The sequence below is a fragment of the Anser anser genome (genome assembly GCF_964211835.1).
Source record: "Anser anser genome assembly, chromosome: 2".
Lineage (NCBI taxonomy): Eukaryota > Metazoa > Chordata > Aves > Anseriformes > Anatidae > Anser > Anser anser.
Window position 1 is genome coordinate 11,441,736 of NC_139721.1, and position 67,883 is coordinate 11,509,618.

Sequence of the window (67,883 nt, forward strand, 5' to 3'; positions counted from 1 at the left end):
ACAGCTTAAACACAAAGGTTTCCCATTTACCAGTAATGTTGGTAATTCTTCTTATAAGTACCAGAAATATTGTGTCCTTTGACATTTCAGTGATGCATTAACCTGTTGTCTGGAATATAAATGTGAGTCGAGAACTGCTTTCGCAACAGAGTAGATTAAAATTTTCTTGGAGAAATGGCTCAACGTTTCTGTTTCCAGCTTTTCCACTGGACAGGCAGAATTGGCATCATTGCACATCTCTGAATGAGAAGAGTACTTCAGTGTGAACATCACCTTATAGAAATGATTGCAACAATGTCCAGTAGAAGTCCTGTAATGGCTTCTAATAGCTGGCCTTAAGGTAACTGTTGCTTCTGTTAAGCAGAACACAGTGGAAGGACTTCTCACACTGAGCTGAATTGTACCAACCTCACTAAACAGACCCATTAAAACAGAAGACTGCTAGTGTATTAGCTTATTTTTAATGAAGATTTTATGTTTACAAGAAAAAAATACGGATGTAAAGGTGCACATTCAAATTTTTATTTTTTAAGCCTATTCACAGAAAAGGCAAACAGGATTTTCAGACTGATTTCAGATCTCTGTTTTGCCACATCCCGTGGATAAACCTTAGTCCTTCCAGAGAAGAGACCTAACTCTAATTCCACAAACTACATCCTGGAGGAGGTTGTTGTTCTCCACTGATTGTGTAGGCTCCTGTCCTAGGGATCCTTGAATCAGATGTGGATAGCTAGGCAGTATCTCCTCACTTGCCTCCCCAAAATCATTTCTTTATTTGAAAAAGAACAAAGAATGCAGATGTAGTTATAGCTCTGATGTGGTATCTGCAGTCTGAATTAACTTTTCTCATTAAAATCTTTAACTTAAGCAAACAATAAACCAGGTCTTCCAACACATCATCATAAATTCTCTTCTGGAAAAGTTAAACTCTCCTCTGCTTGAATACTTCATCCCCCAAATAGCGAGCTTTATTAAAAAAGCGGTGAGTCAGGTTCACACTCTGACTTTAGCTATATGCTTTCCCTTAAATTAATGGGGAGCCATTCTCTGTAGTCACATGCTTTCAAAGTGCTCTTTCAATGATAGCGATATGTCTTGAGGGGGGTAGTTAATAGACCTGATGCGTTTGAAGAAGTTAATCAAAAAGGAGTACGTTACTTCTTTTTGCAGCAGGCGGCTCAGTAGCATCAGGTGCTCTGTAATGCCATATTGTCTGATGCTTGTGAGGCATGTAACAGCAAAGCAATGCTAAGGAAGGATCAGTTTTGCCCAAATCTCAATTCACCACTGCCTATCAGCACATTTCAAAAGCTTTCTGCATCTAGGTCTCAATTATAAATTAAATATGGTTATGGGAGGATGAAGGGGAGTTTGAAGCTTTCCATTTAAATAGCCTTTGCAGGTAAGATAATTCAGGCTCCCTTTTCTACAGCACAGCTGTATGTAATCTCCAGTCAATAAGCTGAGCAAACGGCATCTGCTCGCAATAAAGCAACCAGCAACAGCCGCAGCAACTGATAAAGAAGCAGCAACATGTCCTAGCAGGGACTGCCCTTTTCCACAAACGCCTCAGGGGCCAGGCTTATGTAGGGGAGACCACACACACAGAAGGGAGGTACCATGTTCCCTGTGGCTCCGGGGCTCCCACTCCTCCCAGCATCACCAGTTTGGCAGCTGGCACCCGGGGAAACCAGCCTGGGGTGCAGGAGGTGGCAGCAAGCTCCGCTCTTGGAGGAGTCAGGCACGGGTGACAGCACTGGGCTGCTGTCTGCAGCACTGGGGGGATGACGCCTCCCCGGGACCACAGCCCTTTGCTTCTGCTCCTCCACGGCCCTTTCCCACCATGCACAAGATGCATTTCTTCAACTCAACCCCCCGGGCTTCTTTTCTGCCCCTCATCAATGACCACTCCTCCTTTTCTCATTCTTTTATTCAGTTTCTCTTATTTAATTTACTTATTACAGGACTCAGCAGACGTAAAGCTCCCTCACCATTACATGAAGAACAAAAAGCCAACCAGCCATGGCACTTGTCTCAGCTGGTTCCCATTCCCCTTCATAACCCCTCCAAGACAGGACTTTGCTGTCACACTGCCTTGACACAGAAAGGTCCCAGATATTTGCCAGCAGCATCACACAAATGACAGAGATGCAACCCAATGACGGCTTTTCCATGTCTCCCATCTTCTTCACCTATCTTTTTAAAAAAAAAACAGGTAACAAAACAGATATACAGACAAATGTACAAAGATCTCATCCATGGGATGAAGTACCAGTAACTCTGGTGCCCTGCACCACCAAGCAGCTAAGCACACAAACCTACAGTGAGGCTGGTGTCTTCTTGTGCCAATTCAACGCTAGGTGCTGACTCCACCATCGCACTTTCTCAGCCACTTGTGCTTGCGGTTACGAGTGTTAATCAGCAGTAAGGATCCAGCCCAGTGCTTGGTTCCCAAGCAAAAGTCACAGCAAAGCTGGAAGAGGCAGCATCAGCCCCCTGGGAGTTTCAAAAACAGCGCCCTTCATTAACTTCTCAGCAGCTGCGGTTTTTAGAGGAGAAAAATCATCTCTTTCAACATCACGGTCAAAAAAAAAATAGTGAAACACATAGACTTTGAAGTGGTGGGGAAGTACCATTACCCATTCACAGACAGCAGTCTGGCATTCATTACGTGTGATAGGGAGGCTGCGTGCGGCAATGCATGTAAGGACACAGTTCCTGCCGAGAGCAGGGAGGGCGTACGCCATGCTCGCAGGCCACGCCAGGCACTCTTCACACGTTGCTGACCCTGCTCTGGGAGCGTGGGGTTCTTCCCTCTTGGGCCGTTCTTCTTTCTGGGGCACCTTGTTGGCTGCAAGTTCATTGCATGGGCATGGGGATGGTCATCCAGCCTTGGCTTTCTCTGTTCAACCTCTTAGAGTAAATGTTTGCTCCTCCTGGCTCCCAACTCCTATCCAGCTGAAAGGCTGAAATCCTTGCCCTAGCTACATTTTCTCTATCCAAAATCTCTCTGATTTTTACTAGGAATACTGGATTCATCATCAATATCTCATACCTTTTCCCTGCTCCCACTACTATTCCTCTGCTCACCTGTAGGTTTATTACAACTTCTGTAACACAGGTAGGACTCCATGAAATGCCGAGCTGGGCCAGCTCTAGCCAAAGAAATGCGCCTAGATTTAGATTGTCTAAGAGATCCCAGTTCCTACTAATTGATGATAGCATGTTGGTTGAGGAGACAATGAACAGAAACCCTGAAAGCAAAGGTTTCAGCTTTATCATTGCGTTTCCTGATTAGCCAGTGTAATTTATCCCCTTGGAGACTGCATTAGCATTGTTTGCACTGGATACAGTAGTTAGCCCGCTCGGTCTGTTGCCATCAAAACCATTCATAAGGATATAGTACGTAAAGAAATATCACAAATAAATGAAAGAGAAGACTGTGACTTGACACCGGGGGCTACTCTGTCTTTTCTTGGCTCTGTGGCATTTCCCTGCTCTTGTTTCTTCCCTCTTTCTGTCTTCCCTCTTGTATCCCTGCTACATAAATGGCAGCAGACTCAGCTTGCTCACAGAGCCCTGAACAGCCATAATCCTACATAACGGGAGATTGTTCAGTTCACACAAAAATTTCCAAGTCAGAGGACACATACTGTGGATATGGAAGAATATTCTGTGTTACATCCAGTGGCGTTAGGGAGAGCAAAACCACCACATTCCCACAGGGTTCCCCACTGGAGCAGAACCAGGGAGGAAAATTAACATGTTTCCTATCTTCCCTGAAACTGCACCCATCCAAAACCCATTCATTCCCCCTGTCATCCTCTGCCAGCCCCCACCAAACTTCCCCACCTGCCTGCGCAGAGATCTGAAGGCTGTGGGATCTCAGGGGATTATGGGGAAGCAATTATGAATGGATTTTGGATCCTGGATGAAAGAGCTTGACAACGACTGCACCAGCCTTTCTGAGGGAAACACCGAGAAGCAAGATCATAATCTCCCGGTCCTGTCCTGACAGCATGATCTTGCACAAGTCACTGCCATCCATGTGTGAAGGTTTTTCCTGTACCAAACAGAGCCTGGTGGTGCTCATCCACCTACAGAAGTGTGGGGATGTGGTGTGGCTTAAATAGTGCTTACGTGGCACTCTGAGAACACAGGAGCCTTGTACGGCTAAATGCCTCCAGGCCAAAGTCACCTCCGGCCAGCTGAGTTCAGGAATGGATTTGCTCCACCATTTCCAAGTATTGCTTTTCACCCAAGCAGCACTGATCTCAGCTCTTCCCAGGTTCTGAACTTGCTGGGTACCGATTCAAGGAGATGGGTGTTAAAACTGCTCTGGACCTTTTTCCATGAAAATAGAAAGATTAAATACACACATTAAACAGCTACCAAGGCCCATGCAGGCAATGCTTCTGTTACACAACTGTTCATGTTAATTACTGTATTATCTGTTTTACATGTTCTAATTGTCTCCCTGTGGCATACTGGGGGGAAAAAAAATGCAATTTTGTAAGAAAAACCCCACAAGTATTTTTTTCCCCTCTGGTTAAAATAGAAAGAATGTCAGATTGTACTTTCTCTGCTTTTTGGGATTCAGGCAGAATTTGAGCTCCCCCTGCTGTTTGGAAAAAAAAAAAAAAAAAGGCTAAATGAATCGTTAATACAAGTTTCTCCGGTCAAGGGCAGGCCCTGGGGATCCCGCTACTCACTCTTTGGCTCAGGCAAAGAAATAAGTAGTTAGATTTCAACCAAAGCCTGCTCTTGCAGTCCCATCTTTAAATATGGAAACTATTATGCTCAGAAAGAGGGAAGATAGCTGGATGAACACAGATATTTACTGTCTGAGTCAGAAGAGGAGAACATTTATGCAAGCCCAAGAAGGTGTTGACCTTAAACCACGCTCCAGTCTGAAGCCAGACGTGGATCCAGCCCTTTTATAGTAGGCAATATTCCCAGCTTCTCTCCAAGGACCAGAGCCGAGGCTGGAGCTGACTGGCTCTGTGATGCTGAAATCACTACATCCTTCGTGCAAACATGAGTTTGTACACAGAAAGATATGCTTTATGGAGTGCAAAAATTCCAAGCAGGGCTTGTGGAAAGAAAGCCTGGTGCCCCCCCTCAGAGGAGCTCTGAGCCAGCCAGGCGCAGGTTTATGCTAGGGATATTAACGATTTGGAGTGCCTTAATGTTGGATGCTCACCTTGGCAGAAACGAACTGAGTCCGGTTATCAGGAGCCAAGGGTTTCAAGTCCCATTATTAAAACGCCTCTGGCACCTCTGTGTGTGGTATGAATTCCCCTAAGATTAACCAGTCATTGCCCTCAGTCTTTTACTTCGCTCATCAAAGAGGCAGACACCTCTGAATGCTCTCCAGAAGAGGCTAAATTAGATGCTCTGAATCAGCCTCTGGAAGAGCCCCTCATGCAGCCCAGACAGGGAGGGCAGATGCTGAGCCAGCTGGGACACCCCAGTACCTTCAGCACTAGGCCTTCATCTTCCCACCTCACTGGGTGCTTTTGAAAAATAATGCCTTTTACAGATGTTAACCCCAAGGGGAGGAGAAAGAAAGGAAAAAAAAAAAAAAGGAAAGAAAAAAAAAGAAAGAAAGACAGTTCTAATAATGACTCCCAAATGCTAAAATATTTTCCTGTTTTTCTGGTTGTATGTCAGGTCTCGTTGGGCTGTGTTAATGAACTTGTTCCAGGCAAGTTTTAGCGCAGTTGTTGTTTGTGGTTTTGCCTAACACATGTGAAAGGGCAGGCTGTGCCTGGCTTGTTTTCAAGCTACTTTAACAATCAGAGGAGTTGGGTGGGAATATAAAATGAGAAACGGGTTACAATGTGGGATTCAACACTTGCTTTGGATCTACAAGAAAAATACATATTTAGAGAAGTCTCCTGCATGTCAGGTTGTTCTTCTGTCACAGCACAGTGATATGTGACCCTTTTGAGGGGGATTCAGTAGAATTTTGTCTACATTTGGGTTATATTTGAAAAAGCAGCAATCAGAAGCCAACCTGTGTAAAGCCCGCTGCAATCTGGATAAAGAAAGTGCTTAAACCAGCACAGGCATCTTGGAAAAGTCTTGTCATTCCTAGAAAGTTTTTGTAGATTAGATACATCTTTGTGGTATGCACAGAAAGGCTGTGCAGCATTCATTTTCTTTAGAAGAATTCCGCAGCTTCCAAGTATAGGCAGTGAATATGGACATCCATGTCGGAGAGGACTGCCAAAGCAAGAGCCTGATGTCACTGGTGTTCTTGAGATCTCACCCCACCTACCCTGGCCACTTCATTCCTGGAATATCAGCACCAGTTTCTGAAGAAAAGTGAAGCTGGTGACACTGAGGGGGGGGGGGGGAAAAACTCTAACTCTTCAACTTTGTCTACTGGAACAGAGATATTCTGCAAGAGAAACTGAAATCTGTAACAGCATCTGGATGATAACAGAGGGAATGAGTCAGACACACATTGCTACTGCTTGCATTGTTTATGTTTCCCATACCCCTTTGAGTCTCTCCATTATTCATTTCTATTTATTTTACAGCATCAGGGTTGCAAAAACAGTGAGCTGTTACAAAAACAAGGTCATTGCCCTGCTGAGTGCAGGGTTTAGCAAAACTCTCTGTGCATCTGATCTCTATTCTGCATTCCCTATATTTAAATGAGCTTGCAAGAGCCCAAACCAGCTGCAATTGAGTACTCATGGGCACTACTGCAAGGTTGGTTAGATATTTGTGTCTAAGGAATCAGGGATCTTCATTTAACTGGTATGTGCGCCATCAGAAATGTAAATAGTTTTGAGATGCAAACATTTCCACTTCTGTTTTAGTACTCAGATACGTAAAGTGTGTCATGTGGAACACCCTACTAACAGTGAAAAGCTAAATGCCAGCTGCATCACTCAAGAGCCGTATTTAACAAGACTGTACTGATGTCGCTGATGGCCAGTGGTCACACTGATACTGGAAACCTGCCTCTGCAGGAGAGGTTTCTGAGGAGCATTTCTTTCATAGAATCATTAACGTTGGAAAAGACCTCCAAGATCATCTGGTCCAACCATCCCCCTACCACCAATGCCACCCACTAAACCATGTCCCTAAGCACCACGTCCAGCCTTTCCTTGAACACCCCCAGGGACGGTGACTCCACCACCTCCCTGGGCAACCCGTCCCAGTGCCTGACTGCTCTTTCTGAGAAGAAATGTCTCCTGGTTTCCAACCTGAACCTCCCCTGGCACAACTTGAGGCCATTCCCTCTAGTCCTGTTGCTAGTTACCTGTGAGAAGAGGCCGACCCCCAGCTCCCCACACCTTCCTTTCAGGTAGTTGCAGAGAGCAATGAGGTCTCCCCTGAGCCTCCTCCAGACCAAACACCCCCAGTTCCCTCAGCTGCTCCTCACAGGACTTGTGCTCCAGGCCCTTCACCAGCTTCGTAGCCCTTCTCTGGACACGCTCCAGGGCCTCGATGTCCTTCTGGTACTGAGGGCCCCAAAGCTGAACACAGTACTTGAGGTGTGGCCTCACCAGAGCTGAGTACAGGGGAACAATCACCTCCCTGGCCCTGCTGGCCGCACTATTCCTGATACTTTACCCCACCATTGCTCAGGAGGCAGGCCCCTGGTGGGACATGAAGTGAAGGTTTCTCTCTACAACCCTTTTTCTATCTGGACACTCATTCCCTCCTTATAATACTACTACTATAGGTCTCTCCAGCTTCAGTAAGCATTTCTCAATTCAGTTTAATAGTAGCACTGCACTCACAGAGACCAAAATCCTTTGGGTTTACCGTTAGGCAAAGAGCCAAATAACATCTTTCCATCCCTGTTCCCTGCACTAGCATGGTGACAAGCAGCACCCAACAGTTCTCTCTCACCACAGCTCAGCTCCTAACCAGTAGCCTCCTTTCACCATTTTCTCTACCCACCGGCCTCAGGACGTACTAGCAGTGCTTACCCAAGACCTCAAGCACCCTGGCCACATTGCACCCTTATCGCACACCTCACCAGACCAAAAACACAGCTGCACCGCACAGAGCATCGGCAGCACACGGAAGCACCAGGGAGAGCCTGTAGCATCCTTTAACACCGAGTTGTCCAACCTGCCCCAGAGCACCAGCACTACCCTTTCCTCACACCCTGCGGGCAGTTGCATCCAGGTTTCCTAAAAACTGGCAGCATAAACACAGCTGTGGACTTGGGATCTCCTGAAGCCTCGTTATTGCAGTTCAATTGTTGCTGGCTTTTTTTTTTTTCCTGTGAGTTTCAAAATTACTTCCAGCCTCTATGTTGTTATAAACTAATTAGGCTTTAATAAGTCAGAAAAGGAGGCAGATTAGGATAATTAGGGCCTGTGATTGATTACTGGGGCTGTTGTGCAATACACCGGGTGAAAGGTAAAGAAGGGAAGAGTGGGCAGTTGGAGAGAAACAACCAGGTTAGGGAAGCAGACACGTAGATTAGCCTTGGTGAGCATTAGTTTTGAGTTAAACTCGGTCGATTTGTGGTAAAAAGCCTCCAGCATAGATGTATCCTTGTCTGGATGAAAAGAAAGAACCCAAGGTTTAAGTATCCAAGACATGGGCTGCTGGAATTTCGGCACTGACATTTTTCTTTCCCCCTTGCTGCGAGGGTGGGCGGTGGGGAGCAGTGACAGCAGCACTCTGCGTGCCCTGCTGCACCGGTAGGGCAGGAAGGAGGAAAAACCCAGGCCCTCCTCAGCTTTCCCTGCCTTGAGAGCTTGCAGCCAGGCTTTGAGTCAGCCAGAAACACCTGCCCTCGTGGCCCAGCGCTTGCAGCCACGCAGCCAAGAGGTCTTGAGGCAACCAGCCCAGCGCAGGGCCGGAGCGGTGCACGCAGAGGCGAGCGGTGAGTCATGCCCTCTGAATCTAGGCGTGAGGTTTTGGTTCCCACATGATAATAAAAGGGTAGCAACGCTCATCACATCAGCATAGCAAAGGCTTTAATAACCTAATCCAGTTCTGCAATAGATCCAGATTTGGACCAGGTGAAAATAAATGTTCTCCGAGCAGTTGTGAATGAGTCAGTTTATCGCATAGCTTTAAGTGAATTTTGATAAAACCTTCAAAGAAAATGACTGTACCTGTGTGAGGCAACACTGAGTAATAGGGGGAGCTTTCAGCAGACAGCCACATCTTGAAAAGTGCCCAAAGTAGATAAAACCAAAGAATTTCTTCCCTCCTTTTTTCTTATATATTCCCAAGTCAGTAGAAGATTTGCAGACCATAAAAGTTAGCATTATTTCAGCATGATTATGGTGCACCAAAGCTTGGGTTCACCAAACCCTTGGGCGAGCCTGGGTGGCAAAACTAAAAAGGGGGGAAATTAAAGCTCTGTCTGCTTAGACAAAAAGGCAGTTTTGTTCCAGGATTAAAACGTTACATTTGGCAACAGCAGGACCACGATTACTTATCTCTGCCCAGTTATCAGTCCCTTGACAAGCACATCAGAAAGAAACTCCTTTAAGATGCCAGCCCTATAAATACACAGATGTGTTAGGAAGCAGGTAGCAGTGATGGAAAGAACCCCTTATCCAACGGCTTCCTCTGCAGAGCAGAGAGGCAGGGTGCAGCCGCTTGATAAGAGGAACTCAGGATCCTATCACTTAACTTACATGTTGCAATAATCTGCAGGACAAAGGTTTGCAATGAAATATAACTGCAACAGCCTGCTTGTAGAAAAGAACTCTGAAGTGAAGGTTGCTGGGTTCACAGTGCTCAGCTAAGGCACAGGGAAGCTGCTGTCTGTTCTATCCCTTGCTTTGCCATAGCCTCCCGGCATGATTTTGGGCACATCATCAAATCCGATGTTTATTCTGGGTCCAGCAGCCACATTAGAAATACTTGTGAGCTCAGTTCAAAGTTGTGAACATGAACACCCCTGCTCAGCTGCATCATGGCACATGGGCATCTCAGGTCATGACCCAACAACCTTCTGACAAAATGCTGCGTTTTGGAGAGGTTAAGCAATTTCAGGCTTCATTAAAGCCTGGAGCCAGAATCCAGGTGTTCAGTCCCAGCTCATTCATGGGCAGGATCAGCCCCTCAGGGAAGCTGCAGCACCTGATTCTGTTCTCCCAAAGCAACAGTCTAATCATTAACACCCTCGGCCGATAAGTGGGAGGCTGAAATCCGAATTATTTCTTCTGCTGGCAGAAATGAAAAGACCTGATTCTCCCCCAGAAGATTACCCATTCAAACACGTGTTTTTAAACAGAGGCATAAATGCAGTTGTAGCCCAATAGTTTGCCAGGCTGGGTTTCAGTCTGTGTCAGTTTTGCATAAAACCATTGCTGTTTGATGCCTTTTCTGATCCAGCAAGTGTTGCTTTCTTTCCTGCACAGTGGCAAGGCTGTAAGAGAAAAGAAGGGTGCCATGCCCACGTAACAGCCTGCACTGTGAGATCTAGAGCATTTTTCAAGGAAGTATGATTTGCAGATTTGAAAGACCTGCGGCTAAGGGGGGAACAGCTTCTCCATAGCTGCTGTACTGTCACAAGGGTGTTGGTGTTACCTCCTAAGCCCTTTGCTGAACAGAAAAATGAGAATCCCACTCAAAAACTAGAAAGGACGTGTATTTCCCAGCCTTTTTCCTGTCTCTACCACTCACCTCCCTCATTTCAGGACAAGGGTTTCCCAGTAGGCGCAGGACTAGAGGGAAGTGTTTGAATTAAGGCTTCTGGGGCTGGGATTTACCACCCACCCCTGTTCTCAGCCATGCTGACTAATGAGCTGTAGGCAGGTGCATGCCAAATGCGTTGACTCTGGGCAATTCCCTGCTTAATGCACCAGCTTTCTGGGGCCATCAGCTTTTCTTTGCCTCAGCCCTCACCTAGATGGGCAGCACAGCTGTGAGCAGGTTGTATAAAGGGAAGTGTCTCCAGGAAGGAGATGCTATGGGGTCCATTAGTAAGCCTCTTTTTACAATCTTTCTCATACTCGAGGCAGCAAGGATGCTGGATTTTGCTCGTCTCCCTCGTCACCTGACTTTTAGGTGTCCTTTGCTGGGTCTTTGCTTTCAATGCCCTTCTCATAAGTGGTGTCCCTCTCACACAAGGTGCTCCCAGGCTGCTTCTGCAGTGCCTGCTACAGGAGGACCCATGTTTCGCCTGGGAGTCCGCGGTCAGTGCGACGCGAGCAGCACACTGCAGTCATTAACAGCATGCAGATACGAAGAGAAAAAGGTCCCTTCTAGTGGTGAAGAAGCAGGTTTGGCTGAGCTTCTGCTAAGGCCGTTCCCACACTCGAACTGAAAAAGCAAATGCAAATGTTTCAGAGTTGCCCTGAGCGAATTTCACGGAGTTCACACAGGGCCAGCAGGAGAGCTGCTGGCGGGAGCCTTCCTCCTCCGCTCCCTCCCAGCCCTGCCTCGCTGCTCCTTTTGCTCTGGTGCAGGGCAGGGAGGCACCCAACACGCGCCTTTCCCCCCGACCTGCCAAAAAGGTCCTCTGCATCATGAGGTGGTGAAAGGCAAGCGAAAGTTGCGGACAAAAGCCTGAGCCTTTTGCCTTGTGCGTAGGGATGTTTGTAATTATTAATCTCGCAACAGCAGAGGTAAATATGATAACTGCGTGAGTCAGGCTGCACCTCAAAGGTCATTCTCGGTTCCTAGCTTAAGCCAAAGGGGAAGAAGGAAAAAAGCCTGTTATATTCATGTTCTCATTTCTCTCCTAGGTGAGTCATCCTACCAGTTAAACGCTATAAAATGACAAACATTGGTAAATAAGATAATATTAATGATACTGATGACTCAACTGAAATAAGCACACATCAGTCACTGCTCGGCAGCCCGAAAGAACCTTATGAGAAGAAAAAACCTGCTCAAATCAAAGACAAGATGATGATTGCAAATCTGCTATTAATAAATATTTTTCTATGACAAAGCATTCCATGCAGTATTTATATTTCATTATGCACAACACAAACCAAGCAACTGGAAACATTACTCATACCAATTGTGGAAAAAAACTGTGAGAACTCTTTCTCCTTTCTGTTTGGGCAGTGTAATTGCCTCTTTTACAAAGCAACAGACTTGCATTCATGTAAAACCCTTTCGTCCTCTTCCCGGGACGGTTAGGCTATATTCCCAGATTTGCACCTTTTTTCTAACACTAGTGCTGAGATGTAGCCCGAGCGACCGGCGAGCAGATAGTCTCTGGCTCCCTAATTCAGCAACAAACTGCACGGTACGCCTGGTTTGGACATGTATTCCTGATGCACGGAGACAAGCCTGCAGCAGCTATAGTTTGACGGAAAGGCTCTTCAGCTCCAGAGGAAAGACCCAAGCTGCCACCATGGGCTTTGATGGTACTGCTCTTACAAATATCCCCTAAGGAAAGGGCATGAGGAAGGGAGATGTGATACAACGGCAATGTTGCGGCCACCAGCATGTTCTCAGGACATGCTCACACACGTGCTTGTGACCTCCTCTCTCCCAGCCATGGATCAACAGATGCTGTTCTTCCTACATGTGCTTTCCCTCCCGTACTTTCCTTTTTCCTAGATTAACAACGCCTGTGTCATTCATCTCGCTGTATTCTTGTCCCTCACTAGTGTCTGCATCTATCTGGGAGAGTCCAAATTAAAACCTCTGAGCCAAAAAGAAGCCAAGATATTACAGGAATCAATGCGTGGGCCCTCACACAGGAGGCAGACCTTTTTTTCCTGCTCCTGCAACCACCTCTTCTTGTGATAAAGTCTGGAGATGTAAATCCTGCCTCCCAATATGCAGCTCCCACTGAAGTCACCAGCAGGTGTTTGCAGACAGAGGGTAGAATTTGCACGTAGGGAAGGATCATTTGCAGTTTGCTTTTCAGAGCAGTTAAGCCTGATCTGTTGGAGATATGTACGTGAGTCATCTCACACTCACTCACTTTCCTCTCCTTGTAAAGAGTGAACAAACTTCAGTCTAGTAACCACATATCTCTTCTGCACCATCTTTATGTCTTCTTCCCTGAATAATTTGCAGTCAACAGAGAGGGGGAGAAAATTTACATCAAAATACTGGACAGGAGCAATTTTAAGTCTGATCTTGCAGAACTGGTGGACTTCATTTCCTGATCTCATACCCCAGAGTGTCTTCTTTTACCAAGATATAAATATTGAGAAAGTTTTATGTCCTTTGGTGTAAATCAGAAGTAACTCAGATGAAGGCACTAGAGTATTTTTTGTTATTGCTTGTGGTATGTGCCTTATATCGCATAAACCACAAAATTCAAAGCCACACTTTTCTCATTTAATGTGGTATAAATCCAGTGGAATTCATCTCAGTACACCCATGTCTTTCCGGGGCGACTTTTGTCCAGGTGCATTTGTCATTTAGCAGTCACTTAGCAGCACAAATGTCACCAGGCTGTAAAGGCTCTGAGGACAATGAATGGCGCTGCAGGTAACCTTGAGGCTGGACATCTGCATCAGGCTTCTGGCTCAGGCACAGACTCTCTTCTCTAATTCCCTTGATCCCAAATCAGCGCTGCCTTTTGGAAACAAGTTATTGCTTTCCTCCCAACTTCTCTCATTTATCAATGCTTCGTTGCAGGGACAGCCCCCTAATAGGTGTTTAAAAAAATCTCTGACTAGGTTGAAAAATGTGCTGTTACATGTGCCTTTATACAATACATCTAAGTCAATTTTTGCATGGCATAACTGTGGCATTAAAAATGCCAGTCTCCTTCTTTTGATCGGTATTAATTGGCCTGCACTAAAGGGTGCTTAAGCAAGAAGACTTTCAGGAGGTATTTTTCGCTCTGTGACCTAGCAGTAAAATTTTCCTTTGGAACTTCTGAATGCTTCCTCAGGCAATCAAAATAATTTCAATAGCTCTGTCCCCCTTCAAGTTCATATGAGAACAATTAGGTTCTGAGAAAGCATCTACACAGCTGAGCTGAAAGTCCAAAGCAATGAGGAAATTTCTCCTCCAACTGCTGCAGATTTCACGTAAAACTAGGGGAGAGCACAATCCCAAATACAGCTTTCCCTCAAAGTTAGCTTCTTCAAGTTAAGCTTCAGGATCTAGCATTTTGCCATTATCTCATTTATCTGTTCTGATTAGATGATTCTTAATAAAAAATCTGAGTTTATGAATACTCTGAATTTCATAGCTAATCTTTAATGGATACTAACAGACAATAGAGTTACAGACAATAATAAAAATGCAGGCAGATAATTAAGATGCCTTTCCCAGATGGAGCATTATTTTAATATTGTTGTTGTTTTGTGTTTTTTGGTGTGTTTTTTTTTTTAATCTGTTCTCCTTTGGAATCACATAAGAACTGAATATAGATAAAATAAACCAATTCAGGTGTTTTGTCATACTGGGTTTGTAGAAATGTTACAAGGGACAAAGGCAGACGCCAGGGTAGCCAGACATGCTATACTGTGAAACAATTCAGTTCAACTAAAGACCTGCTACCACTACTCCACCCTGGCCTCCATCCATCCTCAGTCCCTGGTCTTCATCTCACCTGTGCTGATGTGCCTCTACGGAGCCCGCTCCATCACAGTAGCTCTTACTGAAGAGGAATGAATCATCTCACTCGCAACATCCCAAACCTAAAATAACTCCTTGTGATCTCCATTGAGAGATTTAAAATACTCTCTCCAAGGCTGGAAGCAAGCCTGCAAAAAGGATGCAGGGGAGTGGATGGCATCATATCTAAGGTTCATCTGCTACCCTCTGAAATTAGGCTGCTTCCTCACTTACAAAAAAAAAAAAAAAAAAAGTGGATTTATTTGTGAGAAGAGATGTAGGGAACCACTTATCTCCTTGAGAAGGGAATTTGGGGCATTACCAAAAGGACAGAGCTGCCCCAAGGCACACAGGAATTTTGCCGGAGTGGTTCTTCTCCTTGGAAGGAGCTGTATGGACATCTCAGGGCTGCTGCTGTAATTTGTTAAGCAAACTTGGCTGCATACCGGAGCTGGTCAGGACATTTTCCACAAAGTGAGATTTCAAAACTGAAATGTTCTTGTCAAGACTTCAGGTTTTGAGAAAGTTTTCTTGCAAGAGAGTCATGTAATTTACATCCTGGTGGTTAGGACAGTGGCCAGGAGATGAAAAAGCCAGGTGAAACTCCTCTCCCTGCGCAGTTGAGAAAGAGCTGCAATGAAATCTTTTGGCCAGGAAGACAGCTGGGGCTTGAACAAGTCTCTCACACTCCAGGCAGCCAGTGCCTTAAAGATAGGGAACAACAATAACAAAAAAAAAAAAAAAGTCTGAAACCTTGAAAATTACTGCAAAACAGAATAGTTGTCTTCTAAGTCAATTCTCCTGCATATGCAGCAGGCTTGAGTAAAGTGGTTTCATGCAGGCAACAGTAATTGAAAACAGCCATTGAAGTGGTAAACAAAACCAGAACGCTAAATATTAATGTGCAGTAAGTGCCCATGTAGGTTTTCCTTCAATATTAAGGATTTAAACCCCACAGTGTATTTGCAATAACCCATTCTTGTTTTAAAAACATTTTGTTCCAGATAGCTCAAAACCCTGGTCCCTCCTGGCAATGAGAACAATAGTTTTCTCGTGGAAGCGAAGGATAACTTGTTCTAAGGCAAAAATTTCTATAAAGTTCAACCAAGTGGCTCACAGGCAAATGGACTCTGTTGCAAGAATAGTGGGTCAGGACCTTGGTTTTTGCTTCTCCGAAAAGGAGCACCTCCAACAACACAGAGCCCCATAGCAACATGCTCGGGCATTGACTCCGCACTGAGTCAGAAGGAAGAATGCCATTTAGTGACTCACCAGCACCACTTCTGCAGCACTGTGTGGTGCTAAATAATCTAATCTGTCTATCTACTCGAGAGCCTCTAAAGAGTGCTAGTGTGCAAGGTAAAGAGTTTTCACTGGCACACATGAAAGGCGTTAAGGACTGGATCCTACTCGGTGGAAAGCTGCCATCATTTCCACCGGGAGTTGGACCAGAGCTTAGGTGCAACACAGAGTGTTTGGGGAAAAAAAAAAAAAAAAAGAGGTTCTTGAAATCAAAAGGCAATAGCTATGGTTATCAAACACAAAGCTCTGCTCTCAGGTATTCTGCATTATCTGTGCGTGCCGATCTCCCTTTGATGTCGCTGAGGAAGCTGCTGCTCTCCAGGGGAGCAGCGCACTGGGAGCAGAGCGCAGGGGCAGCAGGACAGGCAGTCCTGCAGGTACGCAGGACAGTCGCGGAGCTTCCTGCCGCTCTCCTGTAGGTGGCAGTGCTAAATTTTTTAACAAAAGCGGATTTTGTGAACTCTGGCTGAAGTTCTCGGTTATTCAGTAATCTTATCTGAATGGAAAAGCTAAACCATGCAAGCCACTGCCCTGTCACAGCAGCGTGCTTCGCGCAGACACAAAGGAGTGCATGCCTGATCCTGCAGTCAGTGAAAGTCTAGGGGAAAAAGAAATGTAAGGTCATGGCTTGTATTCATGTCATTAACTGAACGCTTTCCTGCTAGGAGTTCAGTCCAGACAGAGAACTCTGGCTCTGATTTCCTCTCAGGATCACAATTGTAGGATATCGCTGCTGTCTCGGTTACACAGTGATACGCGGATGTGTCAGAGCCGTTCCTTACCCCGGTCTAAAACACGTGCTTTCAGCTCCCGGCCCATGTTAGATAGCCACGCTGCCTACAGTTGGCTTCTGCTAGCAGTTTCAGTGCCTTGCAGACATTGCTGTGAGATTGCCACAGGACCCAAGGCGCACCTCTTGTGGCAGAAGAGCCATTTGTCCTTTCCCAGACCTACTGATACATCCTGTTATTTGCAGCGAACCAAGAGAGGCAGCTGTGGATAGGAAAACCAGAGAGGCAGCTGACGAAAATGAACATCTGGAGGGCAAAGGAAGGATTCCCTGGGGACTCAGGGGGATGCTCAACCCATATCAGCCCTGGGCATCCATCTCCAGACCCACACAACAGCACATCTACATTGCAGGTGTTAACGCGGGTGCAAGAAGCTCCCCTCAAAACCAAGCTGTCAGAGCCAAACCCAAGGTGTCAGCGGGCTGCTTAGCCATGGGCTGGCACTCTCCCATGTGTATCTAAGCATGTATAAAAATCGCAGCAGCAAATGATGGTTTTCCTGCTGACCCCATCTACCTCATATCTGATACGTAACCTGTCTTGTGAAGGTTAATACACTACTGTTGCAATAGCAGATTCACGAGCTTTTTGAGACCTGAAAAACTCTGTTTCAAGAGCACCATGTGGCAGGAAGTCCCATGTGTCAGATGCTGTTACGAAAACATCCTCCTCTTGCACCAAATATGGATCTGTCACCCTCGGTTTCACCGGTTCCTTTTGTCAACAGATATCAGGAATAATAACTACCAGGGACACACAAGCTTTTGGAACATCATACACAGAAAATACTGTTTCTGGCCAGGCTCTCAGTCCAGAGGGGCTTCAGGTTTCCCTCCCAGATTTGCTGCTTTCCTTACTATGGGAAGGGAAGGCAGGCAGGACTCTGAGCATGCTGTAATTAAAGCTTCTCTGGTGGCCAGATTCAAAACAACGTGGATATCATCCAGGTATAAGCCAGAGAGAAGCTTGTATCATGACTACCTGCTTTTTACCTCTTCTTTAATTAATGGAGGATGTCTCAAGCAAGCTCCTCCTGCCAGCACTGAAGGGAGAGAGCAAAAAAATTCCCTCTCATCCTTTATCGCAGCTGCACTCATTTGACAGGCACTCAACCCAAGGACGCTGCTTGCCTTCCAAGGTGAAAGCTCTCAAAAAATTGATGCTTATGTATCTAGTAAACTCCCAGTTTTTACTACCATCGTGGGATTCAAGTATCTGGAGAAGAGATTTGACTTATGAGGGATGGCAGCACTAGCAGCTCAAAAGTTCATTCATCCTCAAGAGCATATATATCAGATGAAATGAGTTTCAAAGGACCATTCACTTGAACTGATTTACAGGTACACCAGCAGACACAGAGACACTTCTTTCAATGACATAATTTTACTAGGCCAGGAGCATTTTTTGCTATTGCAGACAAGATCAGGACATTTTTATTTTGTGTGTCAGAAGGAAAGCTTTGCTTTACATGCACCTAGCCTAGGGAACAGAGTTTCCTGAAAGTATTGCCAAGAGCACATCATTTTTGCAACAGGGGCAATGGTGGAAGAATGATGTGCTTCACTGGTCTTGATTGGGGTTCATAAACACATCTGCAGCCATCAAGCAGAGATCCAAGCCGAAGTGTCCAGTGCAGGTGTGACATGCCCTCCTCCAGGGCAGAGCAGCCCCATGCCACCTCTGAGGCTCCATGCACTGCCATCACGGGGGGCACTTTCGAATAGACCTCAGGGAAGGTGTAAAAGTGCTTTATTTGGGTATGACAATTTTTTCCACAGCCCCAGGGACCCCAAACCACACGGAGTCCCACGTGGAAGTGCTCCCCAGCAAACCCCACTCCTAAGGCAGCAGAGTGAGCACACGGAGCTCATGTGGAGCAAGGCCTGGCGGTGACGTGATAGGAGAGAGTTCGTTGAGGGAAAGGGTGCATTGCATAATATTCCCCACCCCCGTCAGCACAGCCAGCACTCAATGGGGAAAAATGAGGTGGCACGGTTTTATTTTTCTTACGTGACATTTTTTCCCTCCGTTAGAAAGGGGAACTTCGCAGCCCTGGCATTTTCACCTCCAAACTGAGTCTGTGGAACAAACTTTGAGCTGCTGACTCAGACAAACACGCAGTGCTTTCAGTGGGACTTCTGCCCAAGCTATGACTGCAGGATTTGGTCACTGCTACACATGAAGTGGGGATTTGGAAAAGTAGTTTTCACTCACAGGCTGACTTCTCCCCTGTTCGTGGAAGAGGTTGCCAAAAGCCCAAGTTATTCTGATGCTTCCTCAAAGCTTTTCTTTTAAGTCTTATTTTCTCTCTATCCCAAGGGTAGTAGGGAAATAAAGAGAGAATTCTGAATGTTTAATTTTAATCCTCATTTAAATTTCTCAGAGTGAGAATGGGGGCTTAAGTCTTGGATACTCTAAGCACTAATAGGTAGGGACCATTTTAAGAAGGGCCTCTTCTTTAACATTATACATTTTGCTAACGTTCAACTAGTAGTAGCTACAGCTCAAATCATTGTCCCTGCGAAGGATCCCATTCCCCACTATCATATTAAACTCGTGTTAAGCAAAATGCATTTGTGCCATAAATATTCTAACAGCAGGCAGACACGTAGACAAACTCGCTCCCAGATGCACTAGGCTCAGCCTGACCCAGCTGATCACAGAAATGCTTCACCCTGGAGCAGGGGGAAGATGAAAGAAGGATTTTTGCTCCAGTTTGCCTCAGATGTTTCAGCGTTGGGGTTGTTGTACAGCAAGACACACTCGGGTACTTGGATGGCAGACAGCCACAGCCCTCATCAGTAGCACTGAGGTGAAAATTATCGCACTATAATTCAAGCCCTGTCATGCCTCATTGCTTAATTATACAGTTCTGATTACAACGGAATCATTTTTCTATAGTATGTCCCAAGCTGACATCACTTTGATTAACAACTCATTTATCTGATTACATAGTAACTCAATAACATTTTGAATTGGAAGGAAACCAGGAAGCCCTTTCATGCCCATTCAGCTTCCTCGCTAGTGTGCATATAAGTACCCTGTAATTTCATCTTCTTTATTTATAACAAGAACAATGCTTTAATGACCTGGAGAATGGAACAAGCAGTAAGGTACAGAGATTTGAAGATAATAAAAAACCTAAGAGCCGTGAGAGAAAGAGATAGACCCTACAGGGATCTGTTGCAGTCCTGCAGCTGGTGCCATCTTCGAGCTTTCGTTCCTAATCATTTATTACAGAAGGGCTCAGAGGCCCCAGCTATGTCGTAGTGCTATTATGTTCAGCACTGAGCAGGCCTCTAATTGAGGAGAGTCTGTTTCAAAGAACTCGCAGTCTTAGGCTTTGATTCAGCAAAGAACTGAGGCATTAAGTCTCTGACTTTAGGCTTCATTATCATACCTCCTCTTGCAACACCGACTCTTTCTTTTATGACTCCCAATGTTTCCCATAATATGTTGTAGTTCACATCTTCAAAGTGCTATAAAATATAAGTAAATTAAGCTTTAAAACTACCCCAGTGAGATCAGCAGACAGTTGTTTCAGAGACAGAAACTGAGTCATAGAAATATGAAGTGACTTACCCAGAGCCCCATGGTAAATCATTGATAGCAAGTCAAACAGAGAATTGCTAGTTCCTAAATGTCTGCTAGCCCACCACACCTTGCTATTTGTTCTTCATTCACCCATTCACCCTTAGGTAGTTTCTTACACGTGCAGTGGAAATAAGAAGAGAAGAAAAGACCACTGTTAATGATCACATGGACTTACCCATGATGGGATCCAAGGTAGAGAACTGTGAGACATAGCAACTGCACTTTAGCAGAAAGGTTGCCCATCAGAAAGGGCTGATTGAGGTCAGTATTGCACAAAGGTGTGTTCATTCCAACAAAATCCCCAGTGGTACTCAAGGCAGCTGGCATGCCCTTTGCTTGCTTCATTCCTGCTAGTCAACTTGAGCAACACTCCAGGAAACAGGCATGCCCATGGCGGTGGCTGCCATCCACCTGCGATCCTGAAGGATTTCCGTTGCCCCTTCTTTCAAGCAACCTCCCACTGAAGCCAAGCCATCAGCACCAGAATTGTTTAAACAATTAAAAATCATCTACTCCGAAATTGTTTTTTAAATGAGATCTATGAATTTTTTATGTAGCAATGCTGATTTTTCTTTCCAGCTTGGTAAGGGTTTTGACAACAAAATTATGTTTTGCTACTATCACTGCAACAGTTTTAGCTATTAAAACATCATTTCAGCTTGTAACATCCTCAGGAAAGGGGCTTGTCTGCCTTACATGTAACGTGATGTTAACAGCTGCCTGGTATATTGTTCATTGTCAGCTCATGGTTACTACTTCTCTGGCTGCTTAAATAACAGCTCTATTGAATTTCCAAGGCTTTTTCAAAGCCAGCACATGGTGTACACATTCTTGTCTGCTCTGCATATAAATAGGATGGGGGGATTTCATTAGTTTGTACCTGAAGTTTGCTCTGAGTCTCCAAGCTATATTCATTAAACCTCGAGTCAAGACCTTCACTGTGTCACGTGCTGCACAGATGCATGTGTAATAAACCATTTGCTGCCAAAGTTCACAACCTGCACGACAGATCTGATGCAGCAGGTGTGGCTGTCGTGTCAAGAACTATCTTGGGAGTTCTCCAGTTGTTTCCCGTTCAAATGTCTGTTTATTGACCTCCCTGCAGTTAATCTGCAAATACTTCCCATTTCTCTTCTTGACTGCACGGGCATGGTATGCAGTCTTCTGCAAGGGAAAGATAATGTTCATCATGCTGACACTCCACTTGTCTGGAAATATTTCCTCAAATGCCAGTGGAAATGAAACGCTATGTCTACATCCGTGGCAGACTGCAGCTGAATTGAACACAAAATGGCAGCTGCGTGAAGCCTAAAACAGCCTTTAATAAATTTAGAGGGGCAGCAGAAGGAAAATCATCAGCATTTTACCACCAGCAGCTTGAGAGTGCATGCTGAAACATGAAAACCAGGACTTGATTAATTTTATTAACAAGTGGCAGGAGGAATCCACAAGAACAATTCCTAACCTGCTTCAAAGACCAGAAGAGCGGATCCCTGCCACAGAGCCCATTGCAGTAACAGTTACTTAGCTATCTCCACCACACAAAGCCATCTGGCTTTGGTTTCTATCCACAGGCCAGCGCTCATTATTTGAAAGGCTGGCAAATGTCTCTGGCCAAGACAGATCCAGCTCCAAGCAACTCTGGACAGATTGGGAGTGTGGAGTGAGAACCATCATTACAGATTTGGGGGTCCACAGGACATGGGACAAATCCAAACCAGTCACCCAAGAAAAGCCCACCCAAAATTCAAGCAAATCTGCAGTATCCCGAAGAATTGAAGGCACAGCATTTGCTCTAGATGTGCTTTGCTTTCTAATGGGGAATAAAATACAAATCGCAGCGAAAACACGATTGTGAAAACTGATTGCAGGACCCGTCCTGCTTCACTTCTAGCCCAAGGCATCGATGCTAGGGGAAGACAGCTATAAACAAACTGCACATAATTATTCCATTATTACAGTACATGCCTTCTGCGTGGGTGGGAATTCTTCTCTTCTATCTCTAGCATGTTTCCCTGCATAGCTTCCTCCACCCCCCGTCATCTGTTCAATTAAGTAACGCAACCAAAGGACATTACCTCAATGTATTAATAGTGGATACCAAAGCAATAGCAGACAATGTTTGAGGAACTTTTAGACAGGTGTGTATTCGTCTGATTTAAAATAATAATAATAACACTCCCACAACCTCCGGGTTCCTCACTGCTTTTCTTTGCCTTTCCAGCTTTACCAGGTGTAAGTTATTTGCATTTTATTATTATTTTTTAAAGAGTAATAATTAGGGAGGGTGTGAACACAGAAGTACACTGCATCTGGCTACAACCTTTGCCAAACTTCGAGTCTTCTTTGCATTCCAGGGTTAGGATCAGGGAATTAAGGAGTCTTGTAATGTGGTGCTGTGGAAATATGTATTTCTCAACCAGGGCCTGAATCTTTACTCATTCATATAGATGTAAATCAGGAGTAACTGCATCAAATCAGCTGAATGCTATAGAGTTAGGATTGCAAGTAGCAGAAAGTTTCTGGCTCTCTTTTTTCTGGGGAAAAAAAAAAGAAAACAAAAGAAAAAAAAAAAAAAAAGAAGGGGGGAACAAAATGAAAGCTTTCTTGTGGACAGTTTGTGTTTGCATATTTATTCCCACAGGTGTAGTTTTCTTTGTGTGGTTACAGAAGAGGTATATTACTTGGACATTAAATGATGACCAGCAATATCCTTAGAATATCCTAGTGCTTCCATCAGCAGAAAGGCTTGGGTAATTAAACACAAGCTTGATAGGTCTTAGTCCTTCAGTTGACAAATGCTTCCAGCTTCTCCATGACCCCAGCGTCAATGAGGCAGGTTAGAGCACACATCACCAGGTTGTCTCTCAGGAGTACCATTACTGGGTGCTGTAAATCCTAATCAGTGAAAAGTCCTAAATGATACCTAGATCAGAGGTGTTCCTGTATGTTTTGTTGTAGAGGTTGTGCTTTCCCTACTCTATTTTGACTAACATTGCACCTACTGGGACATGGGCTTCACCCCAAAGGGACCACCTGCACTGTATTTGCCAGCTTCTAGTGTATCTCAGCAGTTTGACGTTTGAATATCTCATTGTATCTCAGCATTCGTCTGTTTTCTAAGCTCTTGAATTCACATAGAACCATAAACTGATGTTATTCTACAATAGCAGGGATGTGAGGCAACACCTTGGCTAGAACATCTCTCCACTTTTCAGAACTGTTCACCTGTAGGGTAAGTTGGTCATTAACCTCTTCAAAGACTGCATTCCTCTACCAGCTCCCTTCCTATTACACCCTACATTTTATTAATAACTCCTTATGGAGTATAATCACTTCTTCAGCTCCATTTCACCCCACGTGGGCTGTCCAACTTGCCATTGTCCTAGACCAGGACAGCTGAGTGCTGCAGAGGTAGGATATTGTTCTGTCACATGCGAATAATGGTCTATCCTTTCTGCACTATTGTAAAGGATTGTACAAAAAAAAAAAAAGGGGGGGGGCAATGGAAAGACAGTTGTCTGCCTGTGCCCCTGAAGGACAACTGCATGCAGTACATTTCTATACACACAAGTCAGCTTTCTTGCCCTAAATGGAAGAAAGCAGTGCTCATACATTTTCCTGATCCCTCAATATCTCTGCAGTCAGAAGTTTTTGCCCATAGACATATATTACACTTCTGAAGTAAACAAAAAGTTCAGAGAACATCTCATTTATCCAGCCCAGCATATTTCAGTTCTGTGAAAAGAAATAGATCTCAACACAGAGGAGACAGTTGCCCTGCCATGTGCAGAGCTACTTTTTTTTCCATTAAAAGAGCATTGTGTTATAATTAGCCAGCCAGGATTTGAAATACATTTTCAGCTTTTAGCTAATGAAGAAAGAAAGAAAGAAAGAAAGAAAGAAAGAAAGAAAGAAAGAAAGAAAGAAAGAAAGAAAGAAAGAAAGAAAGACTACAACTTTCTAAACTTCGGTGAAGGGAATTATTTGTGTTCAAATTATGACGTTAACATTTTGTCCCTCAGAGTTTGCTAGTACCAAATGAAGCCTGTATTTATTATTTGCAAAGTGAACTAAAACAGTGGCAAGACTGGACAAGGAGGGTGTGACTCGAAAAGGCCTACTTTCAGTAGAGCTTAAGCATCTTACTATCACTAGGATCTTCAAAAACCCTGCTCAGCTGACATCTAGAGCTGCAGGCAACCAAGTTCATGCCAGCAGCAACCTCTTGCTTCTGACACTATCAAACCATTTGATAGCATCTCAGCTAATGCCAAAATCCTGTCTGGGCAGGAGTGAACCTAGATATTCTCTCACTTGTCTCCATGGTCCCAAACCAACAGGTATATTCTAGGTATACTCTGTACTTGCTCAGCTGTATGTGGCTTCATGGCCAGGCATCACAGAAGACCACTGGTGAGAAGGCTGTTTTATGATTATCCTCATCCCAATTTAAGTTTTACCAAGGTGATTCCCCTAAAATGGGGAAAATCATTCATTTTTCCAGAAACTCAGGAGGTGGAAGAATCAGAAGATAGCTGCCTTGACTCCCAAATGACAGGCCTAGCTCTGACTATCAGGGTAGCAGTGAGAAGATGTCCCTCTACACAGTCGGAAAGTGCTGGCATGTCTTAGCAACATAAGAGGTCATTGTCACTTACTGTTTACATCAGGACTGTCCTGGAGAAAGACACCCCATTTAAGGGGTCTAGCTATTGGGTTTCCCTACCAGGCAATAAATCCTATAAATCCTGTCCTAGAGTTTTAACGTCTTCAGTGTCTTTAAATGTCCAGGCTTTGCAAGGGAAGGAAGTCTGAGTGCCTAACACAGGTCTGGGGATGCCACGAGACAGCAGGATGCCTGAAAGTTAGGCAATACAGTGTCCATGATCACATAAGGAGTTAGCCCAAAGGGCCTCAGAGGTATTTCACAGAGAAATGAAACAGAGCCTCTGACCATTGCAACACTTGCCGCCAGAAACTGCAAAGTCAGCTGATTTCCAGAGCAAATTGCTGGTGAATACAAGCATTGGCATCTTGTGCTTTCTACTGACTGACACGTGCCTTGAAACTGCAACATTCTCAACACTAGGCTGAACATTTCATAAATGCTTTATTTTTCCCTTGTCCCTTACCATTAAAGAATGTACACGGCTCATTAGAGAAAATTCTCTCACAAGAACTGCTATCAGCAGGGTTAGTGAAACGGACGAGTGTTCTTTTCCTTATTTGACAGACTGTTCCACACTACTCTTTGCAGCCCACCAGCTGATAGAAGAAGTTGAGAGTGGCCTGGTCCAGTACGCCACGAATTTGTTTCTGGTCCTGGCTCTGACACTGATTTACTGCGTGACCTTTGTCTCCACGGAACTCCATTTCCCATCCCCAGATCTGTCATATCTTGCTCTTTTTGAACTGAATTCTTCAAGAGGAAGGCTGCTTCTTATTATCACAAACTCTTTTGCTTAGTACAGAAGAAGACTGATACAAACTGCAGAGTTTAAAGCTTAAATGACACAACCGTCCACCTAGGGGAATTTAAAATAGCCAGCTATTAATGATAGACTAAAACATGATCCTCAGGCTGAAACTTCTTTTAGCTTTGGAGACTGGAAATCATTCCTCTCATTTTGTTTCTATGTCTTGATTCTTCAGTGCTGGTGTGAGTGCAGCCGGCAGTAGCTGGATTTCAAGGAGGCCTGTATACTGCCAAGGCAAATGATTTTGTGAAGTCCTCATCATTCCATTTACATGAGATGCTAAGAAAGAAGTTAATTAGAATCTTTTAACACTCACTGGACTGCAAGAAAGGCTTCCTGGGTGCATGGGAAGTCTGCACTGTCTCAACCTTGAATACACTTTCTGTTAGAATTGAATTGCACAAGGTCAGATTTCCTCAGAAAAGAGCAGTTTGTTACTGCAGGCTGCAATAAGTTACTACAGCCCTGAGAAACATTCCAGATAAGCAAAATCCTCAGAATTCATTACAGCATCTTTGCTTTCAGCATATGTGGCAGTGCTGACCACCTTGCTACAACTATGTTAAGTTTCCTTCACTTCCACTTCACCACCCAGAAGTTAAGCACCAAGGTCTTCCCTAATTACTTAAGGCTCAATGTATGGGGAGTTAGAAACAATTTTTCACCCCAACGCCTTCTTCCCATAGACTTAATACAAAAGATTCACTGTTGATTAGGTCAGACTTGGGTGTCTACCCTGTGTCACACATTCATGTACCCTCCATCACACAGCCAACGGTGGCTTAATCACAGATCCTTAAGGCTGAACCCTGAAGTTGGAATCAAGGCCATCACGAGTCTTTTCCCATTCTGGTGCTTGTGCTTATACTGCTTAACTCAAGTGCTTTCACCCAGGGTCATCAGTCTGAATACACTGAGGTGCCTGCCTTCATACACAACGTGGCTGATGCTGGCAAGAACTAAGCTCTAACGGGAGATTCAGATTACTAATGGACAAAATTTTTAAAAGATACAATAGTCCTAAAGTGTCCACACACACATACAAAATACATAGTTCCCTTCATTTGTCTGCTTGTGGTGTAGCTATACTGCAACGTGATAAGCACAACTGAAGAAAAAAAATATCAAATTTTAGGCAGAACCTATAATTTTGTGACCAATAAGCAGGGAGCAGGGCAATGATAAGGCAGAAAACCTCTTTGTGAATCTAAAGATTCCGCAATTAACATGTTTTCCAACACTGATGGGGGTCTCTGCTATAAGACCTGTCTGCTGCAACATAGATTGCTAGCAAAATATCACCTTCTTTTACTGGCAAGTCCCGATTTTTAAGCACAGAGCAGAAGATTGGGAACATGCTGTGAAAAATAATTTTAAAAATATACCCCAACATTCTGGGGGATATACATCTGCTTGTAAGCACTGTTTGTGCTGACAAAATTCGGGCTGGCGTCTAAATCTAGGTACATACTGAAGAAACCTTCCTTGTGGTCTTCTACTACAACTGAACTTTCTAGTCCAATTTCACCTGTTTCCTACAACCATTTCCAAGTAAACTTTCTTCTCGTTTCAGTTAAGGCAAAGTTCAAAGATAACAGGTCTGTTGCATGAAATTTGCTTTTTTGTGGGCTTTACAGTAGGAAAAGGGCACAGAGAGCTGGGCAGGGAGGCCACAGGAAATGTAGGAAAATTTTATACAAAGGACATAGCTCGGAAACTGTAAAAATATCTTGTTGATAGGAGAAAACATGCTAAAGATAAACACTGCCCGTATTTACTGGGGAAAGAAACACCAGGCAAGAACAACCCCCTTATTTTTCCTCTTACCATCAGTCCTGTTTACTCTAGGTATTAAGGAACTGAAAAATTGTCATGTATTGTTGAGCTCTGCCATGTTTGCTTACATAAAGAAGAAGAATTCCTTCAGCAGAAAGAATTACTAAGTTAAATGGTATGGCCTGTTTCAAGAAGCTGGATGAGATCATCTGCCTGACCCATCTGACCCTCAAAATTACAAAAAACATGCTCTAGCTTCCAGATTCTACCGTTAGGGTCAGCATCTCTGAAAGTCAAGCCACTTGTCACATTTCAAAATTTAGGCAACAGCACCTAAAATACAGTCTTTGTCGTCTTTAGGCCAAACATCAGTTTTATGATAACCCTATTGAAAAAGTAGCGAGATAATATATCCCTGGCACCTCCAACTGTCTCTTCACCCCTCTACTAATGTCAGGATTTTTCAGGCTGTAGCATGGCTTCCTTCTTTATAATTTTGTAACTGTCTGAAACTTGAAGATCACTGCGAAGCTCAGCATTAGTTATCTGCATTCATTAGAAGACATATTTTCATTTAGAACTTTGTGAATAGTGTTTTCCTTCACTTAATACTTTTAGATCCATATATTTTTAAACTTAGGGATTGAGGGAGGAAGCACCAGAAACTGCCTAGGATTTGGCTCAGGGCTGTAAGTGCTGGCAGTGATCCTGCAAGGTGCTTAAACACATGCTCGACTCAGCACACAGGTATGTCTTCATTGACTTTGCTAGGACAGGTATGCTGGGTATGCAACATCTTACAGGACAAAGCTCTTCACACAGCAGTTCTCAAGCACTTCCCTGTTAAAACATAGTTTCTGACATTCTCATGACTCTAAATATTAAACCAAACAGTTTAGTATCTGTTGAGTCAGGACGCCACTTGTAACCCTCTTGGGGCATGACCTCTAGGCCAAGAAGAACTGTCCTAGAGCCCTGCAAGCACACGGAGAGTTTCTGTTGTGATTATATGTCAGTGTGTGACCACTACACACAGAAGGAAAACCTCCCCTCTCTCATTATGGAGGCTGGCTTGGGCACTAGTCCAGTGCTGCCAAGTCCTTTATCTTCCCATGTAGTTAGTAATCAGTTCGTTTCTACCTCACCCATATTTACGCTGGTAGCTGAGCACCATCTCAATAAGGTGAGCAGCTCATTTTGTATTCCCTTTCCTAATTGGAGCCTTTAGGCATCAGATCATGTTTGTGCAAGACGCTGTAAAACATTTAAAATAATTCAAGTTCTAGTTAATTCAGGTAGCAGAGAGCCTTGATATCATCTGCTGTATCTAAGATGAACTGGTTGCTGCAACCCCGAAATGCTCCCCAGCATTTCAGATGAGTTTTCAATACCATTTTAGATCACTGGAACAGAATCTGAAGTACCAAGTAGAGTTCCAGTTTCAATCTATGACTCTACACATGATCATAGTATTAAATAAGATGTTAGGTGCTTTTCCATTTCTTTTCATCCTTTGTCTCTTGTGTTACATTTACTAGCTCTTTAAAGAAGAGAAAGTCTTTCTGTTCAGTGTTTATCAGCCTTTCATTGTGTTCATACAACCTCTGTTCGGAAACTACGGCTTCCCAGTCCCTGTAATGGAAATGCTTATACCTGCTGTGAGTGAGGGAGCCAATAATCAGACATCCCATACCAGGAGGCTAATGGCAGGAAATTAACACAAAGGAAAATGTCATTTTAAATAACTATATAACTGTCATATAGTGGTAGAGGAGGGCTGCTGGAACCAATAAAAAGCACTCCGCTGCCGTAGAGAAAGATGTTTAAAAATTATAAATTAGCACACAAAGGAAATTTTTACCCTGCATTCATGAAACCAGCAGTTGGAAAAAGAAATCTTAACACTTTCAAACATGTCCCATGCCTTATTTTTTCCATGTAAACAAGTATTGCCTTAAAAAAACAACACTGTGGGATTCATCCACATAAGTAAGTGCCTACAAGCTGCACCCTCCGCAGTGCAGTCCTTGAGGCTCCCTCCACGCTGGGTGGTGAGACAGACTCCTCAAATGCAACTCAATCCCATCCTAAGCAAAGTGGGTTTTGTCACCTGATACTTTTTGCTTCCCCTTTAATTGAGCGTTGCCTTGTTCTTTTATAGCTCAAGAGGGTAAACAGGAACACCCCCCTGACTTTCTCTATCCCATTCATTAATTTGTATAGCTCTTAGTCATCTGCTCTCTAACAAAGTAGTCCTATTCTTTTCAGTTTCTTCCTGAGGGAAGTCTGTCCGTGCTTAATTATTTTTGTTGCCTGTTCTCAACCCCCCTGTGCTTCTGCTGTCTCCTTTGTCAAGGCAAACTGCAGTTGGTAGTCCTGATTGTAGGGCTGACAATTCACACTGACAATTCACACTATGCTGACTAGTTATGCAAGACATTCAAGTTAGGGGAAGAGAAACTCCACATATCTTGTGTAACTAACCAAAACCATGTAAATTACTACTGAATATGCAACTAGGACTGCTTTGCTTCCTGCAGCGAAAGGAAAAAAAAAAGGATGGGAGCTTCTGGTAGGCTTTTGTGTGTGTCCTGCTTCCAAGCCAAGAAGAGCCAAGGCTGTGGGAAGGAGCAGAGGAGGGTGCCTTACTCTCTGAGTGCCCTGCTTGTACTGCTGCAGTATCCTGGTTTTCACCTCACAGTCCTCAGGATTTGGCCCCTTTCTCCCCATCCCCACATCCCCTTGCCCCAAGCCTCTAAACCACAGCATCCCCCACCACCCTCAGCAACAAACCCCAGGAAAGTCCCTGTCTCTTCTTCTGCCAGACACTCCTCTCTAATTCCACGTCCCCTCTTAAATCATCCCAACGGTTCAGGTACCCCAGTCCTGAATTCTCCCTCTCCTCCCTCCTCTGATCTCTGGCCCCCTCTCATAGAGGCTGGAGGGCTCGGAGAAGCTGCAAGTCCATAGACGTGCCCCAGGGAGGGCAGTAACTGTGGCTGGCAGGGCTGGTTGCCATAACCGAGCACAATCCTGGCCTGCTCTTCCCACATAAAAAAGTTTCGGTTCTTGCTTTGAAAGGTGCAATTAGGACATCGGCCACACTTCTCAAAAAATCACCCTCAGTGACACCTGAAAAGAGACGGAGAAGACATGCCTGATGAAAAACAAGAGCTGTTGAAGTCCTCAAAACTGGGTTTTTTTCCCCTCCCCTTTCCTTTTTTATTTTTTTGCCTCCCTTTTCTAAAAGTAGCCATGAGATACTGTCTGACGGGATGGCAAACACGATGCTCCATCCTGCTGCTGAGGCCAAACGCAGGCGGAAAGCACAAGCTGTTCACAACAAAAATCATCAGCCTGTGAGTGACTTGTGGGGAAAAAATGCAAGTGATTTTCAGCAGCGAGGCAGTCTTGGGTGTTGGTTATTGGCAACCTCAGCGAGACGGCCACGGGAGGAGAGGCTTTCCCGTGAACCAGCAAGAGGCTGGTGTGTCCCACATAAGCTGGTTAAATAACACAGCATTGACGCTGCCCCTTGACTGGGCATCTTAGGTAAGAGTGAATTGAGAAATCCACAACCCAGTATTACCATCTGACATTTGCTTTTGAAGAAGTTACCACAGAAACCTCAAAAGCAGGTTTCAACGATAAACACATAGGGCTAAGGCCCAGCAAGGCTCTGTGTGAAGAAGCGCATATCGTGCCTCCCATGGCCCTGGCGCTCCATGGGGCCCTTGTGTCCCCAAAAGTAGAAATGCTATTTTGGGGGGAAATGCTCCCTTTCCCAAAAATCCCAGTGGGATGCAGAGAGACCACAGACCCCCATGAGTCAGCACAGGACACAATGGGAAGTCAGTCTGAGGAAGGAGACAGCTGAATGGAGGCAAGCAGCGCTGCGTGAGTTTGCAAACCCCAGCCCAGCTCTGGGTATCTGGCTGATGAATAGGGATGGCCAGGGATGGCTGTAGGGGTTCCCATCTTCACCTCCAAGCCCTGCCCCTGCTTCAGGACACCTCAGCTGCTTGTGCGGCAGGAATTGAACCGCTGCAAATTACAGCTGGGTGTATTAAAGACAGCCAAAGCTGGTGCCAGTTTTTCTATTAATATTACTGCTCTGCAAACTGTGCTGGTTCAACAGCTGCCTCCAAAACAGCTGAGCCACCTTCGCAGCACGGATGAAAACTTCCGAGAGAGAGGTGGGGCAGACAGCCGGCAGCAGGAATCGCCGCAGCCATCTCCGGGTAAGCCATCCTCGCCCGTGAATCAGAGGCCTTACAAAGTGGATCCGAGGCGGGATGTAAAATATTACACATAGCTCTAATAGCTCTGGGGTTTTTTTTGAGCCTCATGATGTATGGCATTCCCCCATGGCACAGACTAAATCCATGACTGCATGCTTTCTAAGAAGCTTAGGAAGTGATTGTATAAAATTAGTATTAACTAGTTTCACTATTATTAAATGGAAAATTAAAGCTCCCAACACTAAGCTATTCAAGGTGGTTGCTACACGAATACTCTGTAATGCCCTCATCAACAATAACCATCATTAAGGCTGCTCCTTAAAAGCTGGAGAAAAATGCATACTCTCCTGCATTACAATCCACTTTCCTAGAGCAGCCATGAATTTAAAAATCTATTAAGAATGGCATGTACAGGAAGCAATTTCCTGCAAGATCACAGAACTTCTCAGCCATAAATAGAGCAAACCCTATCAGTTAAGTTGCAAAGGGTAATCAGACATATCCTGCCCTGGATTCAAAGCACCAATTTAGCTGTTTGGCTGACTTTGCTTCACTCTCCGTGTTATAGTTTGTGGTTCCAATGTACCAGGATACTTAAGGAAACCAAAAACCATGAAGGATGTTTCCCTTGCACCACTTGTCATTCATCTTAAAAATCATGCATCTTATTGTCCCCTTTTCTCTTATTTTTTGAGGTCCTCAGCATTTATAGACTTCATCTATTGCACTGCCTTTAGCCTGGCAAACAAATACAAATTCCCCCCATGACAAAGCAAAGGAAAAAGGTAATAACATTGCCAGCAGGGCAAAGTGCTGCCACCAGAACCAGAGGCAGCAGCTGCTGCTGTGTCAGAGCCGCCAAGAGCTGTCCATGTGCAAGAAGAGATAAAGGGGGAAAAAGTACCCCAGGTCTGCATGGAGACAGCAAGCTGCTGGTGAGACCACAGTGTTTTATCTGAATAGAGCACACTGGAGAGGGTCATCTTGCATCAGACTCCCAAGTTAGCTTCCGTATTTCACAGATGAGAAAGTAAGGACCAGATTATTTCAGAGCATCCACTGGGGCAGCAGTAGGACCAAGGCTGCTTTTCTCACAACCACTGAGCAATGTGCATGGTTTTCTAGAGTATTGTATTCCGCCCACAGCACTCAAAATAAATGATAAGGCTCACGACATCAACAAAGAACAGCACACATTTTCTGCTCTGATGGGTCCTTGATTGCCTCCTTTGCTAGTATCCATCAGAAAGCAAGAGGGCAAAATAGTGGGGGAAGAGGCAGTCTAAAATGCCCTCTAAGGCTCAGATCCTTGTAACTATTTGGGTGGGCAAAAATTTAGGTGCACATCCCCATGTTCACTCACTTACTGAGGCAGTAAGTTCTCTAAGACAAGGCCTGCCAGGGACCCAGGTGAGGTTTTGTTGGGTGAGGCTGTACGTTCAGCAGAAATTAATTGAATACGAGATGTTTTAAATGAGATGTTTCAGTCTGATTCCATGTCAGAAGGACACACCTATGCACTCTCAGGACTGTCAGTCAGAATTTGTTCCTGGAGTGAAGCTCTCAAACCAGCCTTATCTTAATAAAAAGTAGGGGAAAAAAATAAAATTTAATTTAAAAAAAAAAAAAAAGAAGGAAAAGAAAGGGAAGGGAAGGGAAGGGAAGGGAAGGGAAGGGAAGGGAAGGGAAGGGAAGGGAAGGGAAGGGAAGGGAAGGGAAGGGAAGGGAAGGGAAGGGAAGGGAAGGGAAGGGAAGGGAAGGGAAGGGAAGGGAAGGGAAGGGAAGGGAAGGGAAGGGAAGGGAAGGGAAGGGAAGGGAAGGGAAGGGAAGGGAAGGGAAGGGAAGGGAAGGGAAGGGAAGGGAAGGGAAGGGAAGGGAAGGGAAGGGAAGGGAAGGGAAGGGAAGGGAAGGGAAGGGAAGGGAAGGGAAGGGAAGGGAAGGGAAGGGAAGGGAAGGGAAGGGAAGGGAAGGGAAGGGAAGGGAAGGGAAGGGAAGGGAAGGGAAGGGAAGGGAAGCGAAAAGGACCAACCAATCTAGCAGTTATGGTTCTTGGATTCAGATTTCTGATTGAAAAGAAAGGGGGTGGCCCTCAAATCTCCCATGTACCAGAGTAATGCCTCACCAGTGGGTGTGCAATATTCACTGGTCACCTTCCAGACAACACTAACAAGCTTTCTCCAAATGTATTTCATAGGAGGCCTACCTAGTCTTAGTTGTCTTCCAAGTATGTCCTTGAATCCAGCCGTGTAGTCAAACATACCCAAATATGAGAAACCTGTTGACTGTCACTGCAAGCACAGGCTGTGCCACATCCCATATATCAGCTTTTGAGCAATTTTGCCTACTTTCACCTGAAAAAAAGTAAAGAGGAATTGAGACTTTTCCCCATCCACTGTACTTCACTCTTCCCCAGCTCAGTAGAAAGCTTTTTCCATGAGTATGCTGGCCCACATTTTGCCATCAAATATCTTAATGCCAACTTACTAGTGACAGAACATGGTCTGTCTTTCATAAAAAAGAGTTTTCAGTAAATCTATGTGAACAAATAGGGCTCAGCAAGCAGGAAAAATTGGATTTTCAAGAGCCCTCACTGTTATTTTCATTAAAATTAGCAGCAAAAGTCCCATTAAACTTGAGGGGAATGCTGCAGCCAGTGTTAAGCTACTTTATAAACCCTGTCTCTATTGACTACAATCTACAGTCTTACTCCAAACAAAAATCAGTCCCATGCAAGAGGCTCAAAATTACTAGACTATGAAAAATCCATAAATTAGCTCATAGGCTAATCAGCTCTTCAAAGTCATTCTTATTTGTTTCCTTGGAAATGAAAAACAGCTAGAAGAAAAAGTCGTCAAGCTCATGAAAGTGTTCTCTCTATAGCTACATGAAAAAGATCTGAGGGTTTAAGTGAATGATGAGTGCTCAGTAATAAACTCTTCAAAGTGTGCCCTCTATGCAAATGTCCCTGATTGTGATAGTCAAAGGAATAATAAAATTATACAGGCTGAAATTCACCCCTGGGTGGAAGGATTCAAGTGGTGCCTGCCTGATGCTAATTCTCTGCACGGAGGTCAAACTCAAGCCACTGTAAAACTTACGATCAGGTAGTGCTAAGACTAGTAGGAAATCCTGCCAATATGTTTAAAATATACTGTTGATTTTTGTTGTTGTTCTTGTTTTCATAAATTTCTTTTTCTCCTTTTCAGAATGTAAAATAGAGTATATTAGGCAATTTGGAGGACTGGAGCATTTTGGGGAAGTTTGATGCTAGAACATTGTCTCACGCTGCAGGATTTGAAAGGGTCGGAGTGTGACAGATTCTCCACCACAGACATCATTGAGATTAAGGTATTCTGCTTTAAAATTGTATTTCTCTTCATATTTCCACATCTTACAGAACTGATACCATGATATCCCATCTCAGGCACACTGGCAAAAAAGCTTTCACTAAACTACATCCATCTGAAATTTTTCTGTGCAACAGGCATAAACTTAGCCCATTTAAAAAAAAAAAAAAAAGCATCCCACCTTTAGTTATTTTGCTAGTTGGTTATTTTCTCAGATTTCCTGGTGATTAAAGAACCTGATGGTTTTGCTGAAGTACGAGCTCTTTCCAATCAATTAGTAAAAAAGGTTTTAGATATACTTAATTTTTAATATTTTCAGCCGTGTTTACTGAAAAAAGAAAGGAAGGAAGGAAGGAAGGAAGGAAGGAAGGAAGGAAGGAAGGAAGGAAGGAAGGAAGGAAGGAAGGAAGGAAGGAAGGAAGGAATAGTTCCTATTCTTCCATCCCACAATGGATAAGCTGCTCCCAAATAAGCCTTCCTCTATTCATGCATTTGTAAATGGCTACCTCCTGATATCCCCAACCAATATCTGACCCAAGAATTGGACCAACTTGCACTCTACCTGACTTTATATCAAGTCATTCCAAAGCTGCTTCTTCAGCAAAATGTTCTTGCTTAACTCTTTCCTTAGGGAAAAAAAAAAAATAATAAAAAAAAATGTGCCCTGTCTTCCCAGAAAGTCTAGCAGCAACAAAATGCCCCAGCTTCCCTCTGGCAACTGCGGCTCCCAAGTCTCCTTAGCATGAAAAGGCCAAACTCCATAACAGAAAGCCCAATGTCACTTGCTCTCAAAAGGGTCATTTATTGCCCACATCACAGAAGCGCTTTCACAGAGCATTTGCCAGAGAAACTCTCTCTTTAGCACTTCTGATGTCTTTGCTCAGTCAGCCTGGAGGTCCTTGTGGCTAATTAAGTAAGACTACAGCATAAGCTCCCACCCAAAAGTGGCTCTAGGAAAGTAAAATTAAATCCCCTGGTCACCTCCACCATCCCTGATACACGCATACACAGCTCAGGCGGCAGTTAGGCATGTGGAGTCACAAGTACCTTTATGTTTAATGGGAGAACAATAGCAAGACATCTGATAGCCCTCTGTATGCTTATGGAGATGAAAATAAACAAGTCTAATCCGTGCATCAGGAATTCAGTCCACCCTCTTATTCCAGTCCATCTCATTAAAGGGTCGGCTTGAGCCGTTGCCAAGGCACTTGAACTTTTCCTTTTGCTTCCCTGGGGGTCCAGTTGGCTGTGACCCTTCCCAGCTGACCTCCCCCAGCCCTCAGAGCAGCGCTCCGAGGTCCTCTGCAGAGGACCAGCGCTGCCCAGAGCCCACCGCGGTGGAGCCAGCTCCACACTGCCACCATGTGTCAGGCCCTGCTCTGCACTCGCCCAACTCGGGCAACGTGTCCCCATCAGCTCCCAAAGGGATGGTTTCGGGCAGTACAGCAGGGCTGGAACCTCAGCATCCTTCCAGGCAATGCCCTGACCTCTGCCTGCAGAATGGGGCTGGCTCCCTGGCCCTATGGACACCTACCCCATGCTGCAGGGACCACACACAGAAGCAGGATGGAGAATGTCCCACCCTGAGACACTCTGTAGCCTGTTGATTGGAAATAGCACGTGAGAGAAGCAGGTTCAGACCTTCTCTGGTAGACAAATTGATGGCGCGCACACATCCCATGTTCCGTCTGAGTGATGGAACATGGGATGTGTCCAGATATATCCACAGGAATATCTGGATGCAACTTTTAAGGGAAGTTCTCTTTCCATATGTGTGCTCAGGGATGCCTTTTGGTTCAGGCCCTAGGTGACAAAAACAGGTAGGAGGGACTGTGGATCATGTAGGGCTGTAGGCACTCCTCAACCCAATGCAAAGCATAAGCAGACATGAAGCAGACATGCCTAGAAGCAGAAATGTTAGAGACTGACAGAACTTTCTTGGTAAAACCTGATGCCTACTAGTTTTAAGTACCTCCTAATTTGTCGGAAATGAGCAAGTGAGTTACTTTAATGTCTGAGTTTACTCTTCTCTGAGGATAAGACTTCAATGCTGAAGTCTTTCTGTGAATTCAGTGTGACTATAACTAAATGGCTAGTGTACTAGGAACCCAACAACAACATCTGGGAGACTCATGTTTCAATCCCTGCTCCAAATAATATTTTTAATGTAAAACAGAAGCCTGTCATCCAGAGGGACTCATAATGATTCATAAAGACCCGACTGTCATAAAGCTGTATGTAAACTCTAGTGCTCTACCACCAGCAAAGAGCAGATTTGCCTCCTACACATGTAAGTGCTCCCCAACACTCTCATCCTCTCCAGACAAGAGGGAATCTAGTCAGGGCTTCTGTTTTCAGAGTAAAATTAGACCTTCACAGTTAGACAGGTGGAAGTACACCTACCTTGTGAATCTCATTACCAAAGAAACAAATCAGAGCCAGTTTTCTCCAGAGAAGTGTCCAGAGAAGCACGTGTAGAAGTAATGGAGCAATGGAGACATTCTTGGCAGAAATGCCAATGCTGACAAACAAAAAATGAGAGAGGTTTTGAGAGTCTAAGTTGGCAGTTAGGTGCTTAAATCCTTCTTTCAAGCATATCTCCATCCTTCTAGATCATGTGGGCCTTAGGTGAACTTCTGCTTACAGCAGGTCAACACCTTCCTGCACTACCAGTGTTTGCATAGTAGAAGCAATATTGATATTGCTGTCTCCATACATCACCCTTGCAAGCAGTGGAGCTGACTACAAATGAGGTCATTAGAAAAAGGTAAATAAACTATTCCATCCGTTAAATGCATGGATATAAATGCAAGTAGTCAGGCAGGACAATTAGGTTCAAGGCATCATTATATTCTCTACCTCAGACACAAACTTAAGTGCTGGATACAGCCTGGAAAAGGTAACAAGATGAAATGGAAAGTGGTTATTGGGTTGAGGGGTACTATTCCTTAACATGTTACACAATTGCTTATTTCCTGGTGCATTGTAATTAACACCACAGTCTTGCCCACACAGGTAAATACCTCCAGGACAGAGCTGAGGGCCATCACCAAAGCAGCATGGAAAGCATAACTAGTGTTATACTCCCTGGGGTACTGGAGGGCATTTTTTTTCCTAAGCATTAGACGTTGGCTTGTGCTTCCTGTCAAAATCTTGTGAATTTGGCACCACAACACTGGGACAAGCAGCGCTTTCAGAAATACCCAAGAAAACATTCAAAGCTGTTAGTGTGCTTCTGTTCTTGTTAAAATGATGTAGATGTCGGAGCAGAGGGAGGAAATAGCAAGAATACAAAGTCTTTGCTTTATGTCTTTTTGACCTCTCTTAAGCTGCTGTTCAGCCATGGGAAATAAGTTCCGGAGATACAACCCTAACAGATGGGCAAACCAAGAAGAGAACATGTGACATCTGGGTGAAAAGCTTCTTGCACCGTGGGATGGTAAGGAGCAGGCTATGTTTTGAAAGCAGACCTCTGACACAGGGTCTTGCATTTTGTCTTGCTGTCACACTGTATTACCACACCACATCACACTGTGTGACATAACCGACAAACCCTGTTGTAACCTGCCTTCGTATGTGTCATGGGAAGGCAACCTGCTGCTTGATGCTTGTAAGGGTGCTTCAGTAAAAAGGCAATCCTGCTACTTCCCCACACCCAGAAGTGTATCAGAAGCAAAGCTGAACATAAAGATCTGCTCTCTTTCTGCCCACCTATATTCAGCTCCAGGCAGTCATCACTTGTTCCCAAGAACATTTCAGAAATTCCAGAGTACATAGTGATATAAAGCCTCTGAAATGGAGTAACGTCCCATGAAGAAAGAGTCTGACTGTTGAAACCTACTATTTCACATTCAAGTAGGAGGTGTATGATAGAGCACACCACAGAAGAGACCTGGTAGCATACATCAGTGAGGACAAATGAACTTTCCAATGCTGGCCCAAGGCATTTCAGTTTTGTCTTCCACTTAAGTTTGCTCTTCTAACCCTCTTCATGCCTTGTCATCTTGATGGTGGTGATATCATGATATCTGGAAGTGATACCAAAGAACTACTCAGAATCTGAGAACTTCATACTTTTCTTTTTGCTACATTCCCCAGGAATTACCAGTTGCATCAATTTGTGGGAGTCCCCGCAGATAACATTTAACCAAGCACTCTCCTGATTTATCTTGTCCCCAGGGGATTTCTAACCTATGTGGACTATGTCTGTGGATAATGAAATACAATGTCATACCACAAATTAAACACATTAAACTAAATGACGGTCTCTCACACTTTCTGACTTTGTGAACTTCTACGCTTGTATAATTTTCCTTGATATGTTCAGTACCACAGGCTCTCCTTAAATTCAGAGAAATGAATTCTTTCATGCAGCTCAATAAGCAGCATTTTAGAAAGCCTTTTTTTATACTGACCAAGCAGATCACTCACCCCTGGGTACTAGCTCAGCAAAATGGTGAGATGCTCCTTTGCACCTTGATTTAGAGGTGGATTTCATCCAGCAAGAGAGTTTTGCTTCTCCAGCAAACAGGGTTGAACTATGAGCTTTGCAGGCAAAGAGGCAAGATACTTCTCTTCTCAACATCCCCAAAAGCAGGGGTTTTTGTCAGCAAGAAGAATTAGGGAGAAAATGTCCCTCTGTGCAATGTAATGTACAGTCCCCCTTGGTGCTCACCTGTCCTACCAGAGGCTTCATGGTGGATAAGCAGAATGAGATACAAGGTACAGGCCAAATTCCCCCCACCCAGCTTGCATTGCAATGACTGGGCTTCACGTTCCAAGGTTGCATGCGTCCTTCAGTCTTTCTGCTCTTGCACCCTGCTTTCTGGCTGAATTTCCTCAGCAAACCCTCCAGCATGACCACAGCAGAGCCATTTGCAGCCTCCCTGGGTCTCTGCCTCGAGCAGCACGAGGGGAGCCACACAAAGCCAGCAGATCCCCAGGTGCTTTTGTCAGGAAGTGAGAGCCCATCAGAGCACCAAGGGAGGCATTTCACGGTGTGCGGGAGCAGCCCAGCGTGACATCAGTGTGAGTGGTATGGGGAGGAGAGCCGTTTACTCGCTGTGTACACAGCAGCCACCGCGGTGAATGGCTGCAGGCAGTATGATTAATGAGAGTGGGGATGTGCAACTGTCTTGATGAGGGAAACAGACTGGATTGTTGCACAGGTTACCAGGCCTGTATTTGCAGGAGAAAGGACAGTGGTAATTGTTTTCAGGGACAGACAGACATGGCCGCAGCCCATTGAGATGCCAGGGCACTGCAGCCATGTGGCAGGCAACGGAGGAGACGCAAGCTGCAGGCTAAGGCTGAGGTGGAGTGTGACAGGTGGCGTTTGGGGGACAAACCGGGGGACAAAGGCCGGATGGAGGCAGTGGGACTCCACACCGGCACCTTCCTCAGCTTCAGGACTGAGATGGCGTCTGGCCAGAACTGCCCTGTGGGGTATTGCTGCCATCGCAGCCAGCACACCGGCCTCTGTGGGCCAACGGCATGAGGCGAGGGCCATGAGGGCCGATGGCGCTCGGCCCACAAGACCTGACCAGCCCCTGAGCTGGCGGCAGCCATGGGACGGTGACGCAGCCGCCGGGGCCGAGCGGCCACCTGCCCTCAGGAGCAGGCCCGGGATCAGTATCTGCAAAGAACGAAATTGCTGGCTCCTGGCAGGCGGCCTGCCCTCCTCGTGCTGTGATCTTGTCAGATCACCTCGGAGAAAATGGCTGAGTGCCTCGGCCGGCTGCCGGGCAGGACAACAAAGGGCGAGCACGGGTGATTCACCGGTGCTGCCAGACGCTCCCCAGCAGCACCCCGCTCTCCCGGGCATGGGCGCCAGCAGCCTCCGCTCCCCACTGACCCCCTGACACCGTTTTTAAGAGCTCAGGTTTTAATCTCAGCTCCTGCATGAATCCCTCCCGGCTGACTCAGCTCAGTGGCCAATTCCCCAGCTTGCACCTTTGAAAGGCCATTTTGGAGGAAGAACAGGAGCAGATTGCATTTAATTGTACTGCTAAGTCTTCAGTTTCCACTGGTTTGCCCTTGATTATTTCCTACTGCAAAAATCCCCAGTCCCAATAGAAATGAGGCTGCTGTAATTAGTATTGGATAAGATTAAGATAAGGAGTAGCAAACTAGATAATTTATCAGGGATCCAAGAAGGAATACGCCCTGAATGTTGATGCATGTTGCACTTATGGTCTGTTGTTCCTCGCATCTTCACTGTCATTAATATCTGGGGGATTCATTAGCAAAACAATGTCAAGAAACTTGTAGCGGCCAGGGAAGGAACCAAACTTAAGTCCCACATAGGGACTTCATCAAGCTGTATCGTCATCAAGCTCTCTGCTGTAGCAATGCATCACTGGGCGTTTGAGACACTCATTTCTAAAAACACTAAAACAACACTTGTGCTGTTCCATTCTATTCCTCAGCAGCCTTTGTGTGACATCTTATCCAGCTTTCAGAGTCAGCAATCCACAGAGGAAAGACTTGAAGAGATTTGCAACCTCGCTTTGAATGAATTTTAAAATCCTGATGTCCCTTCAAAATTGCAGAAATGAAAATGTTTCAAGCAAATATACAGATGGTCAGAGAGAAACAGAAGCTTCATGGCTGGAGAAATTTTATTGCATGTACATATCATATCAGACACTGCATCAATACATATCAATGCACAGATAGTCCCAGAGCCCTAGCTCCCTAGCACAAAAGCTAATGTTTTATTCACTTTGAGTCCAATGGTTTGAGACTAGTACAGTTACATATTACAGTAAATATATATGTACATCTATATTACATTGTTGTTATCTTATGTCTACTTCATACATAGATATAAAATACTTTGTGTCCTCTGTGCCTATGTAGGTATTTCTTAAAAGCAGAATATTTTACATCATTATTGTACAGGATTCTTGCAAGTAGATGTACATTAGTAATAAAATGTCCTACTCCAATTTATATTCAAGCATCTTTTGCTTCTGGCTGGGGAAGCATGCTTGCAGTGTCTGTACAGCCTCTTAAAAGCTATAAACACAGCTATACATCTTCTGTAGAAAAAAAAATGTAATGATTTATGGGTAACTCTCTCTCTGTTAATCCTAATAATAGGGTTGGGAAAAGCAATGTGCAGCCTAGTTTAGCCTTCAGATTTAAGGATTTTCAGAGTCTCTTTCTGCTGCTCTTCAGTAGAAAAGCAAACAGGCAGCAAAAGAGGAGCAGCACACTTGGCCATCCAGAGTCAGAGCTGCCAGATGAAAAACAGGAAACCAATCCGGTTTAAGAGCAACAGCAAACTGTAAGTATGCATCTCGATGGAAACACGTTCTCCATCTGCAATGTTCTTAGCATACACCCTTATGCTTCACAAATGCCTGGAGGAGGACAGCGACATTGTAAAACTGACTCCAAGCAATCTCATCTTCTGAGCTGCAGTCTGGCAGCTGTATAAGTGGCGCAAGAATGACATTCCTCTGTCCCTCACCACTGAGTCACTGATTCCCACCTTTTGGCTGGGGAATGGACACACACTGTCTTTCTGACCCTATATTTTATGGGTTCTGACCCCATTAATACCTGCACAACCCTTAGAGTAGCATGGGCAAGACCAAGCAGAGTCTTTGCATGAAAGTGAGTCTCCCATCTGTCCCCACACCTCTGTGTCCCAGCCGATGTCATTTCTGCTTCCAGTCCCCATCATTCGCTAGCTCCCCGCCTGCTTCCTGCTGCATTTGCTAGACTCCCTGGCTGGAGAGCGTCTCCGTAATGTACTGCAGTCATCAAATTGCCATGATGCATCCTGGTAGTGTAGACAGCATGGAGACTATGGTGTGGTAAGTAAGGGTAATGTAATGTGGCCACAGGGCCAAGAGGCCCGAGAGGAGCTGAGACTGGAAGCACAGGAAGCCTTCTCCATGAGGCATTAGAGATACTCATGCAGCCACACTGATTAATACTGCCTCTCCCAAAATGAAATATGCCATCTCAAGGTCAGTGTGAATGAAAAGCCACACCAGAGTAAAACTCTCAGCTTGTTCAGACTGAAAGAAGGAAAAAAAAGAATATAGAGCAGAGGAAAGCGAGTGGTAATAGCAGTAGAGATTACAGAGGAACTTAATAAGGATTACTGCCTGTCATGATGTAGTAAAGAGGATAGCTTTTTCTCTCACTTTTCCTGTTTTAATTCCTTCTGAAGAATAGCATAATTCTGCAGAAGGGCAGTGAACAATGAGCTGATCTCAATTCAGGAATAAGTTCCCGGTACAGATGGCAGCAGATGGAAGAAAGTTCAAATACCTCTGCAGGAAAATTGGACAAAGAGTATATGAACTACAGCAGTTGCCTCAAATCGGGGCCTCTAAGGGTTATAGCTGGCCTTCAAGGCAAATGGAAGACAAATAATGTACTGACAAAGGAAGGAAAGGACTAATACCACAGGTGAGGATTTGGATGTGTTTTTGCCTCTAGACTTCTGGCAGGGACATTCTTAATGGTCTGTGGGGGTGAGGTATTTTGCAGGAAGTCCAAGTAATTGCTTGCAGGAGATTTGTTTCTATGAGCGCTGTGGTTTCACTACACCTCTATAGATCAGGCCCCATCATGTTTCTGAGTGACACCAGCTCACGGCACTGTCTAAATGTAGTGGTTATTATTAGCACCCATGCACTGTGGATGTACAAGCTTTAACCACTCAGGCCCAGCCTTTGGGAAGAAACAGCTTGTGTTTAGCTGTGTACATTTGCAATGATTCATGAGATTGTCTGCAATCTCTGTAAAAATAGTACTTACGCAATTCAGGAGCTACTACTGAAATCCTGACATTATTGGGTCTTCCCCTCTTAGTCACACTCATTTCAATTAATTTCCATGCCACCGAGAGAACTTCATACAGAAAAGGCATAAACCTGAAAGAGGAACTGGGGGAGTTAGGAAATGCAGCGAAAGGGGATGATCATTTCTTTGCAATTGTGATGAGGAAAGATTGCAGCTGTTATTCCCCCTGTAGAAGTGAAATGTGCAAACTCAACGAAAAAAGGGAGACAAATCTGTAAGGGCCCTTTTTTTTCTCTTTTGTATTTTGCCGAGCTGTTTTTCTTTACTTTTAAACTGAGCAGCTAAGACATGGCTGGAGGGTAGGAATGGTTTTCCACCCTTTTTATACCAGTGTCCTATTCTTTCTCCATTTCCATCTGGGCCCAGCTCTACAGTACTTACTGTACCTGCAGCCTAGTATGTGTCAACTCTGCAGCACCCTGCTGAGGACCATCTGAGGGATGGCTCAGAGCACACTTAAGCACATGGGGTTTAGCCCTTCTACACCTAAACAGCCTCCCAGAACTGTGGTTCGTATATAGGACTCATTTCCCCCACACCTAGGGAGATTTCCTGGCCCAGGCCCTACACCTCCACCACACAAGCCCAAATGCAGTGAAGAGACCTGTGGGTCTGGATAGGGACTAGGACGTCTTTCAGTGTTCACAGCTACCCTTAAAAGAACTTTCAGGTAGAATCTGTAGGGTCAAATGATGAGCTCCTTTTCTGTGCTGGCAAAGAAGCACCACTGCTTCCAGACCTGTTGAACCCATGGGAGTTGTTTGGCCCAGGCTCCTCCCTAATGTAATGAAGACACGGGGTAATCCACAGGCTGTCCCTGGGCCATAGAATAGGGGCACTGTTGTCACAGGAACAGTGTGGGTTCCTCTTCGCTCCTGCGTTACCTTCAACCTGTGCTGTTACACATCCATGGAGTTACACTGGAGTCTCAGCACTCCAGGTGGGATCAGATTTGTAACTGGTTTCAAGTCACCTGAAATTCAGATGAAATTAGCACGGCTCTGTGCAATTGGCACACTATGAAACAAGGCTTTTGGACTGCATTCTCTCAAAGTTCTCCTTCCCTTGGAAAGGAGGAGAATGTCAACAATTACACGTGCTGGAGCACCAGACAAAGGCCTTCAGAAAGTTCTTACCATAAAGTTTGTCATGTATAACCAAAAAAATAAATAAATAAATAAATAAAAAGCTTCATAGAAATCAGGCCTGAAGGAAAACTGCTCAACTTGGTATTCACAGCAAAGTAGGTGTGCAAAATGGGATTGAAAAGCAACTGGAAGTAGCTGGGGTGACTTGTACAATACTATGTGGTACATAAGCTGAATTTGGGTCCCTCCATAGTACACCTCCACAGGTGACAATGATCTAACATCTGCTTGCATCTCACTGCACTCCTGCTGAGGCTACAAATCATTTCTTTGCTTTCTTACTCTGGGATTCTTCCTAATCTACCATCCTGGCATGGAAATGGGATTTCAAATTTCAAGGTGCTTAACACAAACAGAAGCAATGTTGGCTTCCTACTTGGTTAAACAAAACTTGTAGCTCACGGGGCCAACAGTTTGTCTCTTCAGGGCTACATGGTAGAGGATGCAAAGAGACACATAGATTTTGTAGAATACAAAGATCATAGCAACCAAGCATGTTTCCTCAGCACTCTGGAAGCTCTTCACCCATAACCTTGAGATTCCTGTTAGGCCTCCAGGTGTTATGAAAAAGAGCACTCAGACAGCTGCAGTCAGGGCAGAGCATGGAGCTGGAATACATATAAAGAGACTCAGGGCCATCTCATCATCTTGGGCAACTTTTACATGAGCAGTGTTTCAAAACAATGTACAAAATTAGATGACAGTCTCCCGGAGTGTGTGATCAGGCAGTGTAAAAAGAATAGCCCATGGATCTCAGGAACCTGTCTGAAGCAGTGAGCAAGAGCAGAGAGAATTCAAGTGTGAAAGAGGTAGGCAGGTCATGGAAAAAGGCTCTTTTCTAGTGTTCTGTGACCTGTCTAGCAATGTGATAAAATGGACATTGGTGTAATCTAGCTCCAAAACTCATATTTGCTTGTTCTCTGCAGAACATAGAAAGGAATTGTAGCAGGTCAATGCTCTTCACAGTCTGTGTCTCCTGATACTGAAAAAAGAGAGATGTTCTTCAGAGAGATGTTCCTTATACCCATTCAGTCTGATCTCTAAGCCAACAGAGGTGGTGATTTGCATATAGACAGCTTTCCACTGGAAAACTGTCCTTTCTTTTAGAGCAAAGAGCAGTCTTCAGAAGGTTATTAATGATCCATGTTTTCTGTAGCCAGACAGCACTCAATGCAATGGAGCCATAGAGGTACAACCATTCAGAGGTCGTGTTTTTTCTGTCCAAATTCCAACTGGAATTCTACAAGCAAGCAGCCCAGTCTGATTAATTCTTTAAAAAAAAATAAGACTCGGGATTGCAGAAGAAAAAAGAGAAAATGAAGAAGAATAGGAAAGATGACAGGGAGGGATACAGACTAAGATTAAGAAACAACCAAGCAGTTTAATGTGAAAATCCTGCCACATACGAGACAAAGTGAGAAAGGAAAGTATAAACCTTGCTTGTGCCCCACCTGCTTCCCAACATAACAGCCTGGCCAAGCTCTCTCTTTTGCAGAGTACAACCATGGACACTTAGTTTATGGCATTAAAAAAGACCAGAACAATCTAGAAGAAATCAAAAGCTGGAGTGTCTGTAGTGTAAAACACTGGGTTTTCTCTAAAAGCAGAGAAGCTTAGGTAAGAAGCATGAGTTCCCTGAGGCATCTATAGCCCTGGATGCAGTGCCAAGTGCTTCCTTTTCACTCTGTTCCCAAGAGATCCCACTAATTCGGCACTCAGAAACAAGCCAGGAATTTCTGTCTGGTTTGAGTCCTTGTTGCATGAGCTTCTTGCATCAAAACTCATTGTCAGAAAGCTTTCTCCTGAAATCCATCCTCACATTCCTTTTCCCTAACTGCCTGCTGTCCTCCTGTGCTGCACACTTCCTTTGGATGAGGGGGACCTGAAGCTGTGTGTGCCCACCTACCATGTTAGCTTTCCCTTAAAGCTGGAATCATCGTTCTCACCAAGTAATACGGGCTTGGGGAGCTTGGGATAATGGCAAAGAGAGATGAGGTGTTCATGGCGCAGCAGTGAGCCGTACCACTGGGAATCACATAGTACTGGAGGGCCCTAATGAAATACATTGGCACCAGTATAAACCATTGTCTCTCTGATTACAAAATGGCTGTGTTGAAATGACTACCAGGCCCTGCTAAAACACCAAGCTCTTATATACCACTTGTCAGCCATCGTTTTCAAAGCACTTTCAGAGGGTGGGAAATGATTTATGCAAGGTCACTGAATAGAAGTAAAATTAAACCCCTCTGTGCCTGAGTCATCTGCCAGCATCCTAACCACTGAGATACTCCAGGAAACCCTGGTGTCTTTGTCCTATTAGACATCTACAGGGCAGGGTATAGCAGCAGCAGCAGCAACAGCTATACAGCTGGGATTTGCTTAGACAGAGTTATCAGGACAATTTTAAGTGGGGCAGTGCTGAAGCACTACGTGTGAGAAATCTCTCTTTGCAAAGGCAGCAGAGTAATGCAAGTCATGGCATATATTTTTCTCAGGAATCTATGGGACAAAGGTGACCAGGAAGTCCACACAAATATCACATTTACATTTAAAGTCATCAAAGCAGGAAACAAACAATCTCTGGAATAGAAGAAAACACTGTAGACTCTCCAGTTCCGAGTGGTTAATGATCTCTCCATGACCTTTTGGTTTTGCACCTCATCTTTTATTTAAACTACCTATTTAGAGCCGCAGGGCTGGGTATGAAGCACATGCCTGGATCCCTTCTCTTACAGTATTTCAAGATTAAAGTGTGAGGTTTTGTTAAGGAAGCTAGAGGGAGTGGAGCTTGACTCTAAGCAGTTTTACAGAGCTAAGCAGGGAGCCTGCCCAGCAAGGCGTGAAGGAGACCCGGGGAGAAGACTCCAGCCTTTGGCTCGCCCAGTAGCATCAGATTAGCCACCTCATCACTCAGCTTTCAGTACTTTGCTAAACTGGGAAAACGGTTACCTCAGCTCCCTGCACTGTCAATAAAAAGAGGCAATAACTCTGAATTACTGCCTAAATTCAGGGTCTATAAAAAACAGGGCAACATGGCCTGTAGGAACACCTGACAGCTAAAGGTGGGTGCCTGGCCTCGCTCCCTCTATGTCTAAGGTCACCCCTTTCTAATCCCTCCATTTGTTTGACAGGATTGGGAACCTTAAAATAATTCTTATGATATCAAAAAGTATTCCCTTAGAGGAATGCAATGAAGGATTGATTTGGCAATGATTTTAAAAACCGGCCAGCGAACTTTGAGTCAATGTGCACAGTTTTCAGAAGTGGGGAGCACCGGAAAGCTCTCTTTAATCTGCAGGCTATTTGCACACCATGTCGCTTGGAAGGAGCCAGAAACCCAGGCTGAGGACATCACTTTGAGCGTCTCCTTGAGAAAAGGCTTGGCCCAGCATCCTAGCACGCTCAGCTCCCACTGCACAGCCGGTGCTGAAGTGCTGTGTGTCACTCCCTCTGTTCGCTGGAGCCATGAACTCATCCCATTCAGTCTTCTGGGAACTGTTTTGCCATTAAAAATGTAAATAATAGTAGCTAAAAAACTAACTCATAAAAAGCTTTGAAGTTTGCTTACAAACAAAATACCTTCATAAACTCTCCCAATCCTGTTTGTGCTAAAATATTGACTTTTCAGGGAGGTAAATATTTCTCCATTGCTCATTGCATAGAAACTTATTCCTGCTGTTTATTCGTATGCCAAGGCCAGTAAGTACTGCTGCAGTGTATATAATCCTGGTTTACAGACTGCTGTACAGTTCCCAGCCTGTTCCCCAGGAAACTGGCCAGTGGAAATACTTTCATTAACTTCAGGGAGAGACAAGTTTTATTTGCCTGCTTGCAGTGCTACTTTGTACCTTAAAGTGTGCTTAAGAGGCTATTGTGGTCTTTAGAAAGACTCCTTTTGCAAGCAGATTGTTGATCTCTCTTCTGTCCTGTGGCTGGTCTACAGCGCCTTGCACATGCCCCTCTACAAAGTTTGAATCATTTGTTTTTCTGGGGTAACAATCAATTGCAGGTGATATTTGTGGCTGAGTCACTTCTAGCAAGGGCAATAGGTAATGCCTATTTGTGTACGTGTAAGCCATATCCCTCCTTGGGGTTGTGCCATTTGACTACAGCCGGTGATAATTCTGCCCATCCTCCTGTCCCTTACATCTCATTTAGGTTTTATTTTGCATGTTCTATTTAAAGAACAAGGGAGTTCTCTCATTCTGTTTTTTATTTATTTATTTTTTCCTGTGATTGTATCTCAGAGTAACCTGACAAACACTGGACAAGCTCATGTAAAGTGCACCTATCTATGCAGAGGAGTAACTACTATCTACCCTAGGAGACAAGAAAATATTTCCCTGGAAACAAGAAAAATAAACCAATCTATTCTATTTCCCTAACAAAGTTACCTCCATATCCTCCAAAGCACCCCATTCATGTCCAGCCTCCCAAACATGCTCCCGGGAAAAGAAGCTAGGGAAAGAAGAAGTGACACCACAGCACCGAACTCAGGCCATTGCCAAGCATGGGGAAGATGGACCAAATCTGTCCCTCTGCAGTGAAAATCCACTTCTCAAACAGAAGATCAGTGGGGCCTGAGGTCACAACCTTATTACAAGAATGAGGAAAAGCTCCTGCAGCAGAGAAGCTTATGTATCTGTCTGAGGCACACGGGGAAGAGAGCTACACAGCCACGTAACTGCTAACCTCACATGACAGAAGGCACGTGCCTACTGTGTGCAGGCTTAGCAGCATGGAAGTATGGCTAGATCTCCCTTGGCCAAGCCCTTCCTCTTCCCTATCCTGCCTTCAGCACATCTGCAGCTGGAGAAAGGGGGAAGAACAACCTAAAGAAGTGGTAGGGCTTACCTAAAGATATATCTAAAGACATATTCCAGATCAGTAGTGGAGGTATGACTTGAATCAGCCTTCTGGCAGCCATGGTAATGTTCTACATGCAAAGATTTACTTGTCTTGCTTTTTTTTCCTTCTTCTTTTTGCCTTTTCTCAGTTACTCTTCCCTTCTCCAATCCCCATCCTCACCATTTTCACAGTCATTTTACCATCTCTTACAGCCCCAGAAGAAGTTTCTGATAATTCTCTTTACCTGGTCCAGCAAGAGGACTTGGGAAAGGTGAGTCAGATGGACTGTAGTGAACTAGTCTCATTTAATACAGATACCTGCCCAATCCTGCCTGATCTCCTGACAGACAGCAAAATAAATCCAGAGGTAGCTCTTGTCTTGATGCAGTAGCAGAGGTGGTGCAGGCAGGTGGGATGAAAATAAGGAGATCCATACTTTAATCCTCTAATTTTTCAGACCACAGTGAGGAAACAAATCCCCTGAAGATCCCACATGTCAATTTCCACTTTCCCACACAGTGACACACCTTTATATAGCGATAGACCTCATGGTCACCAACAAGGAAGGACTGGTCCGAGATGTGAAGGTCAGGAGAAATCTTGGCTTCCTTGACCGTGAGATGGTGGAGTGCAGGATCCTGAAACGTGGGAGCAGAGCAAAAAGTGGGATCACAACCTGGACTTCAGGGTACATCAATATTGGAAGGAAGACTAAGGAAAATATGTACCCAAAGCTGAATGGATTAGGGGACCAGGTGAAAAGGGTATGGAAAGGCCAAGGTACTTGATGTCTTCTTCACCTCTGTCTTTATTGGTAAGACCTGCAATCAAGAATCCCACAGCTCTGAGACTGGAGGGAAAGTCTGGAGCACAGAAGGTTTACTGTTGATTGGTGAGGTCCAGGTTAGGGAATTTAAACAAAGTGAACATATGCAAGTTTATGGGCCTGATGGGATGCACCCTTGTGTGCTGAGGGAGCTGGCCAACGTCAGTGTCATCTCACTCTAGATTACATCTGAAAGGTTGTGGCAATTGTAGAGGTTCCTGAGGACTACAAGATAGTAAGTGTTGATATTATCTTCAGGAAGGGCAAGAAGGAGGAACTTGGGAAATGACAGACTACTGAGATTCACCTCAGTCCCTGGTAAACTGATGGAGCAAATGGTCCCAGAAACCATTTCCAAATATCTGAATGGCAAGCAGGTAAGTGGGAGTAGACAGCATGGATTTATGAAGGGAAAATTGTGTTGACCAACAAAACAGCCTTCTACAATAAGATGACTGGTTTTGTGGATGAAGGGAGAGCAGTGGATGTTGTTTATCTTGACTTTAGCAAGGCTTTCAGCATTGTCTCCCACAACATCCTCATAGACAAACTGATGAAGTACAGAGCAGATAACTGGATAGTGAGGTGAACTGAAAACTGACTACGTTGCCAGGCTTAAAGGTTTGTGATCAGTAGCACAAACCCAGCTGGAGGGCAGTCACTAGTGGTGCACTTCAGCGGTTGATACTGGGGCCAATACTCTAAGATTTTCATTGATGACCCAGGTGACGGAAAACGTCATTGCAAGTTGGTCTTTCCCATCTGTTCAGCCCTGGTGAAGCACATCTGGAGTGCTGTGTCCAGTGCTGGGTGCATTCGCCATACTGGAATGAATCTATTGAAAGGCCTCAAAGATGATTGAGGGACTAGAGCATTTCTCATATAAGAAAAGACTGAGAGAACTGCGACTGTTCAGCCTGGAGAAGAGAAGGCTCAGGGACATCTTATCCCTGTTAATAAATACCTGATGGGGGGCTTTAAGAAGATGGAGCCAGTCTCTTCTCAGTGGCACACAGGGACAGGACAAGATGTGAAGGAGAAAAGAAATGAAATACAGGAAATTCTATTTAAACGTAAAAACAAACAAACAAACAAAAACTTTGTAAATCATGGTTTGTCAAATCTTGGAAGAGATTTCCCAGAGAGCTTGTAGAGTCTCCATCCCTGGGGATATTCGAAACTTGACTGGATGGGCCCTAAGCAACCTTACCTAGGTGCTTCCACTTTGAGCAGCCGGTTGGGCTGGGCCATCACAAGAAGTCCCGTCCAACCTCAGCCATGTGATACTGTGATTCTGGGTTGCCTAAAGCATGCTGTCCCACACCCCAGGAAAACTGGTAGGATCTCTAAAGATGATCCTTCTTGTTTCAAAACAATAGCCTTCTTTTAAAAGAATAAGCTGTACCTGTGTAATTCCTGACGCATTTGTGCATCTTGTCCTGCAAGCTCTACCATAACAATTGATTCTAGTGTTTCATTGTCTTTCATCATTAGATTTTTTTTCCCAGTGACTAATCTGAATCTTTCCTGATGAAATTTAAGCCACTGTTTTTGTTTTCCGTAGTGCATCCTACATTTCCAAAAGACTAAATAGTCCTTCTGTGTTTGCAGAATGCTGTTGTGTTCCCTGTCAGTCTTCTCTCTAAGCTGACTGCAATTTATTCAGTCTCAGCATGACAAAGTAATTCTTTTCAGATGGCTGATCTTTCCTATTTCCCCCTTCTGGGCTCTCCCCGGTTGGCCCATATCTTTACTGAAGTGCCCCAGACTCAATATAATACCACAGCCAATGCCTCACGAATGATAAGTGGAGCAGAAGGATGACTTCATCCATCTTTCAAGCTACATTCCTTTTACCAGAACCCAATACAATGTTTGCTTCTTTTGCAATCCAATGACACAGCTGATTCATGTTCAGCATGTGATCTACTATAACCCTACAGTCTTCTCAAAAGAGAACTGAAGGTTAAAAAATTGTTCCACGTCCAAAATTGGTCTTGTTACTCTATTTCTACTCACTTGTAGCATTTTGCACCTGCACCACTAAACTCTTCCTTTTTCATCTCATTTCTGAAATTTGTCCCAAACATTTTGAATTCTGACCATGGCCTCCTGAATATGTGCAGCTTTGTCATTACCCAAATCATTATATAAGAGTATGACCCAGGGCAGACCCTTTCAGAACTCCACTGGCTACAGTTTTTCATATTGATAGTGATTAATTCATGGTTAAACTAATAGAATATTTTCTGAGGACAAGCTAGGAAACAAGCTAGCTACAACATCAGTAATTTATTCTAGAGCATATTTGCTTGTCATATGGGACTATGTTAAGACAAAAGTTGAGATGGAAACTCTCCCCATTCCCTAAACCTTTTACCCTACTATAAAAGGAAAGATTGATTTTATGTGAGTTGCTTTTAACAACTCCATGTTGACTGCTGCCCATCTCTTGTGCTTGCAGGTGGTTTGTTTGATATTTCTTCCAGATTTTTTCCAGGATATGGAAAGTGGTCATGATTCCATCTCTTCCTTCTCCACACCTATAATCCTCATTTTAAACATTTATCTGATTTTAATGTTGCCGAAAGGATGGCTACTTCATGGGAGAGACTAGAGAGAAAAAAGATGTGTCAAAGATGCAGATGGATCAAAGCTTCAGATCGGAACCTCAGTACTGACCAGGTTTCTGAGACTCTTGTCCCAGCTCCAAGTCTCTGATGCATGAGTTATCCCTTCCTGTTTTGATTAGGACAGAGGGCATTGACCTACTAATGTATGGGTAAATTTGAATAACACCTTCAAAATGCCTACCTCTAAATGTCAGCACTTGGGGAATAATGTCTGACTAGCAGAAATTGATGGCTCCTGTGCCAAAACATGGAAAAACTAAGAATTTTAATATGCAGGTATCTTAGATTTCCAGTACTGGAGAGTAATTGGCTTCAGAATAATATGTCTATATCCTGGCATTTTGTTATGAATTTTCCCCTGATTACCGCTCTGCTTTTGCTTTTGCTTTTTTTTTTTTTTTGAGATAAACTGGTACGTTTTATCATGGGTGTCATTTATCAGATGTAATTTTAAAAGCAAATTGTGCATGCTCTTGCAGAGTACATGTACTTCCAGGCCAGACTGCCTTGAGCAGTCAAATCAAATCAAATCGCTCCAGGCTATGTGCTGTGAAGGATATAATCAGTCTCAGAAAAGGGCAAAATCTCCCACTAAACCTTTCCCCTCTCTCACCTTTCCCCTGACTGGCAGGTTTTCCCTCCAGTATTACACTTGCTGGCTCCCTGACAGGCTTTATTTTCCAGCAGCCTGACTGTCACCGGCCCCTGTTTTCCCAGAGATAACATTTCTGTACGTCAATGCCCACTATCTAGCTGTGTCACATTTAGCTTTAATCCTTTCTTAGACTTTTGTGTGAGGCCTTTGCAGTCGGTACCTGTTGCAATGGGGGTCTTGTAACATTTGCTTGCAAACTTAGTTAGGCAACCTGATAGTGTTTGATGGAAGTATCTTGAGTAAACAGCTTGTTATGTACATGGCCACTTGCTCAAGAGGTTGAACGTTGCATTACTCATTTACACATGGGATGTTTTGAAAATAAAACCCAAAACACTGCCTTCTTATCAGATAGTGTTTAACTCATTCATGTTTGCGAAGGATGATTCTGGAATTCCCTTTCTATAGTTCCTTTCCTCTTATGACTGTTTATAAAAGGTGACCAAGCTTATGACTACCTCAGGGAGGTAGCTGTAATTAATCAAAGCACAATTTAGGTATTTACATCCCGCCTATCTGACATCTCTCTCTAGTTTCAATTGAACGAGGCTTTCCTTTCCACTTCCTAGCCTAAATTGTTGCTCTGGAATGTTAAATATTTGCCTCAGATCACTCCAAAGCTGGCTGTACTTCAGCAGGAGATAAAGTGACCTCTGGGAACTATTTGTGACATTTTCAAGAGGTTTTGAGACCCTACAAGGAGGGAGGAAAGGCTCTATATACAGAATAAGATTTTGTGCATGATAATCAGCATTATATTCATTTTGCAAACAGATAAACTGAATCAGAAAACCCTCAACCTTGTCTGCCCACTTAAGATAGAGCCAACTGCAACTGCAGAACACTTTCAAGAATTTGACACTAACACCACGGTTCCCAATAAAAGGGGTCAAAAGCCCAACTAGAGTGTCTGCAGCTACATGCAGGGTCATGAGTCTGACAGAAACGTACTGTAATCCAGGATTTATCCCAGTCCTGGGGCTATGCTGAATGACCAACACGGCAGGAAAGAGTTTGAGGAATGTGGTCTCCAAGTAATCAGACTGATGAAGGGAAAACATGCTAAATCACATCCAGTTCCATTTAAAATCTCCCTTGCTATTAACCTAATGTAGGTTAAAGAACATTAGGTAATTTAATAAGCTGAAGAAATATGAAAAAAAGTATTTTGCTTAGAGAAAGAAATCCTATTATGATTCTTAATGAAAAATGTAAGGTGGGTTTTTTTGCTTTGTTTTGTTGTGTTTTGTTTTAAGAGAGCTAATTAACGCTATCTAAATTATCACTTTAAATCACCTGCTTCCATGATCATAGTGCTGTGGACCAGGCCTCCCGCAGCCAGAACTGATGATGCTCCAATAGCTGCAGGCCTTCATTTTTGACCATTCGTGTTCTTTTTTCCTTCTGGACTCTCAAGGATTCCACTTTCTAGCTTGGCAGTTTTCTCTGAATAAAAATGTTGAGCCTGTTTTCTTTACTTTCACATCCATTTGGCCAGCCACAATAAGCCACAAATTTCAAAAACTGCCATAAAGATAAAACAAACAAACAAAAAAACCCAACCCAAACCACCATGGAAATAGCCAAGTCAACTACTCCTATTGAATTCTACCAGCCTTACATAGACCCCTGGGGCTAGGTTTTCAAGTGCTTATTACACTCAATTACTGCTTCTGTTTTAAAAGAGGGTGCGTATTGGGTGCTGAGCACCCACCCTCTTTTAAAGATCTGGCTTTCAAAATTAATCCAAGCAACAATTGTGCAATCCTAATTACCTGCTTATACACACTTAACTAAGTGGTCCAACCAAAGGCTATGCCTATACAGTAAAATAAATGTGCTTGGGACCATTTCTGGCCCTGAGGCCAGCTGGCATGGAGCACCATGTCCGTACAGTTAAATTCCCTTGTCCATCAAAACAAGGTAACCATATCCAACCTGCCCACTGTAAGCTGAACAACCTGTGTTGACTCCCAAACAACCATGCCTGGGAATTGTTTGGGAGCCTACTAGTTAACACTGGCCAGAACTGCACAATGGAACATTTTAAGTACTAAATAGCAAGGATGATTGTGTATAGGGCCCAGGAATGCATGCTGCTTAATATACTAATATGGACATAGTCTGAGAGTCAATTATGACCTGAAGTCTTTCTGTTAGATTGTATTTTTTTTTATTCAGAACAAAAATAAATGTCTCACTGTAAAACCAGTGAAACGTCTCTATGCCTCTCTATGGACCTTGTTCACTTTTGGCTCAGCAGCTAGAAAATATGTATTTATAGGCATGTTGTTAGTATTTACATTGCAGTATCGCCAAGGCATGCCAGTCAAGGACAGGCATCCCTTGCAAATGTAAAACAAGATGTGTCTGCTTCAAAGGGTTTGGGAGATAAGCGTTCTAGCAACTCCAGCATCAACATCTACAGGACTGACTGCTTTGGCTGCTGCAGATAGATGGGAGCTCTCTCTGCCCATGCTAATCCCAGGATTGGACGTGTGGGAAGCGTGGTGTTGAGAGATTCATTCAGGCTGGCGGCAAGCCAGGTCGAGTCCAGATGCAGTCTAGACAAATCAGGCCGTAGCTGCCAAGAGCTGGGGCTTGGGAGCTCGTGGACAACATCATGTAAATACAGCCTGACTTCTCCAACCTGGAGCTAGCCAGATCTTTGCTGCACCTCGTTCCACGCCATGGATGTGCCCTCGCTCCATGCCGGTGTCCTCTGAGCATGCAGCCCCCAGCCAGCACGGCTGGGACATGTGCACGTTGGAGCAGCACAGGTATCTCTGTTTCGGAGTTTGCCAGAGCTCAACACAGGCTGCACAACCCACCCGTGGAGCTCCCCCAGCTATTTCTGTGCCATTGGAAGCCTTGTGGGTCTGACCACCACATGAAAATGTGTGTCTGGGAGAGCCCTTGGTTAATGCTGGCTGAATCAGTGAGTGAAGATCATTCAGCAGCACAAACTTAATTAATCTTGAAGCTGTCGGCATCAACCAGATTGAGTTGTCCTTGATCCACGAGTGAATCAGCATGATATTTTGCCATAGGCATCAGAATTATTTTTATATTGCAAAACGTATTTCATACAAAAAATAAGAGAGAGTCTTTGCCCTTTATGATGCCCTTTGAAAATTATTGAAATTTTTCTCAGTGATGAGAAAAAGCAGCACCAAGCAATCTGGAAAAATTACACAGCATGGTCATAGCAAAAACAGAGCCTCCTGCTCCAGCATGCTCACCGCTCGACACCGCAGCCATAGCCACTGCTCATCTATTCGTGGTCTCACAAGGTGCTTGTTACATCCCTTGCATTTATTCATAGGTTCTGCTCCTGCAAAACTTCTGATCTCAGCTGTGGAGCCACATCCACCTAAGCCCCCTCCTGTGTCTGTGGTGCTGTGACTGTCACCTCTGGGGCAGTTCGTCCCCCAGGCTCCCCTCGAGTCTCTGCATCCCATTGCGTTTTCACAAGGAAAAGATGTTTCGTCTCTCCTGAGCTCAGCACTGAGCCTCTTGATATCCTCCTCTACTGCTAAGGTGTTTTCGGGGGGTCTGAACCCAGATGAGGACTGCCAGCTCTGCCCCCTTTGCACAGCTGCACTGTCATCTCCAAGGCTTCTGCTGCTGCTGTGTATCGTGTGCTTGGTAACATCAGCTGGTGAACCTAGGGTTACAGCATCGGAGAAGGATGGATTTTGAGTTTGCTCATTACGCCTTCTAATTCCAGTGCTTCCAAAGTCACTCAGAGTAATTAGGGTTATTTGGAAACAGGGAAGTGTCCTACCAGGTGGGGTGTCTGTGTACCAGGTGGAAACAGAAAAGCCACTGTTCCAGGCACTCCAGTGCTCTTGAAACTTTCGTTAAGCTTTTCCTAGAGGAAATACATGGGAGTCAGGACCCTCTGCGTGCTCTCACAGGGAACGATTTCCATCAGGAGGTAGCACCAATAGACACACTTTGATCCCACTGAAATTTTAGTTACAGGTACAGTGCGGCTGTACTGTAGTGTGGCTGTAGTGTGATGCTTCCAGGAAGGGTGATTCCCCCTGAAATATGTACTTGAGCTTAGGGAGGAGGATTTACCATCTTTCTGTGAAGTGTAGCTCATGAGTGTGCATCCAACAGCAGCACCACGGAGCCAGCAGTGAGGTGACGCCTTGCTTATCTCAACCAAGAACTGCGAGCCCATCCTCTGCACAGGAAGAAATTATATAGTTTCTGGGAAAATGGGTGAATTCTGCCAGGCCCTCTTAGAGGATGTCCAGGGGCAGGTGGGCTCTGAAACTACTCAGATCCACCAGGATGGGATTTTCTGGCTGTCCCAGGGGTGTAAGAGCAGTGGCAGCCCCAGCACCTCTGCATCAGGAAAGGCAGCGCATGTTGGTGGCCTCCACAGCTTCATCCCAGCACGGGCAGGTAAACGAGGGGGGTCTCTAACCCTGTCCTGAAGAAACAAGTCCTGGCTATTTTTTTCCATCGTGCATCGGTGCTTTTGTCTGCAGGCTGGCTGGCACTGCAGGTGATTTTGAGATAACCAGGAACAATATGGCTTTCCTCACCCACGGGTGTGGTGAATGAACAAACGGGGTATTGGGACACCTTGGCAAGTGCCCTGCTCCTTGGCATGGGACTGGCAAGGTCTTCTTGCCCTGCCCACCCCACCTGGGTGTCTCCACGGAGGCGTCTCCGCTGACCAGGGGAAGTCTCACCCTGCATCACGATGCTGCAGCTACACCCAGCCCCTGAGGGTCTCCGGGAGGATCTCCCAGCCTGGCCACGTCTTTGGTTGTTACCCTGCCTGTGCGACTGGCATTCGATGATGGGACCTAGGTGGGTGCATGCTGAGGTCTCCAAAAAAGAGCCAGTTATCACAAGCTGGTTGGGGATTCAGTCCTGTTGAGGAGGTGAGATGTGCTGGGATGGCAGGAGGTAGCAGCGGGATGAGCCAGCCGCGTACCTGTATGGATTGCAGTCACACAGCTGGAGGGCTTAGACTTTCTGCAGACGTTCCCGAGTTTGTGTAAATACAGCCCAGAGAGGGTTGTTCCTACCAAAAACAAGCTCCAGAACACATGGTTACAGCGCTGCAGCCATGCAGGGCTTCCCGGCTGCGTTGCCCACTCCATGCCACGGTGGGTGCCAAGCTTCAGCTCCCTGTCCCTAGGGACCCCTGCTCTGAGAGGGGACTTCTGCCCATCCACACCCTGCTGCTGCTCCTGCCACTGTCCCCAGGAGGTCACAGCGGTGGGGTGACCGTCCCAGCCTCGAGGGACCTGCCTCTTGTAGGGGTGGGAAATGGCCACAGAGGCCAGCCCTTCCTGGAGCATCCCCAGTGCCTCGCTTTTTGCCCTCTTTTGTTCATTAATCACAGCATTCTATCTTTTCTTCATGAAAGGAAGGCCAGAATGGGTCCAGCTGTCGGTTATTCCTGGTCTCTGTGCTGTTGATCGTAGGGGAGATGTCATAGCTGGCAGCTGTCCCGCGTCAAGCAGAAGCACTGCAGGGGAAATGAAATTAATCTTGCCAGTTTCCAAAAGATAATAAAATATTTGCAAACTAGTAGCTTTACCTTCCTTTTCTTATAAAGACCGTTTTGCCCTCACCTTCAGGGTAAGGCTCTGCCAGCAGCCCCAGCTGCTGCTGAAGGGGTCCTGGCAACTCCGAGACACCAGGTTTTGGCTGTGCCAGCTCTGGAAGTAAATATGAATGCACATTATAAAGTTTTCCTTACTTGGCTCGTTCCTACATCTGTGTTCAACTCTAAGGTACCCTGAATAGCGAATAGTGAAGTTGTGAGTAGACATGGCAAAATGAAACTGTAAATTACAAGGAAACACTGGGTGAGCATACAGGAGCAGGCTTCTTCACTCTGCTATCAAAGTGGAGTGCTGTTCGGTAATGGTTTTAGTTTCTTTCTTTGTTTGTTTTACGAGGTGCCGCTCCAGTTACGTGATGGTGGAAGCTGATGCTTCTGCTGGGAAGGGAGGAAAGAGCCAGTGCTGGCCAGCGGGAGGAGTTCTGGGCTCTGCTGATGTCAATGGCTGCTCCCTGCACGGAAAAGATGCAACATGTGTAAGATAAGTGAGTCAGCCTGGGTCAGGCCCCGAGCCAGCGACTGCTGAGCTCTCTTCCCAGCTCCGCTACTGATTTGCTTGATGGCCTTGGTGGGTTCGTCAGGCCAGAAATACAGTGCTGCGTGCGCAGCCTGCCCCGTAAGACGGCAGCTGATTTCTCATCGCCCATTATTTCTCACAGCTTCCTGAAATGTCAGCCCATCTCTGCTACCTCCCTGCTTTTCCACCTGCTTAATGGAGGTAATTGTGCAGATGCATCCCAGCGCTATGCAAACAGACCAGACAGGCCTTGCCAAGGCACATGCGCAACACTGGGCTCTCGAACCCTTCAGTGTGGGAAGGAGATGTGTGAGCTGCTCAGACTGCAGCTACAGAAACGCTGAGCTCCGTGCGGCTCCCTTTACCCCGTCCAGCATCCCTATTTCCCCGTCAGTAACTACATTTTCATGTCTGTCACTCAGCCAACTTTTAATCCAGGTGGTGTGTGCCCTGTTCATCCTGTACAATGTGAGCTCATTAATCAAGCCGTCATGTGGTGGAGAAAGCCAAGAGCACTGTGTCAACCCGACCTCTAATCTTGTCTGAAAAAAAAAAAAAAAAAAAAAAAAAAGACGACAGGTTTCTTTGACAAGACTTACCTTCCACGAAACACTGCTGATTCGCACTGGTTTTATTTTTAGCCTCTATTTCCTTGTTGTCGGAGGCCTGAAGTAACTTTTGGTGAGTCTGTCGAGGGATGCTGTCCCACTAACCAGCCTACTGCTCCCCAGAGTGTCCCTTTGACGCTTGTGAAGTCCCAGAGCTGCCCTGGCAGTCTCCCATGCCTTTGGAATTTCCCCAGCTTTGTAAACATAAAACTTCACCAAGCATTTTAGCTGGCTCCTTTAAGACGCAGAGATAGCCGGGCCAGATGATGTGAAAAATGTTTAATTTTAGCAGATGCTGCCTCACATCCTCCTTTGTTCCAGATGGTAAATGCTCTGCTCCATCCGCAACATCATATGGGATGAATATCCCGCTCCTTTCCAAAGGCAGAGCAGAAATAGCTATTAAACTTTTCTGCCTTTTTTTGCACCACTGTTTATGATTTTACCATCTGCATTCAGCAATTGGTCTATACTGCCATGGGGATGGTTTGGGAGAGGAGGCAGCATTGTTCCTAACAGGATTTTTGGAATGTTTTCTGCATTTCTTTAGCTCCGCTGGCTGCTGAGAGTTTATTAATCCTTTGGTTTCCTTTTATCAATCCCTTACATTGTTTTAGCTTGTAATTTATAATCATTGCCATTCTATTTCCTATTTTTTTTTCCTTCTTTATACATCATTTCTTCATGTTATATTGCTCTTTCTACATCTCTTTTTAAATGGGCTGTTTCTTACCCAACAGAGCTATTTTCCGTCTCCATGAGATCATGGATTTTTGAACATCCAGCAGAATATTCTTGGATAATTTCCAGTTTTCATTAACACTTCTCATTTTACATTTATGTTTCCAGTCAACTATGCCAGCAACTGCTTTAAATATGTGCGTGCAGGCACACACACACACATAAACACAGTGCAACCTTGAAAACCCAGACACAAGGGGACCACAAAAAAAAAAATAAAAAAAAATGGTCGTGTTAGCAGTAATTTGTATGAAGTGGGAACACCGAAGAACAGAATTGGCAATGCGTTGACCCTGAAGCGAGAGAGTGCATTTAGCCCACCCTCTGCATGGCGAGCAGGCCTTCAGTCATGTCATTACTAAAAAAAGTCGGTGATCTTTGCCTCCAGGACGGTGCTCTCTGCTGCTCCGCAGAGGTCTCGGTTCCATCAGTCACAGTGAAGTAATGTGATGTACCAGCCTGTGTCTCCAAGAAGTGACGAAGTTTGTCAGCGTGTGCTCGGGCTTCTGACAATGATACATGTTCTGCAGGTCTGCTGACTTCAGCAAGGGCACCAGCATCACTTGGATTCTCTCCTGCAGAAGCTACAGCGAGAAATTTGACCACAAGGTCACAAGGGCTTAGCTTGCCTCCTGGCTACTAAAGTTACACTGGCAGAGACCCAATCTCCAGTGCAATCTCTTCCTCTCCTACCAGGCCATACATTTGTCTATGGCTTAGCTGTTCCACCACCACCACAAGCTTTGCCCAATCCTCCACCTCCAAGATACCATCTTCCTGGACAAGCCCAGGTGGCTGAAGCAGCCAAAGCCATTGATGAAGCGGAGATTGTCCAGCACCACAGAGAAGGAGATCCTCCTCCCCACACAGGGCACCAATAACCTTCCTCACGTGGGTTTTAGCTTCGACCTTGTGTGCGTTTCTGGATGCAGAGATGTATAAGTGTTTATGATCACAGATATATGCGTGTGCACTACATGCATAGGCTGATAATTAGTGCTCTAATCTACTTGCATGAGATAAATCTAATTTGATTATGATCTGCGGTACAAAAGCTACTTCTACTTTTCAGACAGAGTGATTAGTCCTTCCATTTCAGGAAAGGCTCTCTTTTGAGTTACCCAGGGCTATGTGAAGCTTAAGAAATAAGCCCGTTTGTTTTTTTTTTTTTTTAACTCCAGGGAGCTGCAGTTGGCTAGACAAAGTGACCAAATGATTTGAATTCAGTGTGCTGAATTAAAATCCTGGTGGGGCTTCCCCCTCTGAGCTATGAAGAGGTGACTAGAGGACTGAACGCCCTGTTCGCTTGTGCAGCTAGGTGGTCTTTTCACAGCCGCCCATCAGTATCTCATTTCCAGTTTTATTAAGTAGAACTTCACTCCATAAATCACATCTCATTACTTGCAGCACCAGAAGGAAGACATTTCCTGCTGGTACTGGGCACTAATGCTGTGCAGGCTTTCAGGGCTTGGCAGCACTACAGTCCTGGTGCAGAAGCACGGAGATCCCAGGTTTTCCAGGGGCTCGCTCCAGATCTCTACAACCCGCCTTATCAGAAAGCACGAGCTGGTGTGTATTCTGTCAGATTTGTTCACAGCAAGAAGGCAGGATGAGTTATATCAGTAGGAGAGGACAGCAGACAGTCTCCTCTGATGTGCAGGTTATGCTCTCGTCTCATTGCCCAGGGCAGCTAGGTGCAGTCGGGGGTGAGTTTCTGTGTGCTTTTGGGGTTGAACATTTACCTGTGCCTCACATCCGTGTGACAGTAGCTGCTGTGTTCCCCAGTACAGTGTCCCAAACAGCCTGCTCAATGGTACTGTAAACAGTTGCTTTGTCTTTTGTCTTTATTAGTCCCCCAGGAGATAATATTGCCTTTGCTTTTGACCCTGTGCTCTTGCTGGTACAGCTGTCGTCCTGCCAGAGCACGTATTAGTTCCTGAGCTCAGGGTGCGCACAATGTGTTTTGTTATGTGTTGACACAGACACACACATGCTGCTTCACCCGCATGACGTGGCTCTCTCCGAGAGCTGAGAGCTCCCTTCCAAGCGGCCATGGGGGTTTCACGGGATCCAGAACATTACAGGACGGCTGCCTGCGTGTCAGAGACAGTTTCGGAGGGACACTGGGGACCGAGCAGGAAAAGAAATAAAAATAATTTAAAAAAAAAGGTGATTTACAGGTCTAAACAAGGTGGCATCAGTGATCGTGAGATTTCCCATGCCAAAGGATGGACTTGGCACAACTAAGGTGCCCATCCTGTGAACATGAGGGTGTCCCACTGCTCCCAGTCCTGCTCCAAGCCCCAGGTCGTGGTGGCACAGCCCCTGCGCTCCTCTATCTTCGGTTTTGTCAGTCCTGGTGCAGGCAGGCCCAGGCAAGCGGCTCCTGGCACCACATCAACACTGTGCTGCCGGAGAGACTGCCACCAAGGCGTCCTCGCCTTCATCTGGCTCCATGAACGGGCGCACTGCCCTTCCCCACGAGGGGATGGGGTGGGCGGCAGGCAGCAGGTATGGAAAGAGAAGCCCAGCGCTCGCGGGGGGCAAGCGTCGGCTTCAGCCGGGGAGCCTGGCTGCATACAAAGTAGCTCAAAAGGTTATCCTAGGTAAAAGGAGGCAAACAAAGCAAACTTGTGGGCTTGTTTCCGTGGATACTTGCCTGGAAGTGGAGGCATCCTTTAGAAGTCTTCATAGCCTCAGTGCCACAGATTGTTATGAATCACTTGGGACAAATATATCCTCAAAGCAACAATGACTTTTTAGTCCATTGTAAGTAGCTCATGTGTTGATGTTTTAGAGAATAACATTGCTTAATGTGTTTATACTTTCTGCAGGATGACGCAACCACGTCTCTGTGCAAGGTAACCAGCTCTTGTGGAAAGACCCAGATGGCAGGTACGGCACTAGCAGCACAACGAGCCAAAGCATCCTGTTCTCCTCTGTGCAGGGCTTTCCTGGTGGCTCTTCGGACGTGTACTCGTGTACTCTTCTCCCTGGTACTTTCTTTACCCCAGCAGAAATGCACAAGGCGCCCGTTTATAGCCCGTTCCAATTTTGCCTCCCTTAGGGGCAAAACTTTTTTTCAGAACCTCCAAAAAAATGTAGTAAACTCCCTTATGTGTGTTTATGTAGCCTTTCATCAAAGACTATAGAAAGAGGCCATGTGGTCTTGTGGCTAGATCAAAGCTAGAAAGCTCCTGAGATCTAATCTGGGCTGAGCCAGTGACTCACTGGGTGGTTTTGGCAAATCACATGATCCCACTTTGCTTAAGCCTCTCCAGCTGAAAAAAGCAGGCAAGAAAGACGTGCTGAATCCAACCTGAGCTTTCCAGCGCGGATGTGTTTACAGGAAAGAACCTAAACTGATCTACCGCACGTTTGGGCTAGGCTTAATGCTCCGCAGCAGACGCCAGGCTCTCAGTAGTGCCTATTGACTTTGGACCTGTGGCTCCTTCCTTGCATTCGCAGTTCTCAAACAATCTCAACACAGGCAGGATTATCTCAACAAAAGGTTGCAAAGACGCGTGAATCCTTGGGATATCACGCTGCTTTTCCCTCCGCTCTCTAACCCAGCCTCCAGTAGCGGGTGTCTTATGTTGCCCACTTTTCCCACCATGCTTTCCCATTGCTCCTTTTCCATGACTTGGTTACTTGCCATTTTACCAGATTCTCTCAGGACGCAGCGTGTGAGTGCACAGGCAATTACCGTAATGCATGCATGCGGTGGCATTTTTGCTTTGCACGGGCCTGCAGCCCGTAATGCTGCTCCCAGGCTACCTCCGATGGGAAAAGCCCAGCTCGGCAGCTGCTGATCCCAATCTCCAGCTAGTATTTATCCAACAATTCCTCCTGGAGAGATTCTCCAGTGGCAAATAATTTCCCTCACGTGTTTTCCCCTTACACCTGTTTTGAGGCTGAGAACATTTAGGAAGGCAATCCTGATCCTAATCTATATTGTAATCCTTTCAGCCGAGCATGGGGAGCAGTGAGCAATCTGTTTGCCTGACAGTTGTAATATTTGGAGAATGACGGTGCGCCTGGAGTTACGCTGCTGCGCGGAGACGGCGTTGAGTCACAGAAGGGGTGGGAGGGGGGGAAGTAAAAGGCTAAAAGTAAAAGGTTTCCAACGTGAATCTGAGATTCTCACTATTACTGAAAACCTCTTGTTCTCTGCTCACAGTTGCAAGCCCAGTGAGTGAGTCAAAAGGCGCTGTTTGGCTTGGCGAGGCGACCCCAATGCCAGCAGCACCAGCCCCTTTGCTGCCGTTCCCGAGCTCAGCAGGTCTGGAAGCAGAGCTGCAAGTGCTCCTCAAGGCGGGGGGCAGTGGGAACAAAGGAGACAAAGGCTTGGAAGCACAAATGGTGACTCAAAGCACTGGCAGGTCCCAAGGCACACACCACCACCACCAGTGCTTCCAGCACCAAAGAAGTGGCACAGTGCTGAGGCAACACGTCCTGTGCCTCTTAAACCTCCGTGGACTGGCTTTGCTTCTGAAATCACAATTTCCCCTCATTTTCACTAGGAAAAGCATGTCTGGAGAATCTGGAGGGGTGTCTCAAAGCTGGAAGTGCTGAAAATCTGCAGCCAAATTTTGAGGACGTTTTCTGGTGGAGGGCAGAAGCTCAGACTCTAAGTCTAAAACTCAAATACTGCTTTGAAACATTAAGAACCTACTCAAATTCATCTGCTGTGAAGGAAACAAATTTTTAATCAGAATTAAGCAAAAGCACTTTTCAATGTATATTAAAACCCCCTCCTGGTTAACACCCCACAAAGTGGCCGTTCTACTGATTTTATTCTAAACCCAAAACAACGCACATATTTGCCCCAGGGGAAATAAAACCAGTTTTCCCCTTCCCTGGAAATACACTTGGATTTGCCTCGTGGGCACGGCAGAGTTGGTAGTGGCTTCTGATGCTGGGCTGCCCGGTGCAGGGTTACAAGTGAGCATCGGAGGTGAAATGAAATGTCGGCAGGCTTCGATGGTGTTGGCATCCCCTGTGCTCTGTTAAGTGTATTAACAAGTAATGGCATAGTAAACTCCAAAACAGAGTGGAGTAATTAAAGCAATAAAATCTTTAAGGTTGAAATGATGCCTTTTGTTGTGGGTGGAAGGCGAGGGGAAAAACAGCTTTGCATCTGCAGCAGCCCTGTGAAGGAGACTCCTGGAAGTGGCTTGAGAAGCAGTACCCTCTCACTGCACAGAAACAAAAAGGGGCAGAGAGGATGTAAGTCCCTGAGGTCAAGCTTGGCCCTCCGCAATGTTGTAAACACCTCCTGCTTCTTCTCATCTCCCAGTTCCCCCCTGAAGCCTCACCACTACAGCTTCACCACCAGGACCCATCTGATCTGAGCAACGAGCAACCCTTGCATTTTGCATGTGGCTGAATTTCATTGCATGATTAGTAAAAAAAAAAAAAGAAAAGAAAAAAGAAACCTGATGGTTGAATCTGATGAAAGGAACTACCGTGCTTCTGTGCTAAATATGAGAAGAGTCAGACTTCTGCCCTGGGCTCATACAGCTCTGCCCTGGATGGAGAGCCCAGAGCTGCACTTTACTTTGCACAGAGTGCTGACGCCAACAAATACCATAATAGTGGAAGTAACTTTAACAAAACATTGCTGGCTAGCACAGCACTTCTGAACCCTAGCTGATTTTTTTTTTTTAAGCTGTTTTGAAAGTTAATTGTTGAGCCTCACAAAAAAAAAAAAAAAAAAAAAAAAAAAAGGAGTTGGGCAACTATTTATGCCAAGGTTAAATTGGGTCAAATCCTGAAATCCTGACTTCAGGCCAGACTCTACAGTTCCCATTGATTTACACAGGAATGTTGCATGCACTGGAGAATTTGTCCCCGGGTTGCTGCTCAGTCTCTGCAGAGAGAAAACTGAGTTAGGATCTCTAGGTTTGACCCAGCAGGCAGCAAGCAGGACGGCAATGCAGCGTGCTGCTGGGCAGGGGGAGGCTGGTTTTGCTCCAGGTGACAGTGGTCGCATTACAATTTATGTCAGAGCAAAAACCCTGAATGTATCCCCGAGTGTGGCTGAATTATAGATCATGTCAGAGCAAAATTTCGGCACGTACCCCAAAGTTCTGGCTGGGGATGTTCTGCACATGGGATCTGTGGGACCAGATGCCCCATGCATGGGGCCTGGCTCGTCGTCTGCAGAAGACACGGCTGGGCTGCCAGGGTTTCATCGCGGCTCCCTGCTTCTCAGCAGCATCTGGTTTGAGTGAAGCCTTTCCAACTTGCACCAGTGGGGTAGGACCCACAAGGGCATTTTTTGACACTTTGCTAGAAAAGGAGGGGCAACTGGGATATGGGATGGCTCCAGAGTTATCGCGCTGCATGGTCTGATCACAAGGAGAATCCTCAGTTGGCCCATGAAGGGAAATTCCAGCTCCCTTAGGCTGTCCAGCACAGACACCAGATAAGAAATGAGAAGCTTCTCTTGTGTATTTTCAGAG

General features: G+C 45.1%; 2 protein-coding genes across 3 annotated transcripts; both read left to right on the plus strand.

The window, feature by feature from the left end:
• Positions 1-24,020: 24,020 nt before the first annotated feature.
• Positions 24,021-39,220, plus strand: LOC310895610 (uncharacterized protein). 2 transcript variants are annotated; one of them, XR_014580798.1, is made up of 4 exons: positions 24,021-28,610; positions 31,566-31,668; positions 34,875-35,016; positions 38,345-39,220. XR_014580798.1 is itself a non-coding variant. In XM_083827094.1 (3 exons), the coding sequence occupies exons 1-3, from the start codon at positions 28,368-28,370 to the stop codon at positions 34,931-34,933; spliced, it is 405 nt and encodes a 134-aa protein (XP_083683220.1). In that variant the 5' UTR covers positions 24,021-28,367; the 3' UTR covers positions 34,934-35,369. The 2 variants fall into 2 exon arrangements, 1 of the variants encoding a protein (XP_083683220.1); XM_083827094.1 differs by lacking the exon at positions 38,345-39,220 and having other exon boundaries at positions 34,875-35,369.
• Positions 39,221-63,463: 24,243 nt separating this feature from the next.
• LOC310894072 (uncharacterized protein) lies at positions 63,464-65,991 on the plus strand (the record flags this gene model as incomplete). The annotated part of the gene is made up of 3 exons (XM_083823775.1): positions 63,464-63,927; positions 64,251-64,311; positions 65,597-65,991. Exons 1-3 carry the CDS (start codon positions 63,682-63,684, stop codon positions 65,989-65,991), a joined length of 702 nt encoding a protein of 233 aa, XP_083679901.1. The 5' UTR covers positions 63,464-63,681.
• Positions 65,992-67,883: the final 1,892 nt, after the last annotated feature.

Bases quoted from the DNA above. Each gene is read 5' to 3' on its own strand.
- LOC310895610 (XM_083827094.1), top strand. From the start codon at position 28,368: ATGACCTCTAGGCCAAGAAGAACTGTCCTAGAGCCCTGCAAGCACACG. The intron at 28,611-31,565 runs GTGAGCAGCTCA...CTGGTTCAACAG, and splicing joins CTGAGCACCATCTCAATAAG to CTGCCTCCAAAACAGCTGAG. The intron at 31,669-34,874 runs GTAAGCCATCCT...TCTCCTTTTCAG, and splicing joins ATCGCCGCAGCCATCTCCGG to AATGTAAAATAGAGTATATT.